Raw genomic sequence first — 72,089 nt, 5'->3', positions numbered from 1 at the left:
GTGACAAATATGCAAAGAAAAAAAATAGGAAGGGGCAAATACTTTTTCATGGCACTTCACATGTAGTCAGATTGTTCCACTGGGCTGAAACTGTAGCAGGTGGAGTTATAGCACTTTTCAAATCACACTTACTATACACTGATATGAATAACTTTGAATGATGAATTCTACGTTAATATGATCTCGGGCTTGCTCCACATTATAAAAGCAAAGCGCGGAGATGGAGATCAGGGAAGTACGTGATGTGGTGGAAAATAGGCAGTGGCGGTTCTACACTGAATTGCTCCGCGGGCGAGACACCCATCCCCCCCCCCCTGTCAGCGCCGCTTCTAACCAACCAAACCCCCCTGTCTGACAGCTGCTCGGTCTTGTTAATTTGTTTTAAAACCCCCAATTCTGTGAATTCCCCCAGCAGGGAAACCGGTTTGATGACTTCACACCTGTTGTAAAGGTGAGATGGGGGATTACAGTAACTGTGGGTGCGCTTCACCTCGGAGCGCGCTGTCGCGTTGTATTCAATGAATAGACTAAAACAAAATCATGTTGGCTTCAGCATTGGAAACAATATTGTATTAGGCTAACTTTATTAAAGATTATACACTCTTGTATTCTTTGTCCACACACATGGGCATCTTTAAATTTTTAGGTATTGATCCTTTCTCGATGCAGCGAATTTTCTGAGCAAATTAATAATAATTTCCATGAATGAAAAGGAGGAAGAAGAAAAGGTTACGCGAAAATAAGAAAGCTTTAGAGGTAAATGCTGTGAAATGCTTCAAATGAACAGATTCTGCCTATAACAGGTCAGGGACAGTGAGGCTGGACCCAGCAGCGCACCACATCTCACATCATAATACATGCTGATGATGACCAACACGTCTCCCCTGATCTACCAGAGCCAAGTAAAAAGAATGGCAATCAAACAGAATAAAATTAGTAGCAGCACTAACTTGTGCTAGTTATTATGATGGTGGTCAATATTAATTGAAATAATGTTTCTCAGCATTATTTCGTGTTAATATTGACTACCCTAATAATTAAAATAAGTAACTAGTTTACTAGCGTGAGCTACTGCTGCTACTGATTTTATTTCAGCTTACCTGTTCAGTTTTATTGCCATTCCTTTTAAAATATTGTCTTTATAGATTTATATGTTGTTTGTCTTGATGTTCCTTTTTTTCGTTTCTTTGACCCAATATATGTTCAGTGATACTTCAAATAACATGTTTAAATAGCATTGATTTCTGTATTGTTATATTTTTATACTAGTAACTGGTGTTAAAAATGTATCTCTACATTAATGAGCCAATGTATTATGGTGTGGGCTGCTGTGGGCCAGGAAGTCTAGGGCCACTTTTTGGTCCCAGTCCGCCCCTGTAATAACGAATGGAGAAAGCGCAGTCGAAGCCCGGGGATTCTGTGTTCCACGGGGGCCAGTCGTGAATAGCTGACACTAAGTGACCAGCCAATGAAATTAAAGCATTTTTGTTGCTTTCCACGTGGTGTGGCGTTGCTTAAATAATATCTGTATAATATCCGTATATCCTATAAAATCGTCCAGACCCTGGTTCGAATCCCGCTCTGGGTGAAAATGTAATAAATGTGAATCCTTTGTTTTACACTTTTTGCTTATGATAATCATTAAATTACAGCAACTGTAAGGTGAGTGCTAATGTGTTTCATAGCTTTAGAAAAAAAAAAATTCTCAATTGCAAACATGCATTTAGTACTGAAGCATAACTTGATAAAGTAATGGCTATATCATGGTATTTTAGCGAATAGCACCGGAATTTTGAGCACTGGCTGGGAATCGAACCCGGGTCTCCCGCATGGCGGGCGAATCACCTACCACTGAGCCACCAGTACCCGTCTGTGTTTAAAGCGCATAAAAACAATAAAACAATACTGTTATAGGCTAACGTCATACATCTTTGTAGTCCTTTTGCACACGCGTGGGTGCGTTACAACAACAACAACAATAATAATAATAATAATAAATTTTGAGAACTACTACTACTAATAATAATAATTCTGAATGAAAATGAAGAATAAATACATAACAGTTTGAGCTTGACCCGTTTATGAGCTCTGTCGCTTGCCGTCAATGGGCGCCTAAGAGACATAACATTTTTCGGCTTCAGTAGACACACAATACTTTAGAATGAAACACGACTGCCCCCTACAGGTATTGAAGGGCATTTTCACAGCTTGCCGCGCGCACTCGCGGCAAGTCGTGGGATCCCTTTTCCGAAAATGTGCGTTTTTAAAGGCCAGATTTGTAGGAATTATGTTGCAAAAACTTAAGAACTCTTTTTTTTTTTGGTTATGGAAACCACCTATGCTATGTAAATCTTTGCTATTTCTTTGCCTATATGACCCAGCCTCACATTTTTTTTGTCCAGTTATGTTTGGGAAATTAGTTAAACCGTACTAAAATTTAGTTCATCATATTGCTCATTTTGTGCTAAAGAAAGGACATGTCTCACTATATTGCACAATCCTGAGCCACACATTTGGGGAAAAAAAAAGCTACAGTGCTCTGAAGACAGGTATTCACCCTGCCCTGAAGACAGGTATTCACCCTGCCCTGAAGACATCCTAATAGTTGGAACACCACATGACTACAAACACAGTTTGTACATGCAAGTCCCTATAATGTAAAAATCTGCATCCTGCTTGGATATTTATGGATAGATACACACACCACATTTATAAGATATTTGTTCCAATTACATAAATAACAATGAGCAGAGCTCCCTACCAAGTGCTGCAGCAATATTTACAGGAGCCTCCTTAATGAACAAATTGTGTTTTCTAGCATCAACAAGTCTATCTGACATTATAAATACAATTCATTATACATGCGTTTCTCTATTAATGATGTGGTGTTAAGCAATAGAGGTAGCGGCTTGTATCTTAAACTTACCGGACTTTGATCGGCGCACTTTCAGCTGGTGTCCAACTGCAATTCCACTAGGAGAATGTTCCCGAGTGGAACAGATGGTGGTCTGACAGATGGTGGTGACATGTTCAAAATGTATTTCAGGAAAGCCACTACATCCAGCAAATACAGTTTCTGGGTTGTTGGCTTTAACTGTCTTTCCTGAAGGTGTGCAATGAAACAGTGTAGTCAAGAACACAAATTAGGCCACGTCTCCTACTCCGTTTGACACGGACAGTCTTCACAATTTAGCGGTTACTTGCAGATGCTACAATTTAGTAGTTACGCGCAGACTCTACCATGGTTTGGAAGAAAAAGAAGATCAACATTTGCAATTGCCAGGTCTGCCATGAATTCCAGAAAGTGGATAATATGGATGGCTTGCTGTATGGCATTTTCTGTTTTTTCTGTTTGGGTTTACACCTTCCACATGGCCCCTAAACTCTTCAACCAGTTTTACTGAAAAGACACAAACATAAACCAAAGTAAATATAATTGACAGCCTAAAATCCTTAATCATTTGTGCGAGTTTTACAATCTGCAAAATGATGCAATGTCACTCATTCTTCAGGTTTGGTAGTAATTATATTTACCATACTGGGGGCTATAATACTGGGTTTTCTTAATTTAAATTTAATTGCCTGAAATAATAAAGTATATGTAGTATATGTAATTTTTTTTTAAGACTTGTATGTTTCAGAGAAATAATGCTCACTTTTGAGGAATTTGTTGAAGAATGTAGCTGCTTTAGCTCATCATCCTTTTCAATTTTAACATTGAGCAGCTGCTTTACCACTTTTAGTTTGGCAAACAAAACCTGGCAGTTCCTGCAGCCAGGCAAAGGTTTTCTTAGCAGAGGACATCTTCTTTTAAGTTTGTCAGGTGGTGCTATTTTGCTGACCGAGTGAAAATGCATACCTGAGGTGCCAGGCTCATTGGGAGACTCGCTGGGAGACTGAGAAGTAGGAGAGGCATATTTGGAGTGGAATGTGCACAGGGAGTCTCGATTTTAGAGTGTGAAGGAGAAGGCAAATTTAGGCTGGCATGCTCACTCTGGGTCTGACTAGAAGATTTTGAAAGATGGCACACATTTGGCATGGCATGCTCTCTGTGAGTTTTACTGGCAGAAGAGGCAGCTTTTGAACTTGCTTCTATTTCCCTCCTGATGCCCTCTTCAACTGCTACATCATCCACATCATCAAGAGATCATTCGTGGTGTGGGTTTAGAAGCCCTCAGGATTGCCAGTTCCCTTTTAATGTATCTATTGTAGCCTTCTGCATGTAGAGTGTAATGATAGGTTTCTGAAAATACAGAAGTAATGTTTCAAGTTAATTATTTGAGCACATTTTAAAGTTTGCCCACAAAGTGAATATAGATAGGTAAATAAATACAGCATTTCTAATCCCAAGTTGACTACACAAGACCAAAATGCATCAGAGAAAAAGACAGCACTACCAGTCTTCAAACGAAATCAGAAGAAAACCAAGGTGTACAATTAAAACATATCCAACATGCCAGGTCCAACATGTATAACCCTTTACTGTAAGAATCTGTGTGTGTGGAGGGGGGGGACACTGTATTCACTAGCTGTGCACCACAGTATCATTTGATAGAAACTCAAAGTTAATCAAGTCCTCAGACCAACACATAACTTAAATCTTAGCTTCTATGCAAGTCCCTTTTAGGTAAAAAAATAAATAAAACACACACACATTTAGACATCTGGCAGACACAAACTTGCCAATTCACAACTTATCCAGAGCGACTTACAAAATGTGCTTTGAAGTTACCGTTATTGGATCGATACTTAGACTGGATTACTAACTAAGTGCTATCAGTCAAACAGTTGGGTAGGGTTAGGGGAAATTAAAATATGGGTTGGGTCTTTGAACTATCATATACTGAGAAGTTGGTATCAACAAACTGCTGAAACTTGGAGTCATATTTAGGGCCTTTGCTCTTGTGCTATGCAGCCACGTATTGCATGTGATAATGTTATTGTGATAGTATTGCACAATGCATCAGGGCATGATAAAGTTATATTGATTCTGTAATGACAGCTCCCGAATGAAGAGGGAAGCGTTATAGAGTTTAATTGCCACTGGTATAAATGATGTCCTGTGGCGTTCAGTTTTAGACTTTGGTAGTCTCAGTCTGTGGTTGAACGTGCTCCTGTATGACATCAGTTATTTAGCAGTTATTAAACTGATTATTAAGAAACCTGACCTCGACCTCTGTCACCTGTTCAATTACAGGCCAATATTAAACCTCCCGTTCATCTCTAAGATTCTTGAAAAGATAGTAGCGGAGCAGCTATGCCCATATCTACATAGAAATAGCATACATGAACTGTATCAGTCAGGATTAAGGCCTCATCACAGCACTCGTTAAAGTAGTGATCAGGGTTCACCTCTGATCAGGGTTGTGTAACTATGCTTGTTTTACTCGACCTCAGTGCAGCGTTTGACACCATTGATCATGGGATTTTTCTTCACAGATTAGAAAATGTAGTAGGAATTAAGGGTACAACCCTCTCCTGGCTCAGATCCTATTTGACCGATCGTTATCAGTATGTAGACTTAAATGGTGATTATTCTGCATGCTCTCTAGTGGAGTTTGGTGTTCCACAAGGTTCAGTTTTAGGCCCACTGCTTTTTCCCTATACATGCTTCCTCTGGGCAACATAATCCGTAAACATAACATTAGTTTTCATTGTTATGCTGACGACACACAGTTATATGTCTCAGCAAAACCTGTTGAGAAAAACCGCTTACTAAAGTTGAGCAATGTGTGCAGGACATAAGAAATTGGATGCTAATCAACTTCCTTCTGCTAAATCCGGATAAGACAGAAGTTCTAGTCATAGGACCGCATACAGCTAGGAGTAAAATTTTAGATCACACTGTAACTTTAGATGGCCTTTCTGTTCCATCAAGTGCAACAGTAAAAGACCTTGGTGTGATTATAGATTCCAGGCTTTCATTTGAAGCTCATGTAGATAGTATTACCAGGATAGCATTCTTTCACCTCAAAAATATTGCCAAGATAAGAAATATATTGTCGCTAAACGATGCAGAAAAACTAGTTCATGCTTTTATCACCTCTAGGTTGGACTATTATAATGCCTTACTGTCTGGTTGTTCAGCTAGGTGCATAAATAAGCTTCAGCTAGTCCAGAATGCAGCAGCGAGAGTCCTCACTAGAACCAGAAGATGTGAGCACATCGCCCCTATCTTATCTTCACTGCATTGGCTCCCTGTGAAATTTCTCATTAATTTTAAAATATTACTCTTGACATATAAAGCATTAAATGGTCTCGCTCCGCAGTACCTGAGTGAACTGCTAGTGTCTTATGAACCTCCACACCTACTTTGATCAAAGGATGCAGGCTGCTTGTCAGTACCGCTTATTATGAAAAATACAGCTGGGGGCAGAGCTTTTTCTTACAAAGCCCCAAAATTATGGAATAGTCTTCCAAATAGTGTTCGGGACTCAAACACAGTCTCAGTGTTTAAGTCCAGGCTAAAGACCTATTAATTTAGCCAAGCATTTTTAAAAATAGATTTGCCATAGGTAAAGGAGCAGAACTGGGGGACTCATGGACGTAGAGTATTATGGTGAACTGGTATGTTTAGATGCTGTCTTCCTCACTCTCATTGATCACTCAGGTTTGCTAACGGTGAGGTAATTGTTTGCTTTACATCTCAGGAAGCCCTCATGTTTGTGTTTCCTTCTGGCTCTCCCTTTTAGTTATGCTGTCATAGTTAGTCCTGCCGGAGTCTCTGCTTGCACTCTACAGTTAATATACATTCACATTATACATTGTGTGACTGTGACCATACCTAATTGCCATCTCTTCTCTTCTTCTCTTTCTCTCTCCTCTCTCTCTCTCTCTCTCTCTCTCTGTTGAGCTACACATGTCGTTCCTGAGCTGCCAGTGATCCAGACTCCCTCTGCCCTCCGGACCTGTCTGACCCATCCTGGTGCCCCGCTTCTGGTTGGAGATCTCGTCACATGGATGCCCCATGTGTCTCTTTGGGATGCGTCTGGTGTCTGGGGATGATTCTCTCTACCTAGAAGATGGTTGTGGCCTCGACTGGTGTTTCTGTGTAACTGTTTCTCTGGGGACTTGACAGTTCGATAGTTCAGGACTGGAACTTCCTACACGTCTACCTGAGTCTTCAATAACTACCTGGACTCCGTATTAACATCAATTAACATCAGCTATTATAGCTGAACTGCCTGCCACCTAACACACTGTATAAATGCAGATCATTTACTGCTTTCTGTTTCACCCAAATGAGGATGGGTTCTCTGTTGGGTCTGGTTCCTCTCAAGGTTTCTTTCTATTACCATCTCAGGGAGTTTTTCCTTGCCACTGTCACCCTCGGCTTGCTCACCAGGGACAAACTGACCATTTTGATTCATACACATTCACATTTCATACAAACTTAAATAATTCTTTTGATTGTGTAAAGCTGCTTTGCGGCAATGACAATTGCTAAAAGCGCTATACAAATAAAATAAAATTGAATTGAATTGAGATTGAGCTTCAGCTGATGAGCAGCCATCCATAATGAGATGTCTGCCAGACATGCTGAGATCCGGGTGGAAACCTAAGTGTCAGAGGGAGGAAAGGAGAGAACAAGTTGGGTGTTGTCTGCATAACAATGGTATGAAAATCCATGCGATGATATGACCTTACCAAGAGACCGGGTATAGAGGAAGAACAGAAGAGAACAGAAGAGGACCAAGTACTGAGCCCTGTGGGACCCCAGTAGAGAGTCTACGTTGGGCAGATGTAGATCTCCTCCATGTTACCTCATATGATCTCTCTTCTAGGTAAGAAGCAAACCATTGCCACGCTGTTCCACAAATTCCAAGGCTTGTAAGAATAGATAATAGAATCTTGTGGTTCACCATATCATGGCTAGATCCAAGATGGCGCCGGTGAGGTCGGCTGCCGTCACGACTGCTCCGACCACCTTTTCTTTGTTTTTGTCTTTTAAGTTAGTTTACAGCGTTTTAAAACCGGCAAAATTACCACCATGGAGTACATTAGTTATGATAGAGACACTCTTATTTCTATTGGTGTACAATGTACTCACAACTCGACGTTTTTAACTCCGGATCCGAGCTGGCCGAGTGAGATCCTGAGGGACAACAAAGAACCCCACGCGGCCCAGAGGGAAACGAGCCGGCGTCAGGAACAGGCTGAGAGCCCGTGCACACCGCACACCTCTGCCTAGCATCCTGCTCGCCAACGTCCAGTCACTGGAGAACAAGCTCGATGACCTCAGGGCCAGGATAAAGTTCCAGAGAGACATTCGGGACTGCAATCTCCTCTGCTTCACCGAGACATGGCTGAACCCAGTGGTGCCGAACCACGCTATCCAGCTGGCCGAGTTCTTCTCGGTTCACCGCATGGACAGGACACGGGACTCGGGGAAGTCGAGGGGAGGCAGCGTGTGTTTAATGGTGAACAGCAGCTGGTGCAACAACGCGAGCGTTGTTCCTCTCACACGCTCCTCCACACCAAATCTGGAACTACTGTCCATCATGTGTCGTCCTTTTTATCTACCTCGGGAGTTCACATCGGTCATAATCAGTGCCGTTTATATTCCACCACAAGCGGACACGGACACTGCCTTATGCGAGCTGCATGAGGCACTCACACAGCACCAAACACAGCATCGGGACACTGCGCTCATTGTGGCGGGGGACTTTAACAGTGCCAACCTCAAACGCGCAGCGCCAAACTTTTATCAGCACATCCCCTGCCCCACCAGGGGCGAAAGGACACTGGACCACTGTTACACTACAGTCAAGGACAGCTACAAGGCACAATCTCGCCCTCCGTTTGGTAAATCCAACCACGCCGCCATCTTCCTCATGCCAAAATACAAACAAAGGCTGAAACAGTAAGCTCCGGTTCAGAGGGAGGTCGCGCGCTGGACAGACCAATCGGTGGCCGCGTTACAGGACGCACTCGATGACGCAGACTGGGACATGTTCCGAAACAGCTCCGATGACGTCAGCGTGTTTACAGAAGCGGTTGTGGGAATTATCGGGAAACTAGCGGATGATACCGTGGAGAAAAAGACTATTAGAACGTTTCCCAACCAGAAGCCGTGGGTGGATAAAACCATCCGCGACGCTCTGAAATCTCACACCGCTGCCTACAACACGGGACTCGCGTCGGGGGACATGGAACCATACAAGGCTGTGTCATACAGCGTCCGGAAGGCGGTGAAAGAGGCGAAGCAGCGCTACGGGAGAGAACTAGAGTCACAACTCCAAAAGAGTGACTCTAGGAGCCTGTGGCAGGGATTAAGGACAATTACGGACTCTAAATACACCAACAACCGGTATGACGAACGCGGACGTGACTCTGGCAGACGAGCTGAACACTTTCTATGCTCGCTTCAAGGCTGCAGCTAAAGACGCTAGCGATGCTGATGCTAATGCTAGCGGCGCTAGCGGCTGCAGACAGGAAGACACTGCCAGCACCGGAAACGCGTTCATCATCACTGAGCATGACGTGAGGAGAGCCTTCAAGAGAGTGAACACCAGGAAATCAGCAGGACCAGACGGCATCTCAGGCCGTATTTTCAGAGCCTGCGCAGACCAGCTAGCACCTGTGTTCACTGAGATATTCAACATCTCTTTACCTCAGTCGGTGATCCCCACATGCTTCAAAGAGTCCATCATTGTTCCTGTCCCGAAGAAACCTCATCCTGCTTCACTCAATGACTATCACCCTGTAGCCCTCACCTCAGTAGTGATGAAGTGCTTTGAGCGCCTGGTCAGAGACTTCATCATTTCATCACTACCCGACACACTGGACCCACTACAGTTCGCTTACCGTCCAAATCGTTCCACAGACGATGCAATCTCACATCTCCTCCACACATCACTTACTCACTTGGACACTAGAAGGGGGAATTATGTTAAAATGCTCTTCATCGACTACAGCTCTGCATTTAATACCATAATTCCCTCCACACTCACCACCAAGCTGGAGCACCTGGGACTCAGCTCATCTATGTGTCAGTGGATCTCCAACTTACATTTACATACATTTACATTTAGGCATTTGGCAGACGCTCTTATCCAGAGCGACTTACAAACTTCCTTACAACTTCCTAACTGGCAGACCACAGGCAGTAAGGATGGGCGGACACGTCTTAGCCTCCATCACTCTCAGCACTGGAGCCCCCCAGGGTTGTGTTCTAAGCCCCCTGCTGTACTCTTTGTACACATGACTGTGTGGCCACTACCGGCTCCAGCTGAGCGCACTATCCACACAGAGCTTCCTGACCTGCACTCAATCTACAGCAGGCGGTGCTGGACTAAAGCCAGGAAGATAGTGAAGGACCTCAGCCATCCCAACAATGGACTGTTCTCTCTGTTGAGGTCAGGAAAGCGATTCCGCTCCCTGAAGGCCAACACAGAGACTAAGGAGGAGCTTCTTCCTGCAGGCAATACGGTCTCTCAATCACAATCACACCACCACACAGTACTGACCCACACAAATTGTTTTTACACACACACTGGACATTCTGGACATTTGTTTACACTATTGGCCACTGCACAACTACACTTTGTGGTCATCAAATCAAATCACTCCAGCACAAATCACTTTAAGCATATTTGCACTGCACAAGTCACTTTTAATATGTGGATTGCACAACCATAGACATAACCATTCTTTTATTACCATTTATTCGGCTGCTCTTATTGTTTTACATTTTTTCATATATTTTCCATATATTTTCTATATTGTGTATTTTGTGTACAGATATTTTATTTTTTTACTTTTATTTGTATATATTTTTTATTTTATTCTTCCCTAGTTAACACTAGAAGCGCCGCGCCAGTGTCACCTACTAAAAACGCCGTTCAGCGGTCATTTGACCGCCTATTGTTTTGAATGGGAAGCTGGTGCTGACACACAATGATCGCTAGATGGCGCTTTCACCCAAAGCAAATAGTTTAGCTCCAAGATCAACTTGCACTTGGACAATGCGCCATTCATTCCCGCGTTGATAATCAGCGGTATCTTTTTTACATATTCAACTGAGAAAACCTACTACAGAGTCTCTAAGGAACAAAGGAAGAGGGGGAAAACGGCAGAAAAAAAACAAGTCATTTTTTGCATTATAACCCAAAGTTTTTGGCATGACTTTTTTCTGCCGTTTTTTCTCCTCCTTTGTCCATCTAGGGGCTTCATACTATAACAAAAAGAAAAGCTCTACTTAATTTTATATCGTATGGAGAAAATTTATTCGTTTGTTCATTCTATTCGAAGCCTCTGAACGTCTCGGAGCAGCGATTTAGTTCTGAACTCGCTTCCGTGAAATTATCGCTAAAACAATATTAAATTTGATCTACAGATCTACCACAGCAGATAATAAACTATGCTATGTCATAACCGAAGCAAACACCACGATTATGCCTCGTTTCGTTCGGTGTTGCTAGGCAACAAACCACGAGCCTAATCGGCGGGACTGCTTATGTTCATGTAATAAAAGCGAGGGAAATGTGGAGGTGATGTGTGGCCACTGAATGAGAACTAAATCAAAGATTTCGGTAACTACACTGAGTGTAACATCTGCATAGTGACACTAAACAGCTGAACAATTTCACTTTTCCGTTTACCTCTGAGCAAAAAAAGCTGTATTTTGTGTGTTTATATTTAAAATGTTTATGAAAGTACACGAAGTAGGCACGCACGCGCACATTCACAGTGTCCCTGTGACCGCTGAAATCCGACACGACACCACGTTAGGCTACGTCTTGACTCATTTGCATATCGACGGTGATTAGATGTTGACCGAGGGCTCAGGGGAGGTGTGTGTGCGTGTGTGTGTGTATGTGCGCGCCTACTTCGTGTACTTTTATAAACATTTTAAATATTAACACACAAAATACAGCTTTTTTTGCTCAGAGGTAAACGGAAAAGTGAAATTGTTCAGCTGTTTAGTGTCACTATGCAGATGTTACACTCAGTGTAGTTACCGAAATCTTTGATTTAGTTCTCATTCAGTGGCCACACATCACCTCCACATTTCCCTCGCTTTTATTACATGAACATAAGCAGTCAAACATTCCGCAGGTTTATACTACACCGTGGCAAAGTGAACCACGTTCCCGCCGATTTCGACTGAACGAACGGAGGCATAATCGTGGTTTATATAATAATAACAATAGTTTATTATCTGCTGTGGTAGATCTGATTCATATAAATTTAATAATGAGGCTTTATATCCTCAGGAGGGGTCATTACATATGTAATATGTAAAACAATATTGTTTTAGAGATAATTTCACGGAGGCTTCTAACAGAGTGAACAAACTAATGAATTTTCTCAAAACGTTATAAAATTAAGTAAAGCGAAATCCCCTAAATGTCCTTATAAAATATCGCTGATCATCAACGCCAGAATGAATGGCGAATTGTCGATATTTCACGGAAGTGTGTATGTGTATATATATATATATATATATATATATATATACAAGTATATCTAAGTATATATTTAAAGTATTAAGTACGTTACAGCTATTTTTACTGTTTCAAATACATGATTAATATACATTACAAATACTAAAAATGTACACTTTGTGGTTAATACAATATATATATATATATAATAAACTGCATATATGGAATGAAACCTGTGATAGTTACATATACGCTCTGAATGACGCATAGATAGTATGCGCGATTCCTTGCGCCATCTGCTGAGAGAAATGAGAAACGCAGGTTGGAAAAGACAGGAAACGTCATGCCGCCGCGCAGCTGTCAGCGATTTCACGTAAATAAGAGCAAAATAGCTTTATACTGGCTTTTACTGGTGCGATTTTGAAAATGTAAGCATACAGGGTGATTAAGCTCACGGAACTAGGAAAAGTCATGGAAGGAGGGTCCTGGAATTTGATCGAGTGTGAAGTATTATTTTTTTTTTACCCCCATGCGGTCAAATGACCGCTGCTCGGCGCTTCTAGTGTTAAACTTACCCTTTATTTTAATTTTCATATTTATTTCCTATTCATATTCTTAGGTCACGAGCAGTTGTCTAAGCATTTCACTGCATATCGTACTGTGTATGACTGTGTATGTGACAAATAAAAATTTGAATTTGAAATGCAGCTGACAGGTCCAGGAGGATGAGGACAGATGACAGTTTAGCATATCTACTAGCATGGAGCTTCTCAGTGACTGACAGAAGGGCAGTCTCTGTGGAATGTCCCACTTTGAATCCAGATTGGTTGGGATCATTAAGGTTGTTCTGTGAGAGATAAAGAGACATTTGGTTATAAACAGCTCTTTCAAGAATTTTGGAAATAAGAGAGCAGTGATACTGGGCGATAGTTGTTAACTTCCGATGGGTCCAGGCAGGGTTTCTTAAGGATGGGAATAACCCTTGCCTCCTTAAAAGCAGCAGGAACATAACCAGATGATGTGGAATGGTTGATGATGGCTGTGGTGAAGGGAAAAAAGGTCTCGTGAGATGGCCTGGAGTATTGTGGAAGGGACTAGGTCTAATGAACAGGTGGTGGGGTTAGATGACGAGATGATCTGTTGAATCTCATCAGATGACAGGTTGGAAAATTCTGCTAAGGGAGGGAAGGGAAGGTCCTGAGGTTCTGCTGTAGGAGTTTGGTTAAAAGCAAAGGACTGGCGGATTGCTGCAATCTTCCCATCGTAGAATGTGGCAAAATCATCAGCAGTCAGAGAGGAAAGGGAAGGAGGAGTCGGTGGGTTGAGTAGTGAGGAGATGTTGTGGAGTTTGCCAGGATCATGTGCAGAGGCTTCCAACTTTTGTCTGAAGAAGAATTCCCTGCCTTGTGTGTAGGAGGGCAGCTGTTTAGAGTTAAAGAGAAGGAGTTAAGGAGAGGGAGAAGGAAAGAGGATTGGAGTTCATTAGATGGAAGGTTGAAATCTACTAGAACAGTGAGAGGAGTGTTAGCAGAAGGAAAAAGACTAAGGAGCATGTCCATTTCATCTAGAAAGTTTCCTAGAGAGCCAGGAGGACGGTAAATAACTAAGATGTGGAGGTTAATTGGAGAGGTTACCTTAACTGCATGATAAAAGTAAGTAAATGATAAAAAAACTGAGATGAGACAGGGTGATAGGCAAAAAGGACCATCTCTTGGACAACAGGAGACCCGTACCACCACCTCTGCCAGTTTCTCGTGGAGTGTGAGAGAATACATAGGCAGAGGATAGGGCAGCCGGTGTAGCTGAGTTCTGAGGAGATATCCAGGTCTCAGTTAGTGCCAGAAAGTCAAAAGAGTAATGGATAGCTAGAGCAGAGATAAAAATCTGCTTTCTTTACAGCAAATTGGCAGTTCCAGAGCCCACCTACCACCAGTGCAGGGCAATGAGACAGTACTGGAGGGTAGATGAGGTTTCTGGGAGATCTGCCTCTGTTGTGTGAGTAAAAGCATCTTGGTCTGTGAGAACTGACAGATAGGTTTAAGACACATGCTAGACTGCGGTAACGGTCTATAAAACTTGTAATTTCTTGGTATACAAGAGCTTGAGTCAATTCTCTGTGCACTACCTTTGTTGCAGGATATGCTTATTAACTGCTACAGACACAAGTGTAGAAGACACCTTCAATATATGTAGCTAAGCCCTGCCCACAATTCACACCTTAAGGAAGCTACCTGAAACTACTCTTGATTAACTACTCTTGATAAATACTAGGTACAGTATACAGTATGAACCAATTGTGTTTCAAAAACAGTACAAAAGTTAAAAACCTACCTTACCAGTGGAGAGGAATCCAATTTAGAAAACTAAAGCACACTGTGGGCTCTCGTCTTTCTTATCTCTATAGATGGGTAAATAAACCCCCTAACATCCAAACAGTACAAAATCATTTACCCTATCCCCTTCTTCAGTGGTCCTGGGTGGGACTCTCCCTGATTCCCTTTGTTTGTTGAGTTCTCCGTTTCTTCTCCATGACTCTTATGCGACTTAAGAAAATTAGAAAAACGGACCCCGGTTCTTGGTTTGGATTTTGCACTCGCAAACACTTTCCTCTCCAACCCCATAGGGCTCTTTTCCCTTCCGACACTATTGTCCATATAATTTCATATTTTCTTGGTTTCAGTGCCTTCAAACCATCCCCGAACCGCACCATCCCCTCATTCCAGGGAACCATAAGGCTCTCTCCTGTCCACTTTTTAACTAATTCCCAAAATGACCTAGCACATGGGCAAAACCAGAAAACATGGGCCACTGTCTCTTCCAAGCCACATCCTACCAGGCATAAGGGGTTTCTTGTGCTCCCAAAATGATAGAGGCGTTCTCTTACACCTAGCCAATTTAGGTCTTTTGCCTCACTTTCCAAATAGGCTGGCTGAAGAGAGTTCCATTCCACATCTTGTCCCACAATTTGTCGCGCCAACGGAGCTTCATGGTTTTCCCTTAAAAGGTTGTAAAGAAGCCTGTGCCGTAGTACCTTCCCTCCCTCAATGCATTCAGGAATTGAATGCAAAAACTGTGCCATGCGTTCATAATGCCATGGCCTAACTAATGAGCACAGGCTTGACAGATCTAATAGGGCCAAGCTCCTTAAAGAAAGCCAGAGCCAATATTTGGCAAAGCCTGAGGCTGGGTGGCTAGATGGGTGAACGACAAGCTCTGCATGAAACGCCACTAATATGGCCATGGTTTTTTGGGGCAGATGTGGTACCCCTCTTTCCCCGTTCCCAATCGATTGATACATTTAAGGCTCTTTAAACCAGCTCCACTCTCCCTCCCCAGATAAAACCAAAGATTAGTCTTTCCAGGTTAAGATACCCTTCTAAGGGAATTGGGAACACCCGGGCCAAATGTATCAACCTGGACAGCACATCTGTCTTGACAACCAAAATTTGGTTAGTAATTGACAACTTTCTTGACCCCCAAAGACTTAGGTGTTGCTGTACTTTCTTCAGCATGCTAACCCAGTTTCTCGCCCCACTAGCCGGATGAAAGAATTGAATCCCCAGTATCCGAATCCCATCCTTACATGTTGGGTAACCACCCACCATAACCACTGACTTGGAGGTATTTACAGCTGCTCCAGCTGCCCGGCAGTAAGAATTTAAGTGAGCCCTCACTCTCTCCATCTCCTTCATCAGTCAAGAACAGATTTAGGTCATCTGCGTACAAGGAGACAAAGGCTTTACTCCCTTTCCCCCCTGGCACATGAAATCCTTTCAGTCCTCAATCAGCCTGCAGACTAGCAGCTAGCGGTTCAATCGTCAACACGTACAGCAGCGGAGAGAAAGGGCAACCCTGCCTCACTCCTCCCGCCTGCTGCACTGACCTGGACAGGAAGCCATTGACGCAGACTCTGCTGACCGCTTTCTCATAGAGTAGCTTTACCAAAACTACAAAGAAAGGCCCAAAGTTCAGCCTCTCTAAAACGGAAAAGAGAAAGTTATGACTTGTCCGGTCAAAGGCTTTCTCCTGGTCTAAGCTTAGCAAGGCTACAGGGACATTTTGTTCTTCAGCCTTGCTAAGCACATCTCTAATGAGACACAAGTTGAGAGCACAAGTCCGACCTTGTACCCCACAAGTCTGATCTGGGTGGACTACTGAGGCCATAACCCCCCTCAACCTTGTCGTGGAAATTAATTGAAGACTCAGGCTTTGGTTTTCAGAAGATAACAACCTTTATTTATCATGCAATAACGGCCGGGGGAGACTGCAGTGTCACTCTGAACGCTTTTCGTTTAAATACCCTCTGATACAATGGAGTATTCAGTATACAGTGATGTTCCACAACAGCTGAGTTTCTTTAAATTCCCCCGTTCTATGTATACCTCACCTTCCTGGGCAAGCACATTCCAGGAGGCCTTATATGGTTAGATTTTGCACGTACAATTCCCCATCCTATGTATAGCTTGGATTCCTAGGCAAGCACTTCTCAAATTGATTATGTTCCAATGGGTACCTAAAAGTAAGTGAAATCACATAGAAATTACTACCATATATCCCCCCTTTGGGACTTACAAGTCCCACATTAATTGGTCAATCTAGAGTGCAAATCCATGTGTTAGTCATCCTTACACTAATTTGGTGATTAAATCAAATCACTGGATTTTATCAATAACCAACCTATGTATTCGCACTTTAGGGGAGTATCAGCCAAACGTCTCTTTCCTTACTTTTGACGATTGGGACAAGAGTAAAAGACTGATCTCCATGACAGTATACTTTCCATAACACAATAACATGACATACAATGCAATTAATACAGTGACTTTCTAGGATTACACTAGTTGGACAACGTTTACAATCTAAATTGAAACATGTATAAATTGAAATATGAAACCCACAGTACAATTTAAAAGTTGATAGGATTTTAACCGCCTTGTCGTAATATACGAATCTTCAACCCAGATGCTTTGCACATCGTAGAGAGTCAGTTGGAGCCCACAAGAGAGGTTACTAGCACTTTATTATTGGCTCGTGTTTTCCATCCTTTGCCATTGAGGATACGCATCAACATATGAATCAGTAAAGTCTCAGATTAAAGTTACATATTAGTGAGGTAAGGATATTCTTGATGACTGTGTCCAAAAATCCATCTTTGTCTGTTGTTGCTAGAAAATGCTGTTAAGTTAAAAGTCTTTGGTTAGATATAAATATAATTTATAACTTTAGACACAGTAAAGTCAACCATCAGCTGCTCCAGATACAATAAAATTTCTGTATCTGGAATTAAAGAGATCATTGTTTAGTGGCATTACACATGGTCATAAGTTGTTTACAGCTTGCTTCCTTCTCGGGCACTTTTCCTGTTGAGGGAATTAAATTAATTGTCGCTGCTACTGCGTTATCTGTGAAAGTAATATAGGTTTGGTTAAACAGAATTGCATTTATACCACATAGTGGACATGAGTCATTGTCACATATAATCTGTACAACTGTTTGTCATGTCGGGTAAGTCAGGGGAAATTCTGGTCAAAGTCAGTCTCATCTGTATGAGAAGCGGATGCTGCTTTCAAGAAGATTCTCATACTTAATTCGGAGCAGCGGAGTGTTTAACGCTGCGCAATTTGGTGTCCAACTTGTGCCAATAGTTGGTTATTTCTCCAATTAGGATTTAATTTCTTTGCACTTTGCTACTATAGGATGTTAGGTTCTCCTCTCTTTTTCCTTCTTTTCTGGTACTTGTTTTGGGGACTCTTGTGTAATGGTTCAAGGGATACCACGTGGTTTTGCCTTTCACTTGAATTGCAGTTGGAGTGGCTGCCAGAACTTCGTAGGGCCCCTCCCTCCTGGCCTTGTGCCACTTCCTCCTACACACTCACAGATAGATAGACCTGGTCTCCTGGATTGATGGGACATGGAATGTCTTTTCCTTCCTCCGCCTTTTTGCTCTTTTCCTGCACATAGATTGCTTTATATATGGCAGTTAGTTTCATCATATATAATCTAAGTTTCAATTGCAATTGTTTTAGCGGTGGGCCTTTATATGGCCCTCTACAGAACGGCACAGGCATACTGTAAGTCGAACCTTTAGCATTTCATGCGGGTTAAGTAGGTATTTCTGTTAATTTGCATGCGATAGCTCACCAATGCAAGAGGTAATATATCAACCCAGTTAAGGTTTGTACTAGCAAAAATATTGTTAAGCTTGACTTTGAGAGTTCTGTTTATTCTTTCTACCATACCCTGGGACTGTGAATGATAGACACATCCAAAACTTTGTTTTATTCTCAACTGTTGTTAACAGTTTTCTGAATGAACACTGATCTATTATCTGAACTGATTTTTGACGGAATTCCAAACCTAGGCATCACTTCCCTTGTGAGGAATTTGATAACTGTTCCGGACCCTTAATCTGCAGAAGGCATTGCTTCTACCCATCTACTAAATCTGTCTGTTATTACAGGCATGTACCTTTTGCCTCGAGCATACATTATTATTTTCATGTAAACGCCAAATACCTTGTGCATCCTTCTGAACTCCCCTTTGGAGCTAAATCGAGTGCTCGTATGGACCTGCTTGATGTTGAACCTGAGTAATATCTTTCAACTTAGGCTGCGGTTCTAAGGACTATTGGCACCTGCACTGCCAGTTGACACTTTGATGCCTGCTCTGCTTCTAAGTCTGCTACGGTGTGTTGTTACCTTTAGTGACATCATAACCATCTTGGTAGCATCCTAACAGACATTAGTTTACTTGTTTGTTCAACATGCTGAATGAGAGTTCTGTCACTCCTTTTAACCCATCCTTACGTTCACACTGCTCTAAACAGATGACCTACCCCATGCGGATAGGCTGTAACTGAGCAGAACATGGTTGTGAAGTATGCTAAGATGAGATGGGTTTGAAGTTTTCTCCATCTTTCCTTATTACTGCATATTCTGTGACTTCCTCCATGGTCTCTAAAACTAGAACCATCGACAAAGTAAGTGACTTCTGCTTCCGTTATCGGTTTAGACTCAAGATCAGGTCGTACCTAGTAAATGCTAATGAATTTGCCACACAATCATGAGACACTCCTTCATAGTCTAAAGGAATTAATTCAGCTGGGTTAACTGTGTCACATCTTTTTATAGTCGGGCATATGTAAGCAATGAAGAATATACTAGAATGCAAGTTTGAGTAAGAACAAATTTCCTTTGTTCTATTAATTTTACAACCTTATGATGGGTATAAATGGTTACTGGGTAACCCATAGTCAATGTAGATGCTTTGTCATATGCATAATGTACTGCTGCGAGTCCCTGCTGATGGAATGGTGGGTAACCTTGCGCTACATTATCTAACTTAGTGCTGTAGTAAACTAGGGGGTGTTTCCTCCTTCCACTGCAGGTTTCCTGCATCAACACGGCAGAGACATATCCATCCGCTTGGTTAGCCACATACATATAGAACATTTTGGTATAATCAGGTATACCTAAATTGGTGCTGTCTACTTTTCTTTTTGAGTGATTCAAATGCTAACCGTGTTTGTGTTCCATTTAACTGGAGCACAATCTTGCAGTCCTTCTTCTTTCATTACGTTTTTACTGCACACTTCCCAATTCAGTTAGGATTGAAGCCTATTAAGCCTAGAGAGGTCATCAACTGTTTTACTGTTTGTGGCAATGGTGCTTTACTTATTCCTTCTAATTGAGTATGCGCTATGGCTATTGTACCATGTGAAATTAGCCGCCCTAAATATTCAACTTAAGTTAAGTTGTAATTAAGCTTTAGACACTTTATGACCTCCTTTTGCTAACTTACTGAGTCTTTTGAATGAAATCCCTATGGCATGTTTCTAATGATGACGAACATATTAAGCAATTATCCATAAACTAGAGAAGGTTACCTTCTATCATTAAATCTGCTAAATCAGCTTTTTTGAAACCTGATGAAATATATATGCAGTGAGTGTTTGAACCTCCGTGGCATTTTTGGTACATATAATGTTTACCAGCATATGTAAATGCAAATAAATATCTACTCTCTTCCGCCACTGGAATACTGAAGAAGGCTGAACAAAGATCAATTGCAGTAAAATATTTGGCTTCGAGTGGGACATTGGTTAGCAATGTGTGGATCTGGAACATCTGCTGGATAATCCTCTATTATACTATTAATTGCTTACAAATTATGCACAAAACGCCATTTATTTTTTACCTGGCTTGATAACCGGGAAAATTGGAGTATTACAGCATATGGTTGTTTCTTCTAGTACCGATGCTTTTACCAGGCCTTTAATAGTATGTTTTATGCCAGCTTCTGTTTCAGGGCGCAAAGGATATTATCTTATTCTGGGCAGTTTTACATTTGGTTTAAGTTGTACTTGAACCGGGCTGGCTGATTTAATTAGGTCTACATCTGTATCATGGCGAGACTATAAATCAGGTGGGATCTGACTCTTCATTTCCCTAAACAATTCATCTTCAACAGTCTTAACTACCTCAGATGCTGATGCCATTTATGTTTGTGATTTGTGGCTGACTACAACCTTCTAAGGAATACCAATCAAGTTATTACCACACAAGATTTTGATACAGGTTTTCATCCGCAGAATGAAAATCAACAGGTTTATGGTTGACTTCCACTGGACTTCTTTGGCTTCCTTCATCCTTGGTTCTAAGTCCTTTGATCTGCCATTTTGTTCTACATATAATGTCACCTGAGGAACAGAATCAGTTACATTAAACCACCTCTTCCCAAAATCACTCATGTACCCTGATTGCTGCTCCTTGTCGACCGATGATGTACAGTGTAACTAATTTAACCTTGTGCTCTTTTGTTTCTTCCTGCCATGTTTGTTCTAAATCAGTATCCTTAGTTGAGTCATACATCATTGTGCAGTGAAAAGCCGCAGTGAGTACCTTCAGGATTTGTGATTTAATGAATCTTCCCCATTTGACTTAACTCCCTCTCTAGCTCCCCTATCCAATACACATTTACTTGTGGTTCTGCCATTGCCATTTGATTTTAATACTTTTCAGGTCAACATACAATACTCCTTTTAGAGAACACCATATTTGAAGTCCTAATTTACATAATGCATCTCTGCTTAATTAATTAACTGGTGTCTGACTCAAGCCTAATACAGATTTGGTTACACTTATTGTTAATTGTAGATGGACTTGGGCGGGCATCTCTTAAATTTAAGCAGGTATAAACTGCTCCTGTTTCAACTAACATGGGTGTATTTTTCCCATCTACCTCAATGTGTAACATGGGTTCTTGTTCAGCATTAGTTATTAAACTAGCTAACTGATTCTCCCCTGTAGCACTCTCTGGGCACCCCTAATACCCCTGTTTTGGACCCCTCCCCCCATGGGTTTATTGGGCCTTGAACTTGATCTCGAGGGGGTTGTTGCAACTCCCCTCCCATCACACCCCTCGAGGGCTGGGCCCTGGATGTGTTAGGCAAATGTATCGGTTATGTCCAGCCTGTCCACACCCCCAACATACTCCAGGGGCAAAGTTTGCATGAGTGTCAGGTTCAGGCATCTGGTGTGAGCTTGGGAAGTGCCGCTGATGCTGCCGTTGCTGTGACTGCTGCTGGCTGGATCATCAGTAAAGGGTTTGGGCCTCTCACAGACATTTGCCCTGCTTCTTTTGTTACCAGGGTAACTTGAACTTTTCCTTTATTTCTCTTCATTAGCTCCTCGAGCTGTAACTGAGTCAGTTTTCTGTACAGTTCATGTTCTTGAGTTCTTAACTTCTGCTCGTCTTCTATTTTGGTCAACAACATGTGAGACATGATTACAGAACTCTTTGTATGATTTAGAGATTAAGCCGACCACATCCTCCAGTTTACTTTTCACCAGTTGAGGCATGGCATTTCCTACAGTGTGTCGGAATAGTGTAGACAACAGTGCATCTCCCTCAGGATCACTTTTCAGCTTCTTGCTCCACCTTTTTAACTGCTTCTGAATGTACAGTTTTGAGTTTTCAGTCTCTTGCATTCATAGTTCCCACCAACAGAAGCTTGCCTGAGGTCTTCTCTTCTAAGACCTTAATCCATTTTCCTGCCCCTTTGTGAATGTTAGGGAGGCAGTTGACAAGTCCCTCGAGATCTTGAGTTGCCCACGGTACATAATCTCTGTGCACCTTTAATTTAAATTGGGAATTGTAGAGCTAGGTGCCTAAGTCTCCCAGTATTCCTTCCCTGTTTCCCACTGCCCATATTAAATGACAAATCCTTTTTACCATCATACTCTCCACTGTACAAAGATCTATGTCGATTCCTTAATGTTGTATCCATTTTACTTCTTACTTGTCTGGGTTTTATAATGCCCTTGACTAACCTCTCTTCACTTGCTTCCCATATACCTTTTTTACTTTCTGTAGATCTGCCCTTATCTCCTCATAACAATCTAACAGTGTGCTTTCTTCTCTATCCATTTTCCTATCCTTTCTCTTTCTTCTGTATCAACTCCTCTCCTTCTTTCTTAAACAGAGCTAGGACTTCTCACTCCTGCTGTCTCTTTAACCCTCTTTGGACACATTTTTCTTCTTTTGCCGCCACCTTATAATTTCTCCACAGTTTCTTTATCCACACACTGCCACATCAAATGCTCCCTCCTTTGGCCATTTTGTAATTATCTCTTTAGTTCTCTTTTGCCATTTATTTGCAATCTTAGTTATGATATTTCCATGCAATGAATGCCTCAATACTAATGTATTCACCTGGGAGGCTGCCATTATGCTTGATAGTCTATGTCACCACAACTTAGATATTCTTGCTTTATTTTCTGATTATGCACTATACTTAGTGACTAAATTTACTTACAGCATACAATATTGTATAATCACAGATTTATCTTCCTTTCTTAACAAAACTCAACAATGATAACCACCCTCTTATATACAATATTTCACTATAGGACTTGCCAGCCAGTACAGTCTATTTTTAAACACAGTGACTACTTTTATCTATAACCGATTAATGCCACAGTATTAATATTGGTTCAGACACATTCACCACTCCTGTCACACAGTGCTATGTGTGGGGTTTAGATAAGGTATATGTGCAGAGGTGAATGCTTTGGGAAAGTCTTTTAATAAAGGAAACAGAACATGAGCAAAGAGAAGCTAACGTAACCAGAGCTAAACCAACCAGGAGCTGAACTAAATAAGGAGCTGACCCTACACAAGAACCTAAATATAACATGAGCTAACAAGACTAGGAGAGAAACATAAAAACCTAAACATAAGAGCTAACCACAACTTATAAGAGCTAACCAGAACAGACTATATCCAGAAACAAAGAGAATATGACACTAGAACAACCTAATACATGAAGCATATCATTCAATCAGGTTAAGTAGCTTAATTGAATGGCATAGGAACAATGGAAATGGCATGAACCAGACAGACACAGAGGAAATTCAACAACCAATTAACTAACCAATACTTAAACACAACAGATACCCAACAACTAGAACACAATGTTATAATAATAATAATACCTCAGCTCAGGTGAGCGCTCACCCGACCGAGGTGCATTCTAAGAAATGAAGTTTAGAACCGAAGAAACACAAAAGGAACCTAAACTTAGAAAAATGGAGCCTGGACGCATGGCACCTTCTGATGTTAACCGTGACAACTCCACAATATTTCTTTATTCATAGAACAGTGACAACTCCACTGTATTTCTTTATTTATATATTTATACTTCGTACTTTGTCCCTGTTTTCTCTAGAAAATAGGCTAATTTATCCATACTTGTCTCTCTTATATTCTAATAAGGGCTCATTACTTTCTTTATTATTTTCTTTATTATTTCTACTTTTCTTTTTCTTTTTCCATTTATTTCATTTAATTTTAATTAATTAATTTATTTATTTATTTACTATTTTTATTTATATATTATAAATTTTTAATAAGGCCTTCATACACACAGGCGTCTCCGGTCCGGCAGCAGCTGTCCCCCTCTGCTCAGGGGTCAAGCCCTGTTCTCTGGACACAGCTTATAATATCACTAAACCAGACTCTCTCTCTCTCTCTCTCTCTCTCTCTCTCTCTCTCAGGCACACAAAGTGCTCCCTTGCATTCAGACAGTTTTAGACCAACACATCAATTAGACACAACCAATTGCAATTGCCTTTAACTTTATGGCACACAGCGGTGCTCCTCATACTTAGATATTAATATAAATTCATATACTTCTGTATATTGCTCATAAAAAAGATATCTATATAAAATTTCACCACCAGCCTCATACAATAATTTTTTGGTGGCTACACATTATCGACATACATCTGTACATTCCTCATAAAACGTTATTTATAAATATTTAGCTGCTGTGTACCCTTACACAAGCAGTATAACTAATTAAGCGCAATTCCTTATTAACTGCTTCTTCCCCATTGCCATCCATCAAGGCCCTCTTGACAATGGGTACAGATTAATACTGAGCCACTCTCTCTCTTTAACACAAATAGATGCTCAAATGCGCTCTCTCATACTTGTCTTGTCATGCTGCCATCTAATCAAAGCCCTCTTGACAACATAACAGACCAATGCATGCTTAATTTATCAAATTACTATCAGTATAACAGTTAGTACTGTAAGCTGATGCATGCATTCTTTCCTGAAAACAAAGCCCATCCAAAACTACTTTAATTTGGAGAGGTCTTTAAAGGCATTCTTACCAACACGGGTGATCTCAGCGAACAACACAAACTAAGTACATAAGCAAAAGTTGCTTACCTTTGTATGTGGCCACATGTTTGTGCTGCCGATCAGTCACCTTTGCCCCTTTTCCACCCTGCTCGCAGCGCCAAGATGTCGTGGAAATTAATTGAAGACTCAGGCTTTGGTTTTCAGAAGATAACGACCTTTATTTATCATGCAATAACGGCCGGGGGAGACTGCAGTGTCACACTGAACTCTGAACGCTTTTCGTTTAAATACCCTCTGATACAATGGAGTATTCAGTATACAGTGATGTTCCACAACAGCTGAGTTTCTTTAAATTCCCCCGTTTTATGTATACCTCACCTTCCTGGGCAAGCACATTCCAGGAGGCCTTATATGGTTAGATTTTGCACGTACAATTCCCCATCCTATGTATAGCTTGGATTCCTAGGCAAGCACTTTTCAAATTGACTACAGAGAATGACTATTATGTTCCAATGGGTACCTAAAAGTAAGTGAAATCACATAGAAATTACTACCATAACCTCAGCGTGATGGCCTTCACTAAAATTTTGTAGTCCACGTTTAGCAAGGTTATCGGGCGCCAGTTTGACAGGTCAGACCGTTCCCCTTTTTTATAAAGCAGGGTTATGCAGCCCATCCGCATAGAAGGGGTAAGAAGCCCTTGACCTATACACTCTTGAAAAACGGCCAGCAGATTTGGTCCTATGAGATCCCAGAAAGCTACATAGAACTCCTGTGGTAGCCCATCCAATCCGGGTGCAGAACATCGTTTCAAGGCCTTCTCCAGTTCTCTCGGGGACAAGCCACATTCTAGAGCTTTGCATTCCTCATTTGAAAGTTAGTTTTTGAGCCAGTCCAGCAAGCGAGTCTTGTCCTTTCATTCCTGGCCTCTTTGCCTAAAGAAGCCTTCATAAAATTTGGATGCCATTTCTGTCACGGTGTTTATATTCTTCCCCTCATGCTGCACCACCTCTATTTCAGACTTTCTAGGTCTAGTTCAAACTGCCTCGAAAAAAAAACCTGGATGGGCGCTCCCGCTCCAAGCCCTTTCGAGCCCCAGCCAGTATTGCAAAAGCTTTAGCACGTCTCTAAAAAAAAAAACACCCAATTTGTTCTTTGAGTGTTTCAAAGCTCTTCCAATCCGATGACTCCCCGGAGGCCAACTTTACTCCCAAGATCTGTAGTTTATCTGAGGCAGCTTGGATTACCTGTCGCTCATTCTAAGCCTTTTTTTTCGACCATTCTCCACAGAAAGCTGCTGTGCGGGCTTTTACCCCTTCCCACCAACTTCCCCAGGAAGGCCACTCCTGTCTTAAAGCTTGCCAGCTCTTCCAAATCACCCGATATACTGCATGAAAATCTTCATCCTCCAACAGGCTGGTGTTAAAACGCCAGTAGTTTGGACCCCTACTTTCCACTTTTATCACCACTGTGATCCCAACTACGTTATGGTCTGAGGCCCAAGTTGGAAAATTCGTATAGTTTCTTGCCTCGTGTCCCTTGGGAAAAAACAAATAGTCTAGCCTTGATTTGTCTCCACGTGAATTACTCCAGGTAAAACCCCCCCGACCTGGTCCTGCGAGTTCACCAGCATCTTTTAACTGGACCGTACTGCAGAGGGATCTTATCTCTGCGCTACCTCCTCCTGTTTCTTTCTTGTCAAGGGACACATTGAAGTCCCCACCCAGGAGCACCAATCTATTTGTAAAACAGACATGCTCAAGATTTGTGAAGAACCCCTCCTTTCTATCCCCTGTGCAGGGTGCGTAGACATTGATTAGTCTAAGAGGGACTCCCCGAAATTTGCAATCCACACACAAAACGCGTCCTGGCACTATGCTCAGCGTAGCCGTGATTTCACAATCCCACCCCCTAAATAAAATCCCTACTCCATCTGCTTTAGTATTCCCCACCCCCCCAACTGAAATCCCCCCCTTCCAGTCCTCTTGGAAAATCTCCACATCCACATTATCTTTCAAATGACATTCCTGTAAAAATAATACATCAAAAGAAACAAACTCAAGTGACAGGAAAAAAGCTCTTCGTTTTTGGAGGCTTTTTAGACCCCTTACATTAAGTGTACAAAAATTAAATAACATTTATCTAGTTTGCCTCCTCTTCTAAAGGGGAGACCCCACTCATTCTCTTTCCTCTCCCCATCCCCATAGTCTTTTTAAGCCTATCCTCCTCCCACCCCGGAAATGGAGGGACTGGGGATAAGGCCGCCATCACACAGGGTTCACTGTCATCCATATCATCAAGCTCTTGCAATAATTCAAATCTGTTACTCACTTGGCACCGAGTCCTTCTTTGTGATTCCTCCTCTACATCCTCCTTTGGTAAGGGTCGCTTTCCAGTAACAATAGCCCATTCTGGAACCATTTCTGCATCACCTGGAAGGCTGCTCGCCCAGTCGGCTTGAGCCTCGATGTTTGCGGTGTCCATAACCTGCACTTCATCTACACTAGGATTAATTTTTGCCAGTAGATTTCCCTCTGGTATCTCGCCTATGGCCTGAAGCAGTCCTTCTGATTCTTCAACGTCCTTCTCTTTGATGTTTCCCGGCATTTCATGTACAGACGGTTCTCCTTCTCTCTCCATGTTGTGTCCTTTGTCTTGGTCTTGTATTTCTGCACCACATCCTGAAGCTGGATCTGCAGGGCTGTCTATGGTCAAAGCTCCTTTACTCTTACTTGGTTCCACTTTGGAGCTTAACTTTTCCTCGCCCGTAGGGCCCTCCACCGAAAACAAGTCAGCAAAGGTTCTTTTCCTCAGTCCACAATCCCTATAAAGGTGGTTTCCCCCACCACAAAGACTACGCTTCTTAGGGACATCGCATTTTGCTGCTACATGATCTTGGGACCTGCATAATCGGCACTTGTTACTGTTACAAGTGGACTTTGTGTGTCCTATTGTTCCACATTTTCTACAGGTTACCGGCTGCCCAGGATAATACAGGAACCCCCTATGGGGTCCAATAGCAAAGGAGGCTGGAGGCTGCATTACCCTACCAGGTGCAGAAGGATCTGGACGAAAGCGCACTTGATATCTCCGCCTCCCAGTCCAGATTCCGTATGTGTTCAAAAGTTTTTGTCCACCCTCAACTTTCAAACAAAATCTACGTAGAAAGCAGTTTATGTCTTCCTCTTCAACAAATGGATTATACATGTGCACGGTGACAGATACCTCTTCCCAGATGTAAAGAGCTCTTAACAGTAGCCCCTCCAGTGCTGGATGCTCCTGGTTCTTCTCCCATGCAGACATGAACGCCAAGCAGGCAGCCATTTCTCCAAAAGTAACATCCATAAATCCAATATGAGCAAAATCCTGAAGACAGAGAATGGAAGAAGCTGGTCTAGCCAGCACACCTTGCAAAATCTCCTTAACAAAATGTCCGACACGAAATCTGGTCCTGATGAGTTGACTCGCATTTTTCTTTAACTCAATCCTTACAGAGTTTCTTAGCCGCGTCACACGGACCGGACCGGCAGCATCCACTTCTGACATTTTGATCTTAGCCAAAAGGCCGAGAAGCGATAACCCGTAAACTTCCCAAGACAAGGGTTCACACCTTGACGTCGGGATGACTTCAGGAGGGTAGGCGGTAACATCTGCTGAAAACTCAGGCCCAGAGACCAGGAAATTTCATTTCATTTCTCACTTTAAACACAATCAAAAATCAGCTTTGCAAGAGCAAAGCCCACAAAAATAAGGTAAACTCATCAACGTTCCTCTCCACGGAAAGCTTTAGTAAAATGCGAAAGATTTATGCGTGATTGAAGAGAAACCTGGGATACTTTGGAGGTGGGACCAGGCCCCTGGTCCAGTGTTGCACAGGTAGAGAGCTACCTTAGGGTGAGGGGGCCTGTGAAAGAAGGTTATTGTGAATAGGCAAAGCAGAACAAGGTCAGTAATCGGCAGTAAGAAATTAGGGCTATCCAAATTTAGCCAACAAGGGCCAGGTGAGACTTGTGTGCTGTGTCCCTAGAAACGGATGGCAGTAAAAAGAGTGTGGGAGGTAAAGGGTTAAATGGGCAGGGCTGAGATGTAGGCGGAGTGGTGGGGTGGGCAGTGTGTGTAAAAGTAAGTAAGTAAGTTTGGAATTTACTGTTTGAAAACATCCAGAATTCGTGTAATCATCAAAATCCATCTGCTGGTATGTCACTACAAGTCTCCAAACTTACATCAATCTATGGTCAACAGGTGTAAATTTTGACAAATTAAGGTGAGAGTCCCAAATAAATAAAATTTGGAAACCTTTCAATTATTGCACATACACATTTCTTTCTTTGACATTTTGTATGTGTGCACCATTCCTGGAAGCACTGCAATACCAGGTTGATGCGTGGAGCGGATGGAGCAAGCCCCTGTTCCTGCTCCCTAATCTAAAAATCCATTTAATATAAGGTCCTCGTATGGAGGACGTATCAGATATTAAACTGATAAGAACAGATTTTTTTTTTTTTTTTATTAAACACATGCAGACTTACACACTCTTTTCAAAAGAAAAATTATCAACACAATAAAGGACCATGATACAACTTTTCATGTCAGCTTACATCACCTACTATTGTCTAAATTATCCATTTTCTTAGGGAGGACCAAATCTCCCGACAAAATTAAACACACAAAGAAAACTCACCCTACAAACCATCAAACTGTCACATTAAATGGCAAGCCTCCTCCAGAAATTTAACCTAATAACATAAATTGTCACATATCACATATAACTTAATGCTTTATGTTTTCCCTCTAAGAAAGCAAAATACCCTTCATTTCATTTTTTAATGTGGCCACCATGCATCTCCCACCACACTGACCCCAGAAAAACCCCCTCCCTTCCCGCCTCCCACCCCCACCCTCACAAAACCTTCTCCACTTATCCCTCTCTTCCTTAACTTTGCCATTTTGCCTCTGAAAGCATGGAGCAAGCTTTCCTGGTCGACCTGTCCGGACAGGCTTCGGATGCATTCGCACCTCGCACCCCACAGGACGCACTTTGCCACTGAGATGGCTTGCCACAATGGCCTTGCCCTCCCTGGCTCCATGCGCTTCAACCCACTGCCGTACAGTACGAGGTCCCGGCACAAGGCCATTCCCCCTTTATCAGTCCACCACTCTGACACCCGTCTCCAGAACTGAGCCGCGATGGGACATGACCACAATGCATGCTCGACAGTCTCCTCACCCCCGCACCCTACCGGACACAGAGGCGTGCGGCTTGAGCCATGCCGATACATTCGTTCTCTCACAGGGAGACGTCCCAGAGCCCCCAGCCAGTGCAGGTCCTTACTGGCCCCATCAAGCCAGGCGGGCTGTAGGGAGGCCCAGTCTATGCCTGGCATCCGAGGAAGGGTCCCACCTGACTGTGAAGTGCAGCAGTCTATTAATGCTGCGTACAGTTTCCGGTGGTCCAGCAGAAGGCCGTCCACCAGGCACCATGGCCGATCTCTAACAAACTCGGCCACCTTCTTATAATGCAATGGGCGGTCCAGAGACCATGGCAATGTACCTCTCCAGGGGATCACAGCTCGCAACGTGAAGCCCAGCCAGAACTTTGCGAACAGGGACGCGTTGTGCTTGTCTCCTCCACCGACCACTCTAGCTAGGAAAGCTACGTACATTGCCATTATCTTAAGAGGGGCGCAAGCAACCTTTCCTCTCTTGCTCTTGACGAAGGCGGTCGCATCTGCTCTCCCTCCCTTATCTCTCCCCGCTTGCTTCTCTTGTCTGTCTTGTGAATACTATTCAGAGACTCTCCTCGTCTTGCTCTTGAAAATAAAAAAAAAGGAATATGGATTTGATCAAGTGGTCTCTGAATGCAATTGACACGATCTTCTCAACGAGAAATGTGGGTTCTGGGGAACCTACTTGTCCTGCTGAGACGTTTGCTGCTGGATACACGATGGACGGTTGGGAGAAGTGGCGCATTGTGTGCCTGGCCGCACTGTCTCTGGAGGATGTTGAAGATATCTACCTATTCGGAACTCTGATAACTGGGATTCTGCTGATTGGATTAGGTGGGATACTTGGATATCGAAAAATCTTAAAAGCAGTCAGTCTTAACCCCAAGAGACTGGCTGGCTGGGAAATAGTGGTGACGAGAGCTGTCAGTAATCAGACTGTGGTTCTGGACCGCAAATTGGATAACATCTTGGTGAGACTAGCAGCTATGCAACATCATTTGGACAGACCTGGAGACCAGTGATGGACATTAAATATCTGTGAAATTGGCAGATATTGATCGAAACCTGGAAAATATGTTTGTTTTTTTCGGCTGCCCTTTTTCTTTCCAGCTACTGCATTCAAGGCCGTGGTGGAGACATAACTAACTCCCCGAAGACCAAGATAACGAGACGCTCTGGAATCCTACTCCCCCCCCCTTCAAGGACACCTGGCGCAGACTATTACGGGATGTTACAGGCTTACAAACTGACACGCACGCACTCACGCACTCACAGAACAGCTACAGATAAACACTCTACCTTCCCCATATCCAACGCCTTCGTGTGCTTATTCCCTTCAGTGTGGGCAGGCGGAATCGGGACCAGCGCTCTTTAGCTGCAGGGACTGGAGCTGTTTGCCTACATTGGACATTTCCTATCCCCTGTACCCTCATCGTTGCAATGTTTATGTCTTGTGATTACATGTTTTTTCTGTGCTTGTTGCTGAGGTATTTTTGTACCCCTGATCGCACACTGCCCTTTTCAAAGGACAGTCTGGGAGGGGATTTTTTACTCTCATTATCCTAATGTATCTTATTCCTTATTTTCTATGATGGCGCCGGTTAGGTGGCTGCCGTCGCGACTCTGTGGTCGCAAAAATCATTTCGCTGCATATTGTACTCTGTATGATTGTGCATGTGACAAATAAACTTGAACTTGGACTTGAAGCAACTCGCCTTCCGCCCTTCTCCCGTTCCATATACATCCTTGTGCGGGTGACCTGCTCTGTCCTCCCCCCCCAAATGAATGTAAATACAGTGCGTTCTAGCCGCCTTCCTGTTACAAATGGGACAGGGAAGACATAGGCCAGATGATTCAGCCTAGCCAGCAGGTCTGAATTGACCGCCACCACTCTACCTGTAAGAGACAGGTCTCTTCTGCTCCAGCTTTCAGCTCTTGCTTGAAGTTTCCTTAGAGCCATGTCCCAGTTCTTTTGGGCACTGTTCTCTCTCCAGAAAACAACACCCAAAATCTTAAGCCCATCCTGGCATAAAGAGAACCCTCCCGGAACATTAGTTCTACCAGCCCATGTACCGGCATACAAAACCGCAGACTTGCTGCGGTTGATGCGTGCTCCTGTAGCGCTCGAAAACTCTCCCAGAATCTGCCGGACCACATTAAAGTCCTCGTCTCGGCCAAGGAATAGTGTCGCATCATCTGCATATGCTGACACTTTGGCTCTAGCCCCACCTGCCCCTGGAATATGTAACCCCTGAAAAGCAGGCTCACTTCTTAACCGTTCCACCAGTGGCTCAAGATACAGCACATATAGCATTGGTGACAATGGACACCCTTGTCTGACCCCTCCTCGCTGCTCAATTAGCTCAGAGGAGTGCCCGTTTATGCTCACACGGCTACCAGCTTTGGCGTACAGCAAGCGTACCATGGCCATGAATCCTGGACCAAAACCCATTCGCTGTAAAACAGCAAGGAGAAACGTGTGGGACACACGGTCAAAGGCCTTCTCCTGATCCAGGCTCAACAAGGCCAGTGGCACACGACGTTGCTCAGCCCACGCTATGGCGTCCCTGATCAGTGTCAGGTTCAGGCTGCACGAGCGTCCAGGCACTCCGCAGGTCTGATCCGGGTGAATGGCTACGGCCATCACCCTTTTCAGGCGCAGACTTATGGTTTTAGCCAAGATTTTATAGTCGGCCGTGAGTAGTGTTATCGGCCTCCAGTTGGCCAAGTCCACCCTGTCACCCTTTTTGTGCAGCAGGGTGATGTGCCCCACTCTTGCTGACAGAGGTAGGATACCGGACTCCAAAGCCTCCCCAAAGACCGTCACCAAGTCTGGACCAACCAGGGGCCAGAAGGTCCGGTACCACTCAACTGGTAGTCCATCTCCACCAGGAGCCACCCCAGTTTTTAAGGAGAGCATGGCACTCTCCACCTCTGCCATGGAAACTTGTTCCTCAAGTTGTGCTACCTCTTCCTCTGACAGCCGACTTGTGACACTATCTAAAAAGCCCTCGGCCAGGTCTCCTCTCACCTCCTCTCTTGCTTGGAAGAGTTCAGCATAAAAGGACCTGGCCACTTCCACCATTCTCTCAGGCGCTGTCACTATTTGAGGACCTTCTTTCAGGCCCTCGACAAAGGAGCTCCGCTGCCGACTTCTAACGCTGTTAAAGAAGTAGCGTGTGGGGGGCTCATCCAGCTCGAGAGCTTCCCTGCCAGCTTGTACAAGATAAGCACGGGCCTCAGCCTCGTAGTGTGTCCGGAGAGCCTCACTAGTGTCCCTGAGTTTCCCCTCATCCTTGTCTTGCCAAGCCTTACAGAATACCGTGGACCACCGCTTAGCCTTTTCATTCTTTCTCCTTGCCATCTCCTGCCCCCACCAGCGGCCCAAAATGGCAGTCTTCTTTTTTACCTCCTCCCACCATTCTGCCCAAGTGCCATACAGCATCCTGAGTCGCCTCCATCCTGGATAGTGGTGACAAAAAACCTCGCAGAAGGAGGGGTCTTGGAGCACAGTTCGATTTAGTCTCCATGCCCGCCTACCCCTCTGGTTCCCCTCCACCTGGATGCTACCAAGCACCAGGCAGTGGTCGGAGGCCCAGAAGGGCTTCAAGAGGCATGTCTGCACCCTCACCCTGTCCGTTACAAACAGGAAGTCGAGCCTTAAGGAATTACCTCTGGAGTTCCTCCAGGTGTGACCCGAGGCCTGCGGCTCAACTGCCCTGAACATGTCGACCAGGCCTGCTCCCGCCATCACCTGAGCCATTTCTCCCCCTCCTTCCCCCTCGCTATCCACATTAAAATCCCAACTACCACCAATCTATTAGTGTAGAGCAAGGGCTCAATTAGGCGAAAAAAACCCTGTCTGTGACCCCTTCTACATGGGGCATAGACACCAACTGCCCTATACTGCACACCCCTCTATCTCCCATCCACACAGATAATTCTTCCTGGCACCACACATAGCACTGATTCCACAACCCACTCATGGGATTTAAATAAAATGCCCACGCCATCCCCTTTGCTCTCCCCAACCCCCCAAACCGAGGGTCCCAGCTCCCAGCCTTTTAAAAAGGTTTCACTTTCGCTTGTTGAAATTAGGTGGCACTCGTAAAAACAAAAAATCAAATGAAACAGACCTCAAACTCAAAAATATTGCTGCTCGCCTCAAAGGCTGCCTTAGTCCCCGCACATTTAATGTGCCTACCACCAGTGAACCCATTACAGTAAAGGTATAACATTCCTATTCACCCTGAAACCGTGCTCCCCCTCCCCAACAAAGTACCACCCCATTCCCATTTTCACCCCCGTCTTAACCCATTCCCCAATGCCCAACCCCACCACAAGAAAAGAGTTCACAGACCCTTCCCTCCCCACCTTTTTCTTTCCCCACATAAGAAGCATACACATAATAGAATCAACCCGTACAGCCTTTTTCTCCCACCTCCCACTGCCCTGCAAATATAACCCCTTGACTATGCCCCACACCCTTATCATCCACCTCCCATTTTTACCACAAACCACACTTAGAACAGTGCAAACATGATTCCCCTTCCCTCCCTTCACAACCCTGATTTTTCCCCAAATGCAAAACAAACAAGTTATACACAGAATATCTTTCTTCCAACCCATCACGATAAAATGTCCCCAGTCCACTGCTGTCCCACAAAATAGACCAGTCCACTCCTCACAGACATCCATTGTTGTCTATTGCTTTGATCCCTCTCCCCCTCCCTCCATTACCCCTTGTCCGTCGTGACAGGACCTGAGACCACCCCTCATCATCCAATTTATTTGAGGTCTGAGGCCCTCCCTGCCCTTCCACAGACTCCCCTATAATATGACCTAACATGTTCCTGCTGTCCTTTGCGCCTTCCTCTCTGGGTTCTTGTTCTTTGCCCACTTCGTCCACTAAGAGAAATTCAAATTCTCTCACCTCAACCCGAGTCCTCTTTGGCTCTCTTTCTTCTGGGGATCCTTCAGCGGCCCCACTTCGACGAGGGGGGACCAGGTGTTCAGCGTCGAGCTTGGCCCCTCCACCCCAGGGACACCTCCGAAATGGGATGATGACTCGTCCTCCAGAGGGTGGCTCTCCAATGGAGACGCAATCTCCCCTGTTGCTTGCAGATGTGACCTCGTGTCTGCTTGTAGCTCTCCTTCAATCTCAGACACAGTGCCATGCGCTGAGTCCTCCATGCCTTGAGTTCCTTCTCCCCAGCAGACACGGAAGTGCAGTACTTTGAAAGGAAGGCCTTTACGTCCTCATCTGGCACATAGGGGTTGTAGAGGTGGACGGTGATGGAAACCTCATCCATTGCGAAGCACGTCTTTCTCATGTTGTCTGGAGCAGCGATCGAAGAAGGCCGAGCAGTCAGAAAAGAAGACAAACGTGATATCCAGGAAGCCGGACGACGTGAAGTCCTGGAGACAGAAGATCTTGGACGGATCGATGTTGCAAAAGTCCCGAAGTACTCTGAGCACAATCCAGTCCCATCCAAAACGGCGCTTTACATCCACTGCTCCATCTGAGCGAAGCTTTACCTAAGACAAGGGTTCACACCTTGACCTCAGGATGACTTCAGGAGGGTAGGCGGTAACATTTGTTGAAAACTCAGGCCCAGAGACCAGGAAATTTCCTTTCATTTCTCACTTTAAACACAATCAAAAATCAGCTTTGCAAGAGCAAAGCCCACAAAAATAATGTAAACTCATCAACGTTCCTCTAGACGGAAATCTTTAGTAAAAGATAAAAGATTTATGCGTGATTGAAGAGAAACCTGAGATACTTTGGAGGTGGGACCAGGCCCCTGGTCCAGTGTTGCACAGGTAGAGAGCTACCTTAGGGTGAGGGGGCCTGTGAAAGAAGGTTATTGTAAAAAGGCGGAGCAGCACAAGGTCAGTAATCGGTAGTAAGAAATGAGGGCTATCCAAATTTTGCCAACAAGGGCCAGGTGAGACTTGTGTGCTGTGTCCCTAGAAACGGACGGCAGTAAAGAATGTGGAAGGTAAAGGGTTAAATGGGCAGGGCTGAGATGTAGGCAGAGTGGTGGGGTGGGCAGTGTGTGTAAAAGTAAGTAAGTAAGAAAGAAGTAAGTAAGTAAGTAAGTAAGTTTGGAATTTACTGTTTGAAAACATCCAGAATTCGTGTAATTCATCAAAATCCATCTGCTGGTATGTCATTACAAGTCTCCAAACTTACATCAATCTATGGTCAACACATGTAAGTTTTGACAAATTAAGGTGAGAGTCCCAAATAAATAAAATTTGGAAACCTTTCAATTATTGCACATACACATTTCTTTCTTTGACATTTTGTATGAGTGCACCATTCCTGGAAGTACTGCAATACCAGGTTGATGCGTGGAGCGGATGGAGCAAGTCCCTGTTCCTGCTCCCTAATCTAAAAATCCATTTAATATAAGGTCCTCGTATGGAGAACGTATCAGATATTAAAGTGATAAGAACAGATACTACACTTGATCTTAGCCAAAAGGCCGAGAAGCGATAACCCGTAAACTTCCCAAGACAAGGGTTCACACCTTGACCTCGGAATGACTTCAGGAGGGTAGGCAGTAACATCTGTTGGAAGCACCGGCCCAGAGACCAGGAAATTTCCTTTCATTTCTCACTTTAAACACAATCAAAAATCAGCTTTGCAAGAGCAAAGCCCACAAAAATAAGGTAAACTCATCAACATTCCTCTCCACGGAAATCTTTAGTAAAAGGCGAAAGATTTATGCGTGATTAAAGAGAAACCTGAGATACTTTGGAGGTGGGACCAGGCCCCTGGTCCAGTGTTGCACAGGTAGAGAACTACCTTAGGGTGAGGGGGCCTGTGAAAGAAGGTTATTGTAAATAGGCGGAGCAGCACAAGGTCAGTAATCGGTAGTAAGAAATGAGGGCTATCCAAATTTTGCCAACAAGGGCCAGGTGAGACTTGTGTGCTGTGTCCCTAGAAACGGACGGCAGTAAAGAATGTGGAAGGTAAAGGGTTAAATGGGCAGGGCTGAGATGTAGGCAGAGTGGTGGGGTGGGCAGTGTGTGTAAAAGTAAGTAAGTAAGAAAGAAGTAAGTAAGTAAGTAAGTAAGTTTGGAATTTACTGTTTGAAAACATCCAGAATTCGTGTAATTCATCAAAATCCATCTGCTGGTATGTCATTACAAGTCTCCAAACTTACATCAATCTATGGTCAACACATGTAAGTTTTGACAAATTAAGGTGAGAGTCCCAAATAAATAAAATTTGGAAACCTTTCAATTATTGCACATACACATTTCTTTCTTTGACATTTTGTATGAGTGCACCATTCCTGGAAGTACTGCAATACCAGGTTGATGCGTGGAGCGGATGGAGCAAGTCCCTGTTCCTGCTCCCTAATCTAAAAATCCATTTAATATAAGGTCCTCGTATGGAGAACGTATCAGATATTAAAGTGATAAGAACAGATACTACACTTGATCTTAGCCAAAAGGCCGAGAAGCGATAACCCGTAAACTTCCCAAGACAAGGGTTCACACCTTGACCTCGGAATGACTTCAGGAGGGTAGGCAGTAACATCTGTTGGAAGCACCGGCCCAGAGACCAGGAAATTTCCTTTCATTTCTCACTTTAAACACAATCAAAAATCAGCTTTGCAAGAGCAAAGCCCACAAAAATAAGGTAAACTCATCAACATTCCTCTCCACGGAAATCTTTAGTAAAAGGCGAAAGATTTATGCGTGATTAAAGAGAAACCTGAGATACTTTGGAGGTGGGACCAGGCCCCTGGTCCAGTGTTGCACAGGTAGAGAACTACCTTAGGGTGAGGGGGCCTGTGAAAGAAGGTTATTGTAAATAGGCGGAGCAGCACAAGGTCAGTAATCGGTAGTAAGAAATGAGGGCTATCCAAATTTTGTCAACAAGGGCCAGGTAAGACTTGTGTGCTGTGTCCCTAGAAACGGAAGGCAGTAAAAAGAGTGTGGGAGGTAAAGGGTTAAATGGGCAGGGCTGAGATGCAGGCGGAGTGGTGGGCAGTGTGTGTGTGTAAAAGTAAGTAAGTAAAAGTAAGTAAAAGTAAGTAAGTAAGTTTGGAATTTACTGTTTGAAAACATCCAGAATTCATGTAATTCATCAAAATCCATCTGCTGGTATGTCACGACAAGTCTCCAAATTTACATCAATCTATGGTCAACACATGTAAATTTTGACAAATTAAGGTGAGAGTCCCAAATACATAAAACTTGGAAATCTTTCAATTACTGCGCAGACACATTTCTTTCTTTGACATTTTGTATGAGTGCACCATTCCTGGAAGTACTGCAATACCAGGTTGATGCGTGGAGCGGATGGAGCAAGCCCCTGTTCCTGCTCCCTAATCTAAAAATCCATTTAATATAAGGTCCTCGTATGGAGGACGTATCAGATATTAAACTGATAAGAACTGATTTTTTTATTTTTTATTTTTTTTTTTATTAAACACAAATTTGCCATTACAAAATATATGCCCATGCTTATAAGTTTGACATGTGTTTGCCTGGATGACAGACTGGTACATACATAATTTCCTCATTAAAATAAATAAATAAATAAATAAATTAGTGAACATAAAATAAAATAAATAACAATAAAACATCATCCCAAGGTCATACAGTACACCATAACCCAGGGTCCAATTTAATTTTATAGAATTAACATTACAGTAACATATATTCTTAAAGTGAAATGATCATAACACAATTTTTTTCTTCCTTTTTTCCCCACCATCCCAATACCTCATACCCTCTGAGGCCACCATGGATGTCCCGCAACTGTGACCCCCGAAAACCCCCCACCTTCCCCACCCCCTATTCCTGCCCTTACAAAACCTTGCCCTCTATCGTCTCCCTGTTTTAACTTGTTTAACCTGACCCTGAAGGCATGGAGCAGATTCTTCTGTAAAATTTGTGGGGACTGGCTCCGGATACATTCACACCTCATGCCCCACACAACACACTTCGCCACTGAAACCACTTGCCACAAAGATTTCACTCTCTCCGGTTCAATGAGCCTCAGCCCGCTGCCATACAGCACTAGGTCACGGCTTAATGCCACTCCACCTTCCGCAGTCCACCACTCTGAAATGCGTCTCCAGAAGTGGGCCGCGACAGGACATGACCATAAAGCGTGCTGCACTGTTTCCTCGCCCCCACACCCTACCGGACACAGAGGTGTATGGCTTGAGCCATGCCGGTACATACGCTCTCTTACCGGTAGGCGTCCCAAGGCTCCCAACCAATGTAGGTCCTTGCTAGCTTCATCCAGCCAGATAGGCTGTAGCGCTGGCCACTCTGTCTGCCACTCTTGAAACGGGGTCGCCAGACTGTGCTGCGCAGCGGTCCCTCCAAGATTCGTATAGTTTCCGGTGGTCTAAAACAAGACTGTCTGCCAGGCAGCATGACTGGTCTCTTAGAAATTCTGCGGCCTTCTGGTAATGCCATGGGCGGTCTAGTGACCATGGCAATGTTCCACTCCAAGGAATCACAGTCCTCAGAGAGAAACCTAGCCAGAATCTTGCTAGCAATGATGAAGCGTGTCCCTCTCCTTCCCTGACCAACCTTGCCAAGAAGGCTACATACATCGCCATAGCCTTGAGAGGGGCACAAGCCACCCCTCTTCCGCCTCTCTTGCGCTCCATATACATTCTGACGCGAGCAACCTTCTCGGTTCTCCCACCCCAAATGAAAGTAAAGATGACTCGCTCAAGGCGCCGTCCAGTCATGAATGGGATGGGAAAGACATAGGCCAGGTGGTTAAGACTTGCCAGCAGGTCTGAGTTTACCGCCAAAACTCTCCCAGTGAGGGAAAGGTCTCTTCTTCCCCACCTCTCAGCCTTGGCTTGCACCTTTCTTAAAACCATTTCCCAATTCCTTTGTGCACTTCCTTCCCTCCAAAAAGTCACACCCAGTATCTTAAGCCCATCTTGGCACAGTGAGAAACCCCCAGGGACGGCTGTCTTCCCTGCTCACGCTCCAGCACACAGAACCGCAGACTTTTTGCGGTTGACCCGAGCCCCGGTAACCTCTGAGAAAGTTACTAAGACTCGATGAATGGCGCTGAAATCTTCCTCACGACTAAGGAAAAGCATCGCATCATCCGCGTACGCTGAAACCTTGATCCTAGCTCCCTTCCCTCCAGGGACGTGCAGCCCATGAAAGGTCTGCTCTGATCTCAGCTGCTTTAACAGCAGCTCCAGGTACAGTATGTACAGCAGAGGGGACAAAGGGGATTCTTGCTTCACCCCACCTTGCTGCTCTATTGGCTCGGAAAAGTGCCCATTTATGGCCACCTGGCTAGAAGCCCCCTTGTACAGCAGGCGCACCATTGCCATGAAACCGGGACCAAAGCCCATCCGTTCTAACACGGCAAATAGAAAGGCGTGAGACACGCGATCAAAAGCCTTCTCCTGGTCCAGGCTTAATAGCGCCAATGGTACCTGACGCTGCTCTGCCCATGCCAACGCATCTCTTACTAAAGCCAGGTTCATGGCACACATGCGCCCAGGCACTCCACATGTTTGGTCTGAATGAATGACTAGAGCCATGACCCTCCTAAGTCGCAAGCCAATCACCTTAGCCAGAATCTTATAATCGGCCGTTAGCAAGGTTATTGGCCTCCAATTGACTAAGTCGGACCTATCCCCCTTCTTATGCAGAAGGGTGATACGTCCATTCCTCATGGATGGCGGAAGGATGCCCATCTCCAGTGCTTCCCTGTAGACAGCCACCAAATCGGGTCCTACCACAGGCCAGAAAGTCCGGTACCATTCGACTGGGAGACCATCTCCACCAGGGGCCACTCCAACCCTCAGGGAGAGCATGGCTCCCTCAACCTCCTCCAACGAAATCTTTTCCTCCAGTGCTACAGCCTCCTCCTCTGGAAGCCGGTCTGCGACTGCATCCAAAAAGCCACCCATCAGATCGTCTCTTATCTCTCTTGCCTGGAACAGATTACCATAAAAGGACTTGGCCACTTTCAGCATCCTTTCAGGTGCTGCCACTACCTGTGCTCCATCCTTTAAGCCTTCAATAAAAGACCCCTTTTGGTGGCTTCTAACACTGTTAAAGAAATATTTAGTTGGCCGTTCGTCTTGCTCTAACGCCTCTTTGCCAGCTTGGATAAAATAGCTACGGGCCTCAGCCTCATAGTGCGTTCTTAGAGCCTCACTGACCTCCCTGAGACCTTCTTGGTCTTTGTTTTTCCATGCATGACACAAAACCCTTGACAATCGCAATGCTTTAGATCTCTTCCTCACGGCCATATCCCTCCCCCATTGGCGGCAGAAGACGGCAACTCTCTTTTTTTGTGTCCTCCCACCACTCTGCCCAGGTATCATACACTGTTCTCAGCTGCCTCCACCCTGTGTAGAGTTGACGGAAGACTGTGCAGAAGGAAGGGTCCCGAAGCATAGTTTGGTTTAAACGCCATGCGCCTCTACCCCTGAGACCCCCCTCCACCTGAACACCACCCATAACCAAACAATGATCGGACGCCCAAAAGGGCATCAAGAGGCATGTCTGCACCTTCGCCATGTCCGCCACGAAAAGGAGGTCCAGCCGGGATGAGTGACCCCTGGAGTTTTTCCAGGTGTGCCCTGGAGTGTCTGGCTCAAACGCCCTATACATATCCACTAGACCAGCCCCTGTCATTACCTGAGCCAGTTCACTCCCTCCTTCTCCCTCTATATCAACATTAAAATCCCCACCTATTAGTACCAATCTGTTTGTGTACAGTAAAGGTTCCAACTGGCGGAAAAACCCCTGTCGGTTCCCTACTCTACATGGTGCGTACACCCCAATAGCCCTGAATTTTATTCCCCTCCACCTCCCATCTACACATATTACCCTCCGCGGTACTACCCCTACCACATCTTCCACCTCCCATTCATGTGATCTGAATAGGATGCCCACTCCATCTCCTTTTCTCTCCCCCACACCCCACACTGAAGGCCCCACATCCCATCCCTTAGAAAACAAAATTGAGTCCCCTTCACAACATAAATGACACTCCTGTAAAAACAAAACGTCACAAGCCACTGAACGCAAACTTAAAAAAACTGCAGCCCGCTTGAGCGGCTGTCTTAGTCCCCGTACATTTAGGGTACCAACTTTAATTGTCCCCATAGTAGCAAAATTTTGAAAACAAATCAACCCAAACATATTCATGTACACTGAAAACTTTTTTTTTGTAGGAAAAAACAAACAAACAAAAAACACAGAAATAAAAAATCCAACCTAAACCTCCCCCCATCCCCAAAGCAGAGCCCAGGTAACCAAAAGCACATTTAGACATCCCCCCCACACTCTCTTCCCCACCCACCCCTCCCAATAAAAAACTAAACAAATAAAAACCTCCACCCACCCATTTAATACTCTCCTCTCACACTCCCCAAACCAACAATTTCTGCCCTTAATCAGCATCATGTATCAACATTCTCCCATTTCTTTATCCCTCTTCCCCTTCCAACAGGAGGCCTCACCTTTCGTGATAGAATCTGAGTCCACCCTTCTTCGTCCCCCATGCTGACATCCTGGGGATCCTTCTCCTCTCCAGGTCCTCCTGGGCCCAAACTTGGGCTCCTTTTACTGGCATTAATCTCATCTGCTACAAAATCTCCCTTCTCCATTGTCAGTGAATCAAAAGTTCTCCCCTGTCCTATGCAAGCTCTTTTTCGTCCTTTCTCCTCAGCTGGTGTGTCAGCAGCCCTTACTTGCTGCCCTGTGCTGCGTGCCGTTGGGTCTCCCAGCTCTTGGTCCATCTCCTCTGTCTGCAGTCTATCAGCGATGTCCATTAGTGCCCAATCTGGTTGAGCTGTAGTAACGATAGCCTCCAACTGCTCCAAGTCCTCGGCCCAACTAGTGTGAGTCCATGTGCTTGCGCTTGGGCCTACTTCATCTGCCCCCCTGTTGACTTCCGTAAGGGGTGCCGATTCCTTCCCAGACAAATGTCCTCCTGCTAGCTGTGTCTCTAAAGTCTCTGGGACCTGAGTAAGAATGTTGATTTCCGCTTGCAGGTGCTGGTGACCTTCAACTACTTTTACCTCCTCTTCTTTTAAGAGATTTGATTCTTTAGGCATAACTTTTGTTGCTGTTACAGCTGCACTATGACTCCTATCTTCCTTCTCTTGCTCGTTTAAGGTTTCAGAGATCTCAGAAAACTCCTCTGAAAACAGGCTTGCGTAGGTCGCCCTCTTTGAGGAGCAGAGCCGGTATAGATGCTCCTCGCTTCCACAAAGGCTACAGGCCTTTGGAGCCCCGCACTCAACTGCAATATGGTCATTTGCTCCGCATAACCGACACCTGCGGCCTACACAGGCCTCTTTCATGTGACCAAAAGCCCCACACCTCCGGCAGTATAGGGGTTGTCCTGGGTAATGCAGGAATCCGCGGTGGGGTCCAATTGCAAAGCTGCCTGGAGGATGGAGTAAACCTCCTGGAACTGCAGGGTCGATCTTGAGCTTTAGTAAGAACCTCCTCTTCCCGGTCCAGATCCCATAACGACCACGGATTCTTTCGCCGGCCGAGACTGAAGTACAATACCTTCCCAAAAACGCCTTGACGTCATCATCCGATACATATGGGTTGTATAGATGAACTGTGACTGGAACCTCATCCATTGCAAACAGTGGCACAAAGCGAAAACCCTGAAGCACCTCCTCTGATGATAGTCTGGAACATTTGTCAAAAAAGGCTGAACAATCAGGCAAAGAAGCAAAAGTCACGTCCAGAAACCCAGAAGTTGAGAAATCCTGTAAGCAAAAAATCTTCGAGGCAGTAATGCCACAAAAGTCCCGTAGAATCCGAAGAACAAGCCAATCCCATCCAAAACGTTTCTTGATCTCTGTTGCTGCATCTGAACGGAGCTCTACACGAACAGAATGTCGAAGCCGCACCACACAGGCCGGCCGGTTGCATGGCCTAAGATTAGTTACTACACTTGATCTTAGCCAAAAGGCCGAGAAGCGATAACCCTTGGGTAAACTTCCCAAGACAAGGGTTCACACCTTGACCTCGGAATGACTTCAGGAGGGTAGGTGGTAACATCTGTTGGAAGCTCAAGCCCAGAGACCAGGAAATTTCCTTTCATTTCTCACTTTAAACACAATCAAAAATCAGCTTTGCAAGAGCAAAGCCCACAAAAATAAGGTAAACTCATCAACATTCCTCTCCACGGAAATCTTTAGTAAAAGGCGAAAGATTTATACGTGATTGAAGAGAAACCTGAGATACTTTGGAGGTGGGACCAGGCCCCTGATCCAGTGATGCACAGGTACAGAGCTACCTTAGGGTGAGGGGGCCTGTGAAAGAAGGTTATTGTAAATAGGCGGAGCAGCACAAGGTCAGTAATCGGCAGTAAGAAATGAGGGCTATCCAAATTTTGCCAACAAGGACCAGATGAGACTTGTGTGCTGTGTCCCTAGAAATGGAAGGCAGTAAAAAAGAGTTTGGGACGGAAAGGGTTAAATGGGCAGGGCCGAGATGCAGGCGGAGTGGGCAGTGTGTGTGTGTGTGTAAAAGTAAGTAAGTAAGTAAAGTAAGTAAGTAAAGTAAAGTTGGCATTTCCTGTTTAAAAAACATCCATAATTCGTGTAATTCATCAAAATCCATCTGCTGGTATGTCACAACAAGTCTCCAAATTTACATCAATCTATGGTCAACACATGTAAATTTTGACAAATTAAGGTGAGAGTCCCAAATACATAAAACTTGGAAACCTTTCAATTACTGCGCATACACATTTCTTTCTTTGACATTTTGTATGAGTGCACCATTCTTGGAAGTACTGCAATACCAGGTTGATGCGTGGAGCGGATGGAGCAAGCCCCTGTTCCTGCTCCCTAATCTAAAAATCCATTTAATATAAGGTCCTCGTATGGAGGACGTATCAGATATTAAACTGATAAGAACAGATACTACACTTGATCTTAGCCAAAAAGCCGAGAAGCGATAACCTGTAAACTTCCCAAGACAAGGGTTCACACCTTGACCTCGGGATGACTTCAGGAGGGTAGGTGGTAACATCTGTTGGAAGCTCAGGCCCAGAGACCAGGAAATTTCCTTTCATTTCTCACTTTAAACACAATCAAAAATCAGCTTTGCAAGAGCAAAGCCCACAAAATAAGGTAAACTCATCAACGTTCCTCTCCACGGAAATCTTTAGTAAAAGGCGAAAGATTTATGCGTGATTGAAGAGAAACCTGAGATACTTTGGAGGTGGGACCAGGTCCCTGGTCCAGTGTTGCACAGGTAGAGAGCTACCTTAGGGTGAGGGGGCCTGTGAAAGTAGGTTATTGTAAATAGGCGGAGCAGCACAAGGTCAGTAATCGGCAGTAAGAAATGAGGGCTATCCAAATTTTGCCAACAAGGACCAGGTGAGACTTGTGTGCTGTGTCCCTAGAAATGGAAGGCAGTAAAAAAGAGTGTGGGACGGAAAGGGTTAAATGGGCAGGGCCGAGATGCAGGCGGAGTGGGCAGTGTGTGTAAAAGTAAGTAAGTAAGTGAGTGAGTAAGTAAGTAAAGTAAAGTTGGCATTTCCTGTTTGAAAACATCCATAATTCGTGTAATTCATCAAAATCCATCTGGTGGTATGTCACAACAAGTCTCCAAATTTACATCAATCTATGGGCAACACATGTAAATTTTGACAAATTAAGGTGAGAGTCCCAAATACATAAAACTTGAAAACCTTTCAATTACTGCGCATACACATTTCTTTCTTTGACATTTTGTACGAGTGCACCATTCCTGGAAGTACTGCAATACCAGGTTGATGCGTGGAGCGGATGGAGCAAGCCCCTGTTCCTGCTCCCTAATCTAAAAATCCATTTAATATAAGGTCCTCGTATGGAGGACGTATCAGATATTGAACTGATAAGAACAGATTTTTTTTTTATTTTAGAAAAAACACATCAACACCTCCTACCATTGCAATTATTGTGACAAACTGAATGAGCAAAACGAAATTACCTGCAAATGAAACCAAATTACAAACCAAAGTTCCCCTAATGGGTTTTCACTCCTTTACCAAAACATTTCTTACACTTCCTGGAATTATGCACTCTTCTTCCCCCCTTCCCCCCCCCCCACACAAATATCGTACAGATACAGCTACACAGATTTTCAGGACAAGTTATTCCTCCAAACCTATAACTTTAGAAATAGAAATTAATTATCATTAACAAAGAAAATCATATCAAATCTTTGTAAATTTAGATTATACATAACATAGAAATAAAATTCTGACCGTCACCCCCCCCCCAAAAAAAATAAAATAAAAAATTCTTATCATTGCAAACATTCTAATAAAACAACCCAACCAAAACCAAGTGACATACTAAGGAAAACCTCTCAAAACCAAAGGTTCTCCTAATGGGTTTCAAATAAAGAAATTATGCCCCACTTTCCCTTTTTTTTTTGGCTGCAACTTGTACCTTGTTTCCTAATCTTTCTTATCTTTATAGATGGGGAAATAAACCCCCTAACACCAGTACAAAACCATTTACCCTATCCCCTTCTTCAGTGCTCCTGGGTGGGATTCTCCCTGACTTCCTTTTGTTTGTTGGGTTTTCCTTTTCTCCTCCACGACTCTCATGTGACTTAAGAAGATTAGAAAAACAGACCCCGGTTCTTGTTTTGGTTTTTGCGCTCGCAAACACTTTCCTCTCCAACCCAATAAATACTCTCGTATTTTCTTGGTTCCAGTGCCTTCAAACCATCTCCGAACTGCACCATCCCCTCATTCCAGGGAACCCTATGGTTCTCTCCTATTCACTTTTTAACCAATTCCCAACATGATCTAGCACATGGGCAAAACCAGAAGACATGGGCCACTGTCTCTTCCAAGCCACATCCTACCGGGCATAAGGGGTTTCTTGTGCTCCCAAAACGATAGAGGCGTTCTCTTACTGGGAGACGCCCTAAAGCAGCTAGCCAATTTAGGTCTTTTGCCTCACTTTCCAAATAGGCCGGCTGAAGAGAGTTCCATTCCACATCTCGGCCCACAATTTGACGTGCCAGCGGAGCTCCTTGGTTTTCCCTTAAAAGTTTGTAAAGAAGCCTGTGCCGTAGTACCTTCCCTCCTTCCATGCATTCAGGAATTGAACGTAAAAACTGTGCTATGCGTTCGTGATGCCATGGCCTAACTAATGAGCACGGGCTTGACAGATCTAATGGGGCCAAGCTCCTCAAAGGAAGCCCGAGCCAATATTTGGCAAAGGCTGAGGCTGGGTGGCTAGACGGGTGAACGACAAGCTGTGCATGAAACGCCACTAATATGGCCATGGTCTTTTGGGGCAGATGTGGTACCCCTCTTCCCCCGTTCCCAATCGATTGGTACATTAAGGCTCTTTGAACCGGCTCCACTCTCCCTCCCCAGATAAAACCGAAGATTAGTCTTTCCAGTTTAAGATTCCCTGCTAAGGGAATTGGGAACACACGGGCCAAATGCGTCAACCTGGACAGCACATCTGTCTTAACAACCAAAATTCGGTTAGTAATTGACAAGTTTCTTGACCCCCAAAGACTTAGGCGTTGCTGTACTTTTTTCAACATGCTAACCCAGTTTCTCGCCCCACTAGCCGCATGAAAGAATTGGATCCCCAGTATCCGAATTCCATCCTTACATGTTGGGTAACCACCCCAGCCGGTTGACCGTCCTACCCACGAACCACCCACCATAACTGCTGACTTGGAGGTATTTACAGCTGCTCCAGCTGCCCGACAGTAAGAAATTAAGTGAGCCCTCACTCTCTCTTCATCTCCTTCATCAGTCAAAAACAGATTTAGGTCATCCGCGTACAAGGAGACGAGGGCTTTTCTCCCTTTCCCCCCTGGCACATGAAATCCTTTCAGTCCTCGATCAGCTCGCAGACTAGCAGCTAGCGGTTCAATCGTCAACACGTACAGCAGTGGAGAGAGAGGGCAACCCTGCCTCACTCCTCCCGCCTGCTGCACTGGCCTGGACAGGAAGCCATTGACGCAGACTCTGCTGACCGCTTTCTCATAGAGTAGCTTTACCAACCCTACAAAAAGAGGCCCAAAGTTCAGCCTCTCTAAAACGGAAAAGAGAAAGTTATGACTTGTCCGGTCGAAGGCTTTCTCCTGGTCTAAGCTTAGCAAGGCTACAGGGACCTTTTGTTCTTCAGCCTTGCTAAGCACATCCCTAATGAGACACAAGTTGAGAGCACAAGTCCGACCTTGTACCCCACAAGTCTGATCTGGGTGGACCACTGAGGCCATTACCCCCCCCAACCTCAGCGTGATGGCCTTCGCTAAAATTTTGTAGTCCGCGTTTAGCAAAGTTATCGGGCGCCAGTTTGACAGGTCAGACCGTTCCCCTTTATTATAAAGCAGGGTGATGCAGCCCATCCGCATAGAAGGGGTAAGAAGCCCTTGACCTATACACTCCTGGAAAACGGCCAGCAGATTTGGTCCTATAAGATCCCAGAAAGCTACATAGAACTCCTGGGGTAGCCCATCCAATCCGGGTGCAGAACCTCGTTTCAGAGAGTGCAAAGCCTTCTCCAGTTCTCTCGAGGACAACCCACATTCTAGAGCTTTGCGTTCCTCATTTGAAAGTTTGTTTTTGAGGCAGTCCAGCAAGCGAGTCTTGTCCTTTCCCTCCTGGCCTCTTTGCCTAAAGAGGCCTTCATAAAATTTGGATGCCACTTCCAAAATTTCTGTCATGGAGTTTATATTCTTCCCCTCATGCTGCACCACCTCTATCCCAGACTTTCTCTGTCTAGTTCGAACTGCCTCGAAGAAAAACCTGGATGGGCGCTCCCCCTCCAAGCCCTTTCGAGCCCCAGCCAGTATTGCAAAAGCTTTAGCACGTCTCTCAAAAAAACACCTAATTTGTTCTTTGAGTGTTTCAAAGCTCTCCCAATCCGATGACTCCCCGGAGGCCAACTTTACTCCCAAGATCTGTAGTTTATCTGAGGCAGCTTGGATTTCCTGTCGCTCATTCTGAGCCTTTCTTTTGGACCATTCTCCACAAAAAACTGCTGTGCGGGCTTTTACCCCTTCCCACCAACTTCCCCAGGAAGGCCACCCCTGTCTTAGAGCTTGCCAGCTCTTCCAAATTACCCGATATGCTGCCTGGAAATCCTCATCCTCCAACAGGCTGGTGTTAAAACGCCAGTAGTTTGGACCCCTACTTTCTACTTTTATCACCACTGTGATCCCAACTACGTTATGGTCTGAGGCCCAAGTTGGAAAATTTGTATAGTTCCTAGCCTCGTGTCCCTTGGGAAAAAAACAAATAGTCTAGCCTTGATTTGTCTCCCCGTGAATTACTCCAGGTAAATCCCCCCCAACCTGGTCCTGCGAGTTCACCCGCATCTTTTAGCTGGACCGTACTGCAGAGGAATCTTATCTCTGCACTACCTCCTCCTGTTTCTTTCTTGTCAAGGGACACATTGAAGTCCCCACCCAGGAGCACCAATCTATTTGTAAAACAGACAGGCTCGAGTTTTGTGAAGAACCCCCCCTTTCTATCCCCTGTGCAGGGTGCGTAGACATTGATTAGTCTAAGAGGGACTCCCCGAAAATTTCAATCCACACACAAAACGCGTCCTGGCACTATGCTCAGCGTAGCCATGATTTCACAATCCCACCCCCTAAATAAAATCCCTACTCCATCTGCTTTAGCATTCCCCACCCCCCAAACTGAAATCCCCCCCTTCCAGTCCTCTTGGAAAATCTCCACATCCACTTTATCTTTCAAATGACATTCCTGTAAAAATAATACATCAAAAGAAACAAACTCAAGTGACAGGAAAAATGCTCTTCGTTTTGGGGGGCTTTTTAGACCCCTTACATTAAGTGTACAAAAATTAACTAACATTTATCTAGTTCGCCTCCCCTTATAAAGGGGAGACCCCACTCATTCTCTTCCCTCTTCCCATCCCCATAGTCTTTTTAAGCCTATCCTCCACCCACCCCGGAAACGGAGGGACTGGGGATAAGGCCGCCAACACACGGGGTTCCCTGTCATCCATATCATCAAGCTCTTGCAATAATTCAAATCTGTTACTCACTTGGCACCGAGTCCTTCTTTGTGATTCCTCCTCTACATCCTCCTTTGGTAAGGGTCGCTTTCCAGTAACAATAGCCCACTCTGGGACCATTTCTGCATCACCTGGAAGGCTGCTCGCCCAGTCGGCTTGAGCCTCCATGTTTGCGATGTCCATAACCTGCACTTCCTCTACACTGGGATTAATTTTTGCTAGTAGATTTCCCTCTGGTATCTCGACTAAGGCTTGAAGCAATCCTTCTGATTCTCCAACGGCCTTCTCTTTGATGTTTCCCGGCATTTCATGTACAGACGGTTCTCCTTCTCTCTCCATGTTGTGTCCTTTGTCTTGGTCTTGTATTTCTGCACCACATCCTGAACCTGGGTCTGCAGGGCTGTCTATGGTCAAAGCTCCTTCACTCTTACTTGGTTCCACTTTGGAGCTTAACTCTTCCTCGCCCGTAGGGCCCTTCACCGAAAACAAGTCAGCAAAGGTTCTTTTTCTCAGTCCACAGTCCCTATAAAGGTGGTTTCCCCCACCACAAAGACTGCACTTCTTAGGGACATCGCATTTTGCCGCTACATGATCTTGGGACCCGCATAATCGGCACTTCTTACTGTTACAAGTGGACTTTGTGTGTCCTATTGTTCCACATTTTCTACAGGTTACCGGCTGCCCAGGATAATACAGGAACCCCCTATGGGGTCCAATAGCAAAGGAGGCTGAAGGCTGCAGGCTGCATTACCCCACCAGGTGCAGAAGGATCTGGACGAAAACGCACTTGATATCTCCGCCTCCCAGTCTAGATTCCGTATGTGTTCAAAAGTTATTGTCCACCCTCAACTTTCAAACAAAATCTATGTAGAAAGCAGTTAATGTCTTCCTCTTCAACAAATGGATTATACATGTGCATGGTGACAGATACCTCTTCCCAGATGTAAAGAGCTCTTAACAGTAGCCCCTCCAGTGCTGGATGCTCCTGGTTCTTCTCCCATGCAGACATGAACGCCAAGCAGGCAGCCATTTCTTCAAAAGTAACATCCATAAATCCAATATGAGCAAAATCCTGTAGACAGAGAATGGAAGAAGCTGGTCTAGCCAGCACACCTTGCAAAATTTCCTTAACAAAATGTCCGACACGAAATCTGGTCCTGATGAGTTGACTCGCATTTTTCTTTAACTCAATCCTTACAGAGTTTCTTAGCCGCGTCACACGGACTGGCCCGGCAACATCCACTTCTGACATCTTGATCTTAGCCAAAAGGCCGAGAAGCAATAACCCGTAAACCCCCCAAGACAAGGGTTCACACTTTGACCTCGGGATGACTTCAGGAGGGTAGGTGGTAACATCTGTTGGAAGCTCAGGCCCAGAGACCAGGAAATTTCCTTTCATTTCTCACTTTAAACACGATCAAAAATCAGCTTTGCAAGAGCAAAGCCCACAAAAATAAGGTAAACTCATCAACGTTCCTCTCCACGGAAATCTTTAGTAAAAGGCGAAAGATTTATGCGTGATTGAAGAGAAACCTGAGATGCTTTGAAGGTGGGACCAGGCCCCTGGTCCAGTTTTGCACAGGTAGAGAGCTACCTTAGGGTGAGGGGGCCTGTGAAAGAAGGTTATTGTGAATAGGCGAAGCAGCACAAGGTCAGTAATCGGCAGTAAGAAATGAGGGCTATCCAAAATTTGCAAACAAGGGCCAGGTGAGACTTGTGTGCTGTGTCCCTAGAAATGAAAGGCAGTAAAAAGAGTGTGGGAGGTAAAGGGTTACATGGGCAGGGCTGAGATGTAGGCGGAGTGGTGGGGTGGGCAGTATGTAATTCAGGAATTACAGCCATTTTCTTACACACACCGACATTTTGTAAGAGGCTTATCAATAATGGAACAAATAGCTGACAAGCACTTTTATGGCCAGGTGTGACCTGTTCCTTTGTTACTCCATTACTTACCAAGCATATAAAAGCATTTGGTAGCTTTTAACTCAAGCCCTCCAAATGAGGCCCAAAGAGATGTCTACGTAAGTGAAGGTGGCCATTATTAGTATAAAAATAAATAAATAAATAAACTCATGCAAGTGGCCAATATAACAGTTTGGACCGAAATTGGCAGAAGTGTTATGGCATAAGCTTGTATTGCTGCCAGTGGAACCAGGTCACTGATGTTTATTGATGACTGTTGATAAAAGTAGCATGAAGAATTCTGAAGTGTATTGCTATATTTCCTGCTCAAATTAAGAAAAAGTGTTGCTGATATGAAGCCACTCCATATTGCATTTGGATAATGATACAAAACATGCTGTAAAAAATATACAAGGCAAAGGAATGGGATCTTCTTCACTGGCTAAGTCAGTCACCTGCTCTAAACCCAATAGAGCAATATTTTTACTTACTGAAGACAAGATTAAAGGCAGAAAGCCTGGCAAACAATTACCAACTGCAGCTTCAGTAAAGGCCTGCATCTAGAGCAAGGAAACTCGCGGAGACATTTGGTCATGTCTATGGGTTCCAAACTTTAGGCAATAACTAATCGCAAAGCATTTTCATGCAAGTTTTAAATGTGATTTTTATGTTTCTAATTATGTTGGGTTATTTCCCCCTCCTCCCAGATGGGTACTTGTAAACAAGTTAATTGCTGTAATTCTAGAATGATCAATGCCATACTTTTGAGAAACCCCTTGAATTAAAGCTGAAATTCTTGACACATCTTGAGTGTTTCATGTCAACATTCAGTGTGGTTATGTACAAAAGGCAACTGCAAAAATATAATAAAATGAAAATAATAATAAAATAAAAATAATTATCATGCCAAAATAGTAGACCTGACCGTATAACATTTAAATTAAAGGCTGGGATGGAACATGGGCTGGGTGAATAAAACATATTTTGGGCCAATTTAACCTCTTTAATCACATATGTAGAGCATGTAAAGTCTTCTTCATTAAACTTCAATAAGCTTTCACTCTTAGTTTTAGTAATTCACTATAACAGTTGTCTTTATAAACTTTAGCAGAATTTAACTGTTATTCTAAAAGTGTTTAGTGTTTAGTGTTTAGCCCCTCATGTGTGTTACAGTACACACCCTGTGAACATCAGTACATCAGCCATGACATAAAATCACATGTCTAATATTATCAGTTCCCCCTTGTGCCACCAAAATAGCTCTGACCCATGAAGGCCTGGACTCCACTAGACCTTTGTAGGTGTGTGCGGTATCTGGTGCCAAGGCATCAGTTGCGGATCCTGTAAGTCCTGTAAGTTGTGAGGTGAAGCCTCCATGGACCGGACTTGTTTTTCCAGCACTTCCAACAGAATTTGGAGGCTGTGTCAACATCTTAAACTCCTTATGTTCCTCAAACCATTCCTGAACAATGTGTGCAGTGTGTATTATGCTCCTGAAAGAAGCCACTGCCATTAGGTAACACCATTTCTAGGTGTTCTCTACGTGTAACTTGACCTGCAGCCATGTTTAGGTAGGTTGTACATGTCAAATAGCATCCACATGGATGAAAGGACTGCCCAGAGAACTGACGATTCACTTTTTGCCTAATATACCTCCCCTATTTATAGGTACCACAGTAACAAGACAATCGATATTTACCTGTGAGTGCTTTTTCATATTTTGGCTGATTAGTTTATGCATCAGTGATGAAAAGTAACTTTTCACATTTTGACATATTTATACAAGTTATTTTAATTCTGCTTTGTACTTTTACTCCGTAACAATTAAGAGAGATAAATTGTACTTTTCACTGTCATATTTAAAGTAGTTATGTACTATTACAGCTTATGAGAGGATTAATTATGACCAGGAGCAGTGAGGGGGTGTTATTGAGGAAAGAATATACAGTATACTCTATATTAGTTCAAATGTTTGGAGTAATGAAATGTGAAAATGCCCAAAATCTTTGTGTCAGTCACAATCCGAAATATTTATGAGCATTCAACTTTCCACTGTGTGTGGGCAGTGTAGTCACCTTACCTATGAACTCAGGCACTTTATATAAGATACGTTATACAATTGAATTCACACAAATGCCACTTCACATGATTATGTATTACTACTGTGTAATAGAGTTTTTTGTGTAGCTTAGTCTACAGTTTATAGCAAGGCTGTTCAAATGCAGTGCAATCAAATGCCTTCTCGTCCAACATCAGTGTCTGACCTCACAAATGCACTTCTAGACGAATGGTCTTCCCAGAAGAGTTGAAGCTGTTATAACTGTAAACAGCCAACCTCATATTAAACTCTATGGATTAGGAATTGGATGTTACTAAAGTTCACTTGCATGTAAAGGCAGGTGAGCCAATACTTTTGGCAATATAGTGTATTTTAATAGCTAGGTTCAGTGAGTGTTGAGTGTTGAAGGTCAATTAAAAACTCCGGTGAAGATTATCCCTAAGAACTAGATTTAAACCCCTCTGGCTTATAGAATAGTTTATTGTGTAGTTGACTGTCTATCGTCTTCTCCTCATGTCTGTCTGGATTTAAATCTATATGCTGATGTATTTACAGTACTTTTAAAAACATAAGTCAGAGTGATGGTGAAAGTGGTGCATTACTAAAGGGGCAAATTTAAATCTTAAATAAGTATGAGTACTCATTTTATACTGTTCCATGAGTGTGAGCACTTTTACCTTTTGTACATTAAGTGTATTTTGGTGCCAATACTTTGTTTTGTTAAAGTAAAAACTGAATGCAGGGTATTTACTTATTTTTATTAGTATTTATACACTAATATTAATGTTGTTTACTTAAGCAAGGCAGTAGTAATAGTAGTGCGTTTGCAGTTATTCATTAAATGTTAATAATCTTTAATTTTGTACATTTGAACCTGGTTAAACAGGCCTGTAGTTAGGGAGTGAGAAGTTGAGAATATTGCTGTGCACTGGCCTCAATTTAACCTTAATTGGTTGGCCTCAGGGGGCGGAGCTAAGCTCCCTGCACCTGCGCTGCTACTCTCGTGCTCTGCCCTTCCCCCACATTCAATTAAGCAGCGCGTGCAGAGCGGAACATGGCGCTGGAGAGATTTAAAAGGAGACTTGGACTCTTGAGACTTCACCACAGTACATGTGAGAGGCGCTTCTCACAAACTTCATCCATGCAGGTAAGTTTTATTATTTTTAAAAATATATATTATTTATTAGATAGATTTTTGCTTTATATGTCAGTGCTGGGCAGAGTTATTTTTAGGGGGAAAAAATTAAAATTTATATTCATTCAGAAGTCAGTATAGTAAAGTTTAAACTAGCAGTTGTCCAGTAATAAATGCCAATGTTCCCTGTATAATAGTAACTTTAAACCTTTTTTTAATCTAATACTGTTTTACTGAGTCTCGTGCAACAGTGCCTGAGTGACGGATAAAGTGTACTAGAGTAAAGTGTACTAGAGTAAAGTGTACTACAGTAAAGTGTCCTCCTGCCTGCAGTAACACTGAAACATACTGGAATGAGGTTTCTGTCACCCATGGTGGCCTTAATGGCTATACAAGAAATGTTGCTTCACATTGTTTCTTTATGTGGATTTTATGTTTGTATTTATTTTTCTTATGTAATTTGTCCTAACTTCTTTGACTGTGAATAATTAGTAGCTTTGACAGGTAAACTTGACCTTACACCTTTAGCATATTATTTTCATTTCATATCAGGAGTCTTCAGCTGCAGTCCTGAAGGCCCTGTTGTCCAACACAGCTATTTCAACTAATCTTCTGAATTATCTGTAAAAATGTCTAGACACAATTAAAAAATGCTAACTGCTAAAAAGAAAAAAAGAACAGAACAGATTCTGAGGAGAGCAGAGAGGCGTACGAGTGTGTCGGTGTGGGGTTTTACATAGTACCTTTTTTATTCTGACAGTGTCGTTGAGGGGATCCTGCACAGCTCCCCTAATTTAAATAGATAGATAGATAGATAGATAGATAGATAGATACTTTATTAATCCCAAAGGAAGGCCAAATCATTTAAACATAAAATATGTTTAAAACATTTTGAAATGCCCTATAACATGTGAACTGTCTAAATTTTGTAAATAAGTACTAAAATATGATTTCTGGTTATACTGTAGGACGTGATTTTTTTTTTTGCATTTGATTTTTAACATTTGAAATGATAACATTTTAAATCTTTTGCTTGATGTTAGGTCCAGGACACAAAGGTTGATAGCACAGCACAGGTATGTGCATTTATCACATCTTTACCCTACCCTGTCAAGACTATTGTTGGAAATTTGAAATTTGTTTAAATTTGACCTAGTGCCAACACAGTTTTGCGTCTCTTGTTCAAGTCCCCATTTATTCTGCTTGAGACCCGCTTTGTTTTTACCTTTTTAAACACACTGAATATACTGAATTTCAAATGGATTTTTAAAACATTAGTGTTCTAAAAATGCATTTGAACTTCAGTATATTAAGTGTGTTTAAACAGTCATTATATAGTCATTATGTCGCCCTCGGCTTGCTCACCAGGGAACAAACTGACCATTTTGATTTATACAAATTCACATTTCATACAAACTTAAATAATTCTTTTGATTGTGTAAAGCTGCTTTGCGGCAATGAAAATTGCTAAAAGTGCTATACAAATAAAATTGAATTGAATTGAATTATATAGTCATGTGTAATGTTAATACCTGCTCCTTTACTTCTGTGTTCTTTGTGTTAGAACATCATAAAATCAACTGATGATAGTGGATTTCTGTATTACGCAAATACAACCTCAGATGGACATGTGACTTTTTACCATGCCATTATTTATTTTACAGAACATAATAGATAGATAGATGGATACTTTATTAATCCCCAAGGGAGGAAAAGTTAAAAACATGTGGGCAATACTAAGTACCCCCTTAGTGCTTTCACAGGATTTAGGAGCTTAAGAGCTTTTGATTAATTAAAACACCACAGCAGAACAACTAAGGTTTACAAAACTACATCTGAAGAAACCACAAGGCTTCTGGAACAGTGTCCCATAGACAGATAAGACCAAAGTGGAGTTGTTTGGCCTAATGCCCAGTTCCATTGTTTGGCGAAAACTGAACAGCATTTTAGCAGAGACAGGTCATATCTACTATCAAGCACATTGGTGGAGGGGTGATGATTTGGGCAGCCACAGGAGACCTTACAGTGATTGAGTCGACCATGAACTCGTCTGTATAACAGAGTATTCTAGAGCCAAATGTGAGGCTATTTGTCTGACACTTAAATTTTGTTCAAAATTGGGTTATGCAAGAGGACATTGATCTGAGGCACACCAGTAAATCTACGTCCGAATGGCTGAAAATGAGAAGAGTCAAGGTTTTGGAATGACCTTGTAAAAGTCCAGACTTCAACCCAGCTGAAATGCTGTAGCAGGACCTTAAGAGAGCTGTGTGTAAGTAATTGCTCAAAAACCTCAATGAACTAAAGCATGGACCAAAACAATGTGAGAGACTGATAGCCACACGGAAAACCATTACGTTAATTTACTGCTGCTAAAGGAGGGTCTACAAGCTACTGAATCAGTGGGGTACTTGGCATAACCCAGTTCTTTTTACTTTTGGCTTAATTTTTGTTAAATAAATAATGGCATAGTAAAGGGTACTTAATTTTACACATGACTGTAGCACTGTAGAAGTGAGCTACAAATTGACACAGAGTGCTTTCACAACTTGGTTTGCTTGCTCTGGTCCAAAACTCTGCCTAAATTTGTAAACCTGAAGCGTCTTTTGTGAAATCCATCACAAAATGCCTGACTTCAAACCACGTCAAATTTAATGTGTGCAAATAACTTTTAGTTTGTTCACTGTTCTTTTACAATACAGTTTATAATGGAATTTTATTTCAGATATTTCCATTTTCTTGTCCGCTTTCAGGATATTGGGGGTGAAGCGGCTCTGCATTTTGTGCGTTTAGCAATTTTCTCATGATTGTTTTTCACAGATGGACGATATCTTTGAGGAGTCAGCAGATGATTTGTCTGAATCTGAACTATCCAGCCATGCAGACTTAGACCCAGGGTACAATCCAACTCACAGTTGCTCATTGTCCAGTGACGAAATGGAAAGCCCAGAAAGCATGTAGGAAAATATCTAGAGAAGACCTCAAAGGTGTAGACACATCTTTGAGTGATGAAGATCAACCCAAAGGCAAGTGCAGTTTCAAAAAACAACAGATCCTTAAAACTTATGGAAAAAAAGATCAAAAGAGGTACAGAAAAGAAAAAGTGAGTACAACCGTTACTGTAAAAACTTGTACAAAAAGAGAAGACAACAAACGAGCTTGGGATAAAAGACATTATTGTCTTTATTGTGGCCAATCAAACTTAAAAAATGGCAAGACATTTGCAGAGAAAACATAGAGATCAAAGATGTGGCATATGCATTCAGCTTTCCTGCACGATCAGAAGAAAGAAAGGTACTTTTGGAGCAACTGCAAAATAAAGGAGATTTCAAACATAATAGCAAAGTTCTTGAAAAAGGCAAAGGACAACTAGTCACATGGAAGCAGCCCACTGAGAAAATATCTGTAAAAGATTATTTGCCTTGCCAATATTGTCTTGGAATGTTTAATAAAAAAAGACTTGTGGAGACATCAATTGTCATGCAGATGTAAGAAATTGTGTGTGACAGATGACATAAAAAAGGAAAGAGGATCAGTCCAGAGTCATGCAGCACTTTTGCTTCCAATAGCATCATCTTCCAACGGGTGTCAGGGTATCATCAACAGCATGCGACAAGATGATGTGTCCTTTTACATCAGGAGTGATTCTTTGATTTGCAAATATGGAGAATCACTATATGCAAAACATGGGCGTATGAAGTCTAGGCACCAATACATCTCACAAAGAATGAGGGAGCTTGGCCAATTTATGTTGGTTGCTAAAGAGATGGACAAGACCGTGAGGGGGTCTGGAAGATTTATGCACTCCGTCAAAATTTAATCTTGTTGTCAGTATAGCTAAAAGGCTTAAAAGAGTTTAGTCCACACAAAAATGAGTACGGAAAACCTTCAAAAGCAGTCAAAATTCGGCTTTATCTTAAAGGAGCTGTGGAAGTCCTGATTGGACAGACGCTTATGAGTGACGATGACCTGGCAGAAAAAAGGGCAAAGAATTTTTTGGAGCTTTTGGAAAAAAACTGGAGGAACAGTGTTTCTGTTAGTGCTCACCAATCTATAGAAGAAAAAAGATGGAATAAACAGGATGACATTCCTCTAGTCAAAGATGTGAAGGCTCTGATGGATCATTTCAGGCAAGTGGAAGATGAGGCAAAGGAGGAACTGACTAAGTGGATGAGTTTATCAGCATACAAGATGTTAAATGAGACAGTGCTGGCACAGGTCATCATCTTTAACAAGCGTCTGTCTGTCACTTGAAGTCTACAAGAAAGCTGACACAAATCCCATCAATAAAGATATTTATGAATCCCTGTCTCCGTTGGAGAAACAGTTGAGCAAGCTGCTAACTCGCATAGAAGTCCATGGCAAAAGTGAAGAAAGGTACCTGTTTTTTTTGACAGAGAGAATGAAGGAGTCCATTTAGTTATTGAATAAATGTAGAGCAGAAGCTGGTGTACCTGTGGAAAATCCCTATTTGCAAGACCTGGTGTGATGACAAATATACGTTGTTGTGACTGTTTACAAAAATATGCATCGGAAAGCAAAGCTGAAAACCCTGAACTGCTGAGGTCAACAAAACTAAGGAAACAGGTCACCACACTCTGTCAGCTTCTGGATCTGAGTGAGCAGGCGCTGGAACAGGTCGCAAGATTCATGGGGCATGACATCAGAGTTCACAGGGACTTTTACAGACAGACAGACAAAACGTTTCAAATTGCCAAAATAAGTAAACTCCTGTTTGCCATGGAACAAAACACCGGGATCTTAAAGGGGAAGAATCTCGACACGCTTGCTGCTTCTGTTGGTGGTATGTACCGTAACCGGGTTTTTTCTTTCCTGGTCTGTTTTATTGTTGATCCACAAATGCCATGTGTGTAAGCAGTCAAACATTCCATGTTTAAAACTGGTAACAGTTAAACCAGTGAGAAAATGTAATTACTGACAAATGTTACTGTTATATACCTGAGATTGCAAAAGTATTTTATATATAAGCAAATGAAGAAATAGACATAGGCCATGTCCACACGTAGCTGGGTATTTTTAAAAACTGAGATTTTGAAAAATAGTTTTTAAAAATAATTCTGTAAACACGGAGACCTAGGGGTTAAAAATATCTTTGTCGACATGAAAATGCAAAACACCCTGTTAAGTGCTGTTAGATACCTCCCTAATTAACAGGGGGTCAATCAGAAGCCTAGACAAAACGTCATTACCTGTTGCCCTTTGTATCTTACAAAGCCATCACTGTCTGTGTGGTCTGTGTGTTGTCAGAATTTTGTACAGTATGTAGCAGCAGTGAGCTTAGTAGTACATTCAGGCACCTCTGTTTATTAACATAATGTGTGAGTAACTGTGTGTGTATGTACACGCATGTAAAAAGTCCAGTACACAACGCTTACACAATTACTAGTCACTAGTTTACTGTACGTCCACTATTCACTCAATCAAGGAGATGAGTACACAGGCAATTACATCACCAGCACAAGGTGATGTTACAACTAGCCGAAATCCCCATTTCCCGTCTGCCCACACAACACCACTGAAAATGAAGTTTTAGGAAATCTTCACTTTGGACAGAGTTTTCCAAAAGCTCAAATTTCAACAACCAAAATGGCGTTGCGTGTGGACGAAAGGCAAAAACCGCAGAGAAACATCTCTGTTTTTTAAAATACCTGGCTACGTGTGGACATGGCCATAGTGTGGAAGTAATGTCTGTACCATGCAGGTTTTTAAGTTAACAGTTTTTGTGCTAGAATCTTTTAAATACTGAGCACTAATATTTGACCATTGTCTTTTGCAGAGAGCAGCTCCACATCGACATGTGAGACAGTTCCACACAGAAAAGGGAAAAGAGCCAGTGAGGTGGATGAGGGTATGTTTTAACTTCTCTAAAAGTACTGTCCATTTTAAACCTGTTTTGGAGCTGCATTGATTTAGTTAATTATTTATACTGTTATTTTAAATTCTTTGTATATGAAGATTAAAAAAAATAATACCACCAACCACAAACTAGTTCATCCTCAATGTTTGGTCAGAGTGTTACGAACACCCCAGTTTAAAAATCAGTTCATTATATCAGCTATGTGCCCACTGCTACATTTTTTTGAAAATGTGTTCTTTTCATACAATCTGTAGAATGATGTGCCACTTTTTGTTTGCGCTTGTTTTTTTTCTCAGATGAAGGTTCTGAACACCATATTAAAAAGAGACGTTATTCCCGCAGAGATGATAAAGGCTCCGATACTGATGATGAAGGTTCAGATACTCTTACTAATACTCTACTCTTAAGTTTATACAGTACCATACTTGTCACAATTTCTTTTTTTTTGTTTGAGCTAAAGAAATTCAGAAACTTGATGTACATTGTACCTGTGGTTTTGCAAACTAAATTTTGTTGTTGTTGTACAGTAGGTCAGAGCCCAGGAACAAGACCAGTTAAGAGCTCACAAAAAATGACAACACACAAACGGACCGAGACCAAAAAAGCAGCTGGTAAGTTCTGACAGTATTGCATACCTGCTCGCATACACTCTCCTACATTAATAATGAACTTGGCTGATGCAGATAGTTGTTCTATGAGGACTTGTGACTTCAGTCGCTCGATAGTTCAGGACTGGAGTTTCCTACAGTCTACCTGATCCTCCAATAACCAACTGGACTCGATTTTAACTTAAACACATGTCCTGTAATACTAAACTTAAAATCTCCCACAGTATAAATGCAGATCAATCCCTGCTATCCGTTATCACCCAGATGAGGATGGGTTCCCTGTTGAGTCCGATTCCCCTCAAGGTTTCTTCCTATCACCATCTCGGAGTTTTTCCTTGCCACTGTCGCTGTCGTCCTCGGCTCGTTCATAAGGGACAATCTTATAATTTTGATTCAAACACATTTACATCTCATACAAACTTAAATAATTATTTTGCTGCTTTGCGACAATGTCAGTTGTTAAAAGCACTATACAAATAAAATAAAATTGAATTAAATTAATAACTTTAGCTCTCTGTGCGGGCCTATTGACATGCGTAACTATGCCCTCCTTTAAAACATCTCACAGCACTTTTTGTTTCAGTGATACAAACTTCTTACCTTTTGGTGAAATTTACTGATTTAATATTCAAAATGACTCGTATAAATAAGCATTTCCAATTTAATGCAGATGTATACCAATGTATATCCATACAGGTCAAAGTAACACTCCTCTTAGCAAAGCTCAGTATAGAATTCATTCAGGTAGCAACTTCCTGTTTTTCTTCTACGATGTTTGTCTCCATTTTAATGAACAAATAATGAACAAATAATGGGGTTAACTCTTTCTAACTAATGAAATTTCCATGATTTAGTGACAACTGGTCGAAATTAGTCTAGCTGTTGTCGTGTTTATGTGGTTGTGAAAAGCCGATGTGGGGGGAAAAAAGGTTCTATTTACCTGATTAAAGGTAAATAGAAACAGGACTATTGGCTGTTAGTATGTAAATATTTGATAATAACAGCTTTTATGCATACAGTATACATTTATTTCAGAAATAATTAAGTTTAACCTTACAACACTTATTGGACTACTGTTCAAGACTCTCAGCTCAACCTTAACTTTAAAAAATAGTAAACAAATGTTTACTGGTGTTACTTAAATGAGACTCAAATTGACTCAAATGAACAAATTCAATACTTAATTTGGATTAGAGAAAAAACATTTTTTATTTAAATATATTTTTTATTTAATAAGACCACTGGCTCAAAAAAATACATGTGCGTGTGGCCCTGCTCTTATAACTTCCATTCTTTCAGTAACTTTCTGTGCACACCTGGTGCCAGTAGTGCTCAATAGTTAAGGCAATGGGCTATGGTTAAGAAGTTGTAGGTTCAAACCCCCTTAACTGCTCAGATGTATAATGAGATAAAATGTAAGTTGCTCTGAATAAGGGTGTCTGGTAAATGTACAACTTGTTTATGTATGTATTTATTTTTTGGCTGAGACGTATCTTTTCTCACCCTCCCCAGTTTGCACCTCTGTGTTTGTGCTTGTTTTTTAGACAAAGGATTCAGATCACCGTATTAAAAAGAGACGTTACTCCCACAGGGATGACGGAGATTCAGATACAGATGGTAAGTAAAATATTCGTTATGAAATTTTATAGAAATTCCTATCTTTATGCAAAGAACTTTATACTTTAAACCATCAGTTAAAGGCCAGTAATACTCTATGCTCAAGTTATACATTACGATACTCGTCACAATTTCTTTCTTTTTGGTTGACCGTTTCAGTTTGAGCACTTTTGAAATGATTAATCTACCACAGTATTGAAAGTTTTTTTTTTTTTTAATACAAGTTAAAAGTTAAATTAAGGACCCTTTTAAAAACTGGGGTTTGAGACTATCACTTGCTCTCACATTTTGCCTCTGGTTATTACATTTGCTAATTATAATAGTGTCCTCAGATAAGTCATATGCAACTTGTGCCTTGTATGCGTGTAGCTTCTCAGAGGTGTACATGCTAGGTTTATTGGTGAATCTTACCAACTTATTTACGTCTGGCCACTTACTAACATCTTTTATCCACTCAGTAATAGCGCACAGATCTGGAAGTCGGTTGCCATTTGCCAAAGTCAACTTAAGTAGAAACTGTGGATAATGCCTTTGCATAGCTTGACAAGCTGTTGTCTGACCATTTTGATTCGTACACATTCACATTCCATACAAACTTAAATAATTCTTTTGATTGTGTAAAGCTACTTTGCGACAGTGACAATTGTTAAAAGCGCTATACAAATAAAATTGAATTGTGGTCTAAATATAAGTGTAGCATCCAACTGTTGGGTTTTGACCATATTTAACGGTCATTGCTAAACCTTAATTGTAGTTGATGTTTTTTATACCAGAGTTTTCCCCAACTAATGTTTGTCTATTACTACTGCAGATCAGAGCTCTGAAACAAGCACGGTTAAAAGGCTCTCCCAGGAAAAGGAAACCGGACAACAAACCACTATAGTGAAAGTAGCAGGTAAATTTAAACTGCATAAACAGTCCAGACACTGCACTGAAGGGCTCTATCTATCTATCTATCTATCTATCTATCTATCTATCTATCTATCTATCTATCACACAGTTTAATACTGATGTAAACATAAGAGCTGCCACTTTTGCATTACATTTCAGATTTACTACATTAAAGCACTGAACCTCAAAAACAACATATGGAACTGTCTGAATACTTACTGAACTTCACACTGTAGTTCAAAGCCACCTCTAGGTGCTTTCTGTGAGTGCAAACTGTGCACAAGCAGAGACACAGAAGAAATCTTCACTGTGGTGTGTGTATTTAGTGTTCATGCTTTAACTGTGTTCTCTCTTGTTTGCAGGTCATCCTGGAGTGAAGGTAAAAAAGCCCTGGAGTGAAGGTGAGAGAGATGCTGTACGCAAACTTTTTGGAAAGTTTATCACAGAGCGCAAAGTTCCAGGGAAGGAGAACTGCATGAGATGTGTAACGGCAGAAAAAGCCTTGGCTCAGCGATGATGGAAAGATGTGAAGAACTTTGTGTTCAACTCAGTTGTTACACTTAACCGAAGGGCTGCTTCACGCCAACTGGAATTCTGACTGTTCACTTTACAGAATCGTTTTTTTTTTTTTCTGTTCTATTTGTTACTCTGATGCTGACTTTAAATTGCACTAAGAGTTGTTTTAACATCTAGGTTGTTATTTTTAAGATGTAAACAATGCTTTAGTATTTTTATTCAGCTTTTAAAGCTAAGTACAGTGATGGACACTGTTTTGGTTTTGCAATGACTTTTTATTTGTATCATTAATGTTTTGTGCTGGTTGGCATCAGATCCTCTGCCACTCTCTACAGCAGGGGTGTTCAACCGCAGTCCTGGAGCACTAGTGCTCAATATAGTTTGGTAATTCACCTGCACTTGAATACACCTACTAAAACGTGGCAGTAAACACATGCATTTGATCCTGTGCATTCAAACAGAAAAATCCCAAACTTTGCTGGACACCAGCCCTCTAGGATTGGGCTTGAACACCCCTGCTCTGCAGAATAATAGATGGTTGACAAAAAAGGTTGGCACAATTAAATAAACGTAGTAGTGGTAGTGTGATTGTAGGTAAAGGTAGTGTGATTGTGATTGTAGTTCTTCTCTGTAGAAGAAGCCTACATCACCTACCATTGTACAAATTATCCATTTTTTTTAGGGAGGACCAAATCTCCTGACAAAATTCAACACACAAAGAAAACTCATCTTACAAACAATCAAACAGTCACATTAAATGACAAACCATCCTCGAACATTTAACATAATAACATAAATTGTCACATTTCACACATAACTTAATGCTTTATGTTTTTCCCTCTAAGAAAACAAAATACCCTCCCCTGACCCCTGAAAAAAAAACCTGCCTCCCACCCTCACAAAACCTTCTCCACTTATCCCTCTCTTTCTTAACTTTGCCATTTTGCCTCTGAAAGCATGGAGCAAGCTTTCCTGGTCGACCCGTCGGGACAGGCTTTGGATGCTTTCGCACCTTGCACTCCACAGGACACACTTTGCCACTGGCTTGCCACAATGGCCTTGCCGTCCCTGGGTCTATGCGCTTCAACCCGTACAGCACAAGGTCTCGGCACAAGGCTGTTCCCTCTTCATCAGTCCACCACTCTGACACCTGTCTCCAGAACTGAGCTGCGATGGAACATGACCACAAAGCATGCTCGACCGTCTTCTAACCCCCGCACCCTACCGGACACAGAGGTGTGCGGCTTAAGCCATGCCGATACATTCTTTCTCTCACCGGGAGACGTCCCAGAGCCCCCAGCCAGTGCAGGTCCTTACTTGCTCCATCAAGCCAGGCGGGCTGTAGGGAGGCCCAGTCTATGCCTGGCATCCTTGGAAGAGTCTTGCCTGACTGTGAAGTGCAGCAGTCTCTTAATGCTGCGTACAGTTTCCGGTGGTCCAGCAGAAGGCTGTCCACCAGGCACCATGGCCGATATCTAACAAACTCAGCCACCTTCTCAAAATGCAATTGGCGGTCCAGAGACCATGGCAATGTACCTCTCCAGGGGATCACAGCTCGCAAAGTGAAGCCCAGCCAGAACTTTGCGAACAGGGACGCGTTGTGCTTGTCTCCTCCACCGACCGCTCTAGCTAGGAAGGCTACGTACATTGCCATTGTCTTAAGAGGGGCGCAAGCGACTACTCTTCCGCCCTTCTCCCGTTTCATGTACATCCTTGTGTGGACGACCTGCTCTGCCCCCCCCCCCCCCAAAAAATGATTGTAAATACAGTGCATTCTAGCCACCTTTCTGTTACAAATGGGACAGGGACGACATAGGCCAGATAATTCAGCCTAGCCAGCCGGTCTGAATTGTCGCCACCACTCTACCTGTAAGAGACAGGTCTCCTCTGCTTCAGCTTTCAGCTCTTGCTTGAAGCTTTTTCAGAACCATGTCCCAGTTCTTTTGGGCACTGTTCACTCTCCAAAAAACAACACCCAAAATCTTAAGCCCATCCTGGCATAAAGAGAACCCTCCCGGAACATTAGTTCTACCAGCCCATGTACCGGCATACAGAACCGCAGACTTTCTGGGGTTGATGCGAGCTACAATAGTGCTCAAAAACTTCCCCAGAATCTGCCCAACCGCATTAAAGTTCTCGTCTCGGCCAATGAATAGTGTCGCAACATCTGCATATGCTGACACTTTGGCTCTAGCCCCACCTGGCCCCGGAATATGTAACCCCTGAAAAGCAGGCTCGCTTCTTAACCGTTCCACAAGTGGCTTAAGATACAGCAAATATGACACAGGTGATAATGGACACCCTTGTCTGAGTACCCATTTATGCTCATACGGCTACCAGCTTCCACGTACAGCAGACGCACCATGGCCAGGAATCCTGGATCGAAACCCATTCACTGTAACACAGCAAAGAGAGATGTATGGGACACACGGTCAAAGGCCTTCTCCTGATCCAGGCTCAACAAGGCCAGTGGCACATGACGTTGCTCAGCCCACGCTATGGCATCCCTGATCAGTGTCAGGTTCAGGCTGCACGAGCGTCCAGGCACTTCGCAGGTCTGACTTGGGTAAATGACTGGCCATCACCCTTTTCAGGGACTAAATTATGGTTTTAGCCAAGATTTTATAGTCGACCGTAAGTAGTGTTATTGGCCTCCATTTGGCCAAGTCCATCCTGTCACCCTTTTTGTGCAGAAGGGTGATGTGCCCTACTCACTCTCTCCAGGTGGTTAAGACTTGCCAGCAAGTCTGAGTTTACTGCCAAAACTCTCCCAGTGAGAGAAAGGTCTTTTCTTCCCAACCTCTTAGCTTTGGCTTGCACCTTTCTTAAAGCCATTTTCCAATTCTTTTGAGCACTTCCTTCCCTCCAAAAAAAAGACCCAGAATCTTGAGCCCATCTTGGCACAGCGAGAAACCCTCAGGGATGGCTGTTTTCCCTGCCCACGCTCCAGCATACAGAACCACTGACTTCTTGCAGTTGACCCGAGCCCCGGTAACCTCTGAGAAAGTTACTAAGACTCGACCAATGGCGCTGAAATTTTCCTCCCGACTAAGGAAAAGTGTCGCATCGTCCGCATACACTAAAACCTTGATCCTAGCTCATGAAAGGTCTGCTCTGATCTTAGCTGCCTTAACAAAGGCTCCAGGTACAGTACGTACAGCAGAGGGGACAAAGGGCATCCTTGCCTCACCCCACCTTGCTGCTCTATTGGCTCAGAAAACTGCCCGTTTATGCCCACCTGGCTAAAAGCCCCCTTGTACAGCAGGCGCACCATTGTCATGAAACCGGGACCAAAGCTCATCCGTTCTAACACGGCAAATAGAAAGGTGTGAGCCATGTGATCAAAAGCCTTCTCCTGGTCCAGGCTTAATAGCACCAATGGTACCTGATGCTGCTCTGCCTATGCCAATGCATCTCTTACTAATGCCAGGGTTATGGCACACATGTACCCCGGCACTCGACAAGTTTGGTCTGAATGAATGACTAGAGCCATGACCCTCCTAAGACGCAAGCCAATCACCTTAGCTAGAATCCTATAATCGGCTGTTAGCAAGGTTATTGGCCTCCAATTTGCTAAGTTGGTCCTATCCCCCTTCTTATGCAGAAGGGTGATACGTCCGCTCCTTATGGATGGCGGTAGGATGTCCATCTCCAGTGCTTTCCTGTAGACCGCCACCAAGTCGGGTCCTACCACAGGCCAGAAAGTCCGGTACCATTTGACTGGGAGACCATCTCCACCAGGGGCCACTCCAACCCTCAGGGAAAGCATGGCTCTCTCAACCTCCTTTAACGAGATCTTTCCCTCCAGTGCTAGAGCCTCCTTCTCTGGAATCTGGCCTGCGACTGCGTCCAAAAGCCACCCATCAGATCGCCTTTTACCTCTCTTGCCTGAAATAGATTACCATAAAAGGACTTGGCCACTTTCAGCATCCTTTCAGGTGCTGCCACCACCTGTGCTCCCTCCTTTAAACCTTTAATAAATGATCCCTTTTGGCGGGTTCTAACATTGGCCAACAAAATATTTCTTTAACATTCATCCTGTCCTAACGCCTCTTTGCCAGCTTGGATAAAATAGCTACAGGCTCTTTCTCACAGCTATCTTCCTCCCCCATTGGTGGCAGAAGATGGCGACTCTCTTTTTTGTGTCCTCCCACCACTCTGCCCAGGTATCATACACTGTTCTGAGCTGCCTTCACCCTGTGTAAAGTTGACGGAAGTCTGTGCAGAAGGAAGGGTCTCGAAGCATAGTTTGGTTTAAACGCCATGTGCCTCTACCCCTGCGACCCCCCCCCCTCCACCTGAACACCACCCATAACCAAACAATGATCAGAGGCCCAAAAGGCTATCAAGAGGCATGTCTGCACCTTCGCCGTGTCCGCCACGAAAAGGAGGTCCAGCCGGGATGAGTGACCCCTGGAATTTTTCCAGGTGTGCCCTGGAGTGTCTGGCTTAAACACCCTATACATGTCCACTAGACCAGCCCCTGCCATCACCTGAGCCAGTTCACTCCCTCCTTTTCCCTCTATATCAACATTAAAGTCCCCACCTATTAGTACCAGCCTGTTTGTGTACAGTAAAGGTTCCAACTGGCGGAAAATTCCCTGTCAGTTCCCCACTCTACATGGTGCGTACACCCCGATAGCTCCCTTCACAACATGAAGAACACTCCTGCAAAAACAAAACGTCACAAGCCACTAGACGCAAACTGAAAAAAACTGCAGCCCGCTTAAGTGGCTGTCTTATTCAACTCGACAACTTTAATTGTCTCCACAGTAGCAAAATTTTGAAAACAACATTGAACCCAAAATATTCCTGTACACTAAAACATTCTCTTTCTCAAAACCACAGAGATTCCAAACTCGAAAACAAATAATCTGTTTGTTTTTATGTAATCCGTATGAAAGTAAGGAGTGGTACAGATTCTCCTGTATCGGCTCATTACAGCTAATGTGATCCCGCCTACTCGTGCGCGCGCTGTTCATATGGAAATGAACCTTTCATGAACAGCGCGCACAGGCAATTTTTTGGCACTGTTCTTACACTTTTATATTTTAACATGTAATTTAGGTGTAATTTGTGATAACAGATATGTTTTCTGTTATAGTTACTTCAGTAATACTGCTAAAAAGTCAACTTTAATTGTTTAGGCGTAATAAACTTTAACTGAACTCGCAAGTGAATCCCAAGTTTTTTTTTGTGTGTGTCAAATACATTCTCAAATAACCTAAACACTGAAAATATATACCTTATTTTGTCTTCAGATACTTTCTTGTAACTCTCCTCTCTGTCACATACCCATCTGATGGCTCATTATGCAGATCAGTATGCAGGCCTTTGTCTTCTCAGGTGTGAATCACTGCATTAGTAATAATAGTTCACGCCTTCTCGCATAGACCCTTTACACTTAAAAAGTGACTTAAAAAATGTTAATCACTATATTGTTTTTTGTGAGCAATAAACAAGATCATTTTCACATTATTTTAAAGCAAAATCACTAGTCCACCAGCCCAGTTCTCAAAAAGTCTTGTGAACAAATGTTCTGTACGAATTTCATGGCCTTATTTAAGCTACTTTTATTTTCACAAAACTTACTAACCACGCATAATATTTTTTTTCTAAAAAAAGTGCAAACACGTACATTTATTTTGGTCACGTATTATTGTAGAACAGTTTGTGCTGATTACAAGAAAAATACAGGTTGGTCAATAATATATTATAAGTAGCTGAAAAAAAGCACAAATATCAGAGCATGTCCAAACATCTCAAGGGCCCCAAAATCACATCGGACCTCAGAGGGTTAATTGATGTTAACATGGAGTCCAGTTAGTTATTGAAAACTCAGGTAGACTTGTATGAAGTTCCAGTCCTGAACTATCGAACAGTCAAGTCCTCAGGGAAACAGCTGCCAACACCAGTCGAGGCCAGAACCGTCTTCTAGGTAGAGAGAACCATCCCCAGACACGAGACGCACCAGGATGGGTCAGACAGGTCCGGAGGGCAGAGGGAGTCTGGATCACTGGCAGCTCAGGAACGACATGTATAGCTCGACAAGGAGAGAAAGGGGGAGAGAGGGAAGAGAAAGAGCAGGAGAGAGAGCAGAAGAGAAGAGATAACAGTTAAGTCTGGTCACAGTCATATAATGTATAATATAGATGCTCCTCGCTTCCACACAGGCTCCCCCGCCTAACTGACACCTGCAGCCTAGACAGTCCTCTTTCATGTGATCAAAAGCCCCACACCTTCGGCAGTATAGAGGTTGTCCTGGGTAATGCAGGAATCCGCGGTGTGGTCCAATTGCAAAGCTGCCTGTCGGATGGAGTAAGCCTCCTGGAACTGCAGGGTCGATTTTGAGCTTCACTAAGATCCTCCTCTTCCCGGTCCAGATCCCATAACGACCCTGGATTTTTTTCGCTGGCCGAGACTGAAGTAAAACACCTTCCCAAGAACGCCTTGGTGTCATCATCTGATACATATGGGTTGTATAGATGAACCGTGACTGGGACCTCATCCATGGCAAACAGCGGCACGAAGCAAAGATCCCAAAACACCACCTCTGATGATAGTCTGGAGCATTTATCAAAAAAGGCTTAACAATCAGCCAAAGCAGCAAAGGTCACATCCAGAAAACCTAAAGTTTAGAAGCCCTGTAAGCAAAAAATCTTCAAGGCAGTAATGCCACCAAGGTCCCGTAGAATCCGAAGAACAATCCAATCCTCTCCAAAGCATTTCTTGACATCCTATGCTGCATCTGAACGGAGTTCTATATGAACAGAATTTCGAAGCCGTGCCTCACGGGCCGGCTGGTTGTCACTCTCCCTTTGCATGGCCTAAAATTAGTTAATACATTTGATCTTAGCCAAAAGGGAGAGAAGCGATAACGTGTAAACTTCCCAAAACAATGGTTTACACTTTTAACTCAGAATGAATTTAGGAGGCTGGACGGTAACATCTGTTGGAACCTCAGGCCAGGAGCCCAGGAAATTTCCTTCCATTTTCACTTTAACCCTTTACGTCCCACACCCTTTTTACTGCCTGCGATTTCAAGGGACACAGCACACAATTCTCAGCTGGTCCTTTTTGGCAAACTTTGGATAGCCATCATTTCAGAGCAAGGCCCAGTTCTCTATGTTTGCAGTGGAAAAACTAACTGATATTTTGCTGAAAGTAGTAATTGTCAGAATGTTTAATGAAACTGTTAGT

General features: G+C 43.2%; 11 non-coding genes and 3 pseudogenes across 11 annotated transcripts; all 14 read right to left on the bottom strand.

Moving 5' to 3' along the window:
- Window positions 1–28,760: 28,760 nt before the first annotated feature.
- LOC128535095 (U5 spliceosomal RNA) lies at window positions 28,761–28,875 on the bottom strand. The gene has a single exon (XR_008361826.1). It is a non-coding gene; the product is annotated as a U5 spliceosomal RNA (small nuclear RNA).
- Window positions 28,876–29,379: 504 nt separating this feature from the next.
- Window positions 29,380–29,594, bottom strand: LOC128534884 (uncharacterized; annotated as a pseudogene).
- Window positions 29,595–35,932: 6,338 nt separating this feature from the next.
- On the bottom strand, window positions 35,933–36,046 carry LOC128535096 (U5 spliceosomal RNA). Its single transcript, XR_008361827.1, has one exon. It is a non-coding gene; the product is annotated as a U5 spliceosomal RNA (small nuclear RNA).
- A 531-nt stretch (window positions 36,047–36,577) lies between these two features.
- LOC128534879 (U2 spliceosomal RNA) lies at window positions 36,578–36,768 on the bottom strand. The gene has a single exon (XR_008361635.1). It is a non-coding gene; the product is annotated as a U2 spliceosomal RNA (small nuclear RNA).
- A 143-nt stretch (window positions 36,769–36,911) lies between these two features.
- LOC128535083 (U5 spliceosomal RNA) lies at window positions 36,912–37,025 on the bottom strand. Its single transcript, XR_008361815.1, has one exon. It is a non-coding gene; the product is annotated as a U5 spliceosomal RNA (small nuclear RNA).
- Window positions 37,026–37,556: 531 nt separating this feature from the next.
- Window positions 37,557–37,747, bottom strand: LOC128534878 (U2 spliceosomal RNA). The gene has a single exon (XR_008361634.1). It is a non-coding gene; the product is annotated as a U2 spliceosomal RNA (small nuclear RNA).
- Window positions 37,748–37,890: 143 nt separating this feature from the next.
- LOC128535082 (U5 spliceosomal RNA) lies at window positions 37,891–38,004 on the bottom strand. The gene has a single exon (XR_008361814.1). It is a non-coding gene; the product is annotated as a U5 spliceosomal RNA (small nuclear RNA).
- Window positions 38,005–38,533: 529 nt separating this feature from the next.
- LOC128534886 (uncharacterized) lies at window positions 38,534–38,744 on the bottom strand (annotated as a pseudogene).
- Window positions 38,745–44,029: 5,285 nt separating this feature from the next.
- Window positions 44,030–44,243, bottom strand: LOC128534891 (uncharacterized; annotated as a pseudogene).
- Window positions 44,244–44,390: 147 nt separating this feature from the next.
- Window positions 44,391–44,504, bottom strand: LOC128535070 (U5 spliceosomal RNA). Its single transcript, XR_008361804.1, has one exon. It is a non-coding gene; the product is annotated as a U5 spliceosomal RNA (small nuclear RNA).
- A 530-nt stretch (window positions 44,505–45,034) lies between these two features.
- LOC128534870 (U2 spliceosomal RNA) lies at window positions 45,035–45,225 on the bottom strand. Its single transcript, XR_008361627.1, has one exon. It is a non-coding gene; the product is annotated as a U2 spliceosomal RNA (small nuclear RNA).
- A 144-nt stretch (window positions 45,226–45,369) lies between these two features.
- LOC128535072 (U5 spliceosomal RNA) lies at window positions 45,370–45,481 on the bottom strand. The gene has a single exon (XR_008361806.1). It is a non-coding gene; the product is annotated as a U5 spliceosomal RNA (small nuclear RNA).
- A 524-nt stretch (window positions 45,482–46,005) lies between these two features.
- Window positions 46,006–46,192, bottom strand: LOC128534885 (U2 spliceosomal RNA). Its single transcript, XR_008361639.1, has one exon. It is a non-coding gene; the product is annotated as a U2 spliceosomal RNA (small nuclear RNA).
- A 5,517-nt stretch (window positions 46,193–51,709) lies between these two features.
- On the bottom strand, window positions 51,710–51,823 carry LOC128534896 (U5 spliceosomal RNA). Its single transcript, XR_008361646.1, has one exon. It is a non-coding gene; the product is annotated as a U5 spliceosomal RNA (small nuclear RNA).
- Window positions 51,824–72,089: the final 20,266 nt, after the last annotated feature.

This window comes from Clarias gariepinus, chromosome 12 (assembly GCF_024256425.1).
Source record: "Clarias gariepinus isolate MV-2021 ecotype Netherlands chromosome 12, CGAR_prim_01v2, whole genome shotgun sequence".
Classification (NCBI taxonomy): Eukaryota; Metazoa; Chordata; class Actinopteri; order Siluriformes; family Clariidae; genus Clarias; species Clarias gariepinus.
Note: the sequence above shows the minus strand (reverse complement) of the source record. Positions and strands in the feature narration are given on the sequence as shown.